This window comes from Rhipicephalus microplus, chromosome 8 (assembly GCF_043290135.1).
Source record: "Rhipicephalus microplus isolate Deutch F79 chromosome 8, USDA_Rmic, whole genome shotgun sequence".
Classification (NCBI taxonomy): domain Eukaryota; kingdom Metazoa; phylum Arthropoda; class Arachnida; order Ixodida; family Ixodidae; genus Rhipicephalus; species Rhipicephalus microplus.
The window spans coordinates 65438362-65510450 of NC_134707.1; the positions used below are offsets into that span (position 1 = coordinate 65438362).

General features: G+C 42.7%; 1 protein-coding gene across 1 annotated transcript; it reads left to right on the forward strand.

Annotated features, from left to right (window-relative positions):
- The first annotated feature begins 23441 nt into the window (after positions 1–23441).
- On the forward strand, positions 23442–45217 carry LOC119165456 (female-specific histamine-binding protein 1-like). The gene is made up of 5 exons (XM_037417633.2): positions 23442–23788; positions 26651–26823; positions 29877–29956; positions 43313–43399; positions 44768–45217. The coding sequence occupies exons 1-5, from the start codon at positions 23675–23677 to the stop codon at positions 44893–44895; spliced, it is 582 nt and encodes a 193-aa protein (XP_037273530.2). The 5' UTR covers positions 23442–23674; the 3' UTR covers positions 44896–45217.
- The last annotated feature ends 26872 nt before the right edge of the window (positions 45218–72089 follow it).

A 72089-nucleotide genomic window follows, 5' to 3' on the forward strand; every position in this document is an offset into this window, starting at 1 on the left:
CGTTAAACACTGCCAAGTTGAGGTTGCAATGAAGGCCTGTGCAGACCTAGAGATTCTTAACACCCTTGGCGTTGTTGCAGCTTAGACAGTCGTCATGGCATTTGCGTCGCAGCCACTGGTTGTTGAGGGCCATGAGATAATTGACGTATGCATACGGGTGGTCTTGGCCAGATACTGCTTTGGTGTGCCAAATCCTTCTCTAGTGAGGGAGTGCTTAACCGGCGGGGGTCACCGGGGAGGCCGCACCTCAGGCATCCTAATGCAGTTCCATCAACACGCAGATTTTTCAAAATCTAGTTGGGAACTACGCGGCACCTGGATTCGAACCACAGACATCTTGCATACGGGGCTGATGTTCTAACCACTACGCCAACATTTCGCCTTAGTATTCCTGTTAATTTTAGGAATGTTCAATATGTGGTTGTTCGAAGTTGACAATTGTTCTGGTTTTTATATTTTTACGTGCAAATATCAATATTGTTCAGTTATTCAAGTGGTTCACCGAGGTCAAGTGCGCGAAACTTCGTCAACGTACCAAAACAAAAGCACGCAGTGTAAATTAGGCATTAGCGGAAGGTGAGCTCTTCATGATGATTACTGTGCTGGTATGTATTTGAAGTTGGTGCAGACATGCAGAGTTCGCCCTTTGTGCCTGCTGTATAGATAACCAAGCCCTCTGAGGCAGGGCTGATTGTCATTGCAAATTCATTACATTTTGTTTGCTCACTTTCCTGCGTAAACTTCTCCATTGAACATTACTAACACATTTCTTTGCCTTAAAAAATTTCGGATTGATTCTGGTGAAAAGAATAATTTTCCAATATTGCACTAGCAGAACTTCTTTCTCTGAAGAAATGAGTGCCTTCAAGTACCGCTACATACGCAGTTACACGTTTTTATCCTAAGAAATTTCAGCGATGACGAAAATCGGCCGAGAGCATCTACATAATGGCTATCGCAATAAAAAATGACCACCGAAGCATTCCGTACAGATGGTTAACCAGGTGAACTTAAATTGATGGCGTAAAAGTTTAGAAAGGGCAAAGGAGATGCGCAAGACACGGTAAAGTGTACAAACCACCCGCGCCACCACCCGTGACCGCAAGTTTTAGCTTCACTGGATAACTAGCGAAGCTGAAAGTTCTGGCCATGGGTCCTTGCTAATGTCACAGACGAAGACACACGAAAAATCTGTGCCGAAAGTGGGCGTCAGCCCCGGTGAATGTATTTTCGTGATTTCCTCGTTAGCGCTGCCCTGTCTGAAAGCCTTTACATCGGCCTACCGTTGTCGATTGCATTCGGCTTGAAAGAGTACCGCATCCTCGGTGTGCAGTTACTGTTAGCGCTTAGCAAGCCGGGGCCTGCTCTTGTGGTCGGGCTGCTGCGTCAGCCCGGACAACATGAATTGTTTCACGGATGATCTCTTGGTTCTTTCTTTGGAAAGTAGTTCACTTTTCTGGTGTTCGTACGATCCGTGTGCAAGTTGTATTCGAACCTTATTGTGACGCGAACTTTTCACGCTCCTGTGGGTCCTTTACGTGGCATTTGTTCACATCCCTTATTGGCCTGTCAACCTACTTGGCGGTTTCCCTTGGCTGAGAGGCAACACGTGGGCCTGGACAGGCCGGGCATAAATTACCGCCTGACCTATATTATCCCTTTCTCTTCTTTCCTACATTTCTTTCTCTCCCACTCCCCAACGCTGTGGAGCACTGTGTACGGGACGTCCACTGAGAGCCAGAACTGGATTTTAAATGCGAAAGCATTTATTGTCTCTTGCTCATGCCCATCCCGCCGTCCGTGCAATGACATTACGCGAGTTCTTCGCCGGGGTGCACCAGCGGCTGCCAGTTGCACTCGTCGCGCCTCCCGTCGACTCTACAGTGCTTGCGCTTTGTGCACTTTGATTGCGGAGCGTTGCTTTACCCTGTGCGCTGACACATGCAGTGAGGGAGACGTGTTCATCACGTGCTGTTTTGACCGACCAAAGGTGTTCGCCAAACACACTTTGCGACACAATGACCACAGGTGTTCGCCGAACACACTTTGTGATTCCAGGGGCGAACCTTTTTAGGGTGTGGGTCGTTTCATCCTCTGTAATAGTACGTTCCAGTAGTTCCTTCTATTTAGTTTTAAAAATCGCTCACTTGATAGCATTGTGTACATCCCTATCACCAGCCTCGCCACGTCCACTGCAGGGCAAAGGCCTTCCTCATGTTCCGCGAGTCATCTCGGTGCTGTGCTTGCTGCTGCTGCCAATTTATACCCGCGAACGTCTTAATCTCATCTACTTACGTTATCTTCTGTCTCCCCGTTACCCGCTTGCCTTCTCTAGAAATGCAGTTAGTTACTTTTAATAGCCAGCAGTTATCCTGTCTACATGCTACATGACCGGTCCATGTCCATTTCATCTTCTTGTTTTCAACTATGGTATCCTTAACCCCAGTTTGTTTCCTAGCCCACTCTGCTCTATTCTTGTCTCTTAATCATACACCTATCATTTGCCTTTCAACTTCTCGCTGCGTCGTCCCACATTTAAGCTGCACCCTCTTTGTAATTCTCCAGCTTTCTGCTCAGTAGATAAATACCGGCAAGATACAGCTGTTATATACCTTCCTCTTGAAGGATGGTGGCAAGTTACCTGTCATGATTCGAGAGTGCTTGCCAAATGTGCTCTATCATATTCTTACTCTTCTAGTAATTTAAATCTCGTGGTTCGGCTCCCTGGTTATTACCTGTCCTAAGTAGACATAGTCTTTACAACTTCAAGTGCACTATTACCTATCTCAAAGCGCTGCTGCCTTCCGAGGTTGTTGGGCATTACTTTCGTTTTCTGCACAACATAGTTGAGACCTACTCTCGTGCCCTCCTTCTCTAACTCCGTAATAATGAGTTGCAATTTGTCCCTTGAGTTACTCAGAATTGCTGGGGGATATAATCTCTCCAATTCTATTTACCATCACATGGTAAATAGAATTGGAGAGATTGTATCCCCCTGCTTTACACCCTCCTTGATTGGTATTCTGTTGCCTTATTTATGAAGGACTATTTGATCTCCTGTAGATTTTTTTCCAGAATGTTTATATACGCTTCTTCGACGCACTGATTCCGCAGATTCTGCTTGACTGCTGATATCTCTACTCAATCAAACGCTTTCTCGTGATCTATGAAGGCTTTGTATAGTATTTGGCTATATTCTGAGCATTTCCCTATTACTTGATTGATAGTATGAATGTGGTCGGTTGTTGAGTAGCCTGTTCGAATTCCTGCTTGTTCATTTGGTAGATTGAATTCTAGTATTGTCCTTAATCTGTTAGCAATTATCTTTGTAAATAGCCTGTATACTAAAGAGAGCAAGCTGATCGGCTTGTAATTCTTCAAGTCCTTGTCATCTTCTTTCTTGTGTATTAAAATAATAGCATTCTTCCAGGATTCTGGTATTCTTCTCGTCAGGAGACACGTCGTTAACATGATTTGTCCACACAATCTGTCCTCCGTCTTTCAGTAGATCTGATGTTACCTGATCCTAACCAGCAGCTTAGCCTCTTTTTATGCTCTCCAAAGCTTTTCTGACCTCTTCTATCATTACTGGTGGGGTGTTATCTGGGTTACTGCTAGTTCTTATATTGAGGTCATCGTATAGCTGGCTACTGTACAGATCTTTGTAAAACTCCTCCGCGAATTTCACAATGCTATTCATATTGGTAGTAACCTTGCCTTCCTTGTCCCTTAGTGCATGCATCTGGTTTTTCCTATCCCAAGTTTTCTTTTCGCTGCTTAGACGCTTTCACTGTTCTTCAGACTGTATTCAATTTTTTCCATGTTATATTTTTCTGCTTGAGGCACTCTTGATTTGACGCTTCCTAATGAGATATTTCATTTCCTGCAATAGCTTGCCAGTATCCTGTCTAACTAAAGTACCTCCAACTTCAACTGCACACTCCGTAACGATACTCATCAGATTATCATTCATCACGTCAACGCTAAAGCTGGTTTTCTCGATAAGAGCCGAGTACCTGTTCTGAAGCGACACTCTGCATTCTTGTACTTTTTTTCTAAGTGCTAGCTCATTGAAAGGCTTCTTGCATGTCACTTTCTGTCGTTCCTTCTTCAAGTCTAGGCGAATTAGGGACCATACAATTTTATGGTCACTGCATCGTACTTTCCAAGTACTTCGACATTTTCCCGAATGCCGGGGTGCTTGCTCACTATAAAGTGTATTTCGTTTTCTTTTCGCCATCAGGGCTCCTCCATGTCCACTTACGATTACCTCGCTTTCGATAGAAGGTATTCAAAATTTGTAAGGTATTGCGTTCTGCGAATTCCACTGGTAGCTCACCTCTGGCATTTTCAGTGCTAATGCCGTAATCTCCTCCTGCCTGGCCTCCAGCCTGTTTCTTCCCTATTTTTGCATTGAAGTCTTCCCTCATTACAGCATACTGCATTTTTATGTTACTCATTGCCGATTTCACGTCTTCGTAGAAGCTTTCAACTGACGCGTCATCATGGCTATACTTAGGCGCATAAGCCTTTACCGCCTGGATCTTGTATCTCTTATTGAGTTTAAATACGATACCTTCCACCCTTTCAATAATGCTATAGTACTCCTTTATGTTGTCAGCTATGTTCCTGTGGATAAGGAACCACACTCCCAGTTTTCGTCTGTGAGCCAAGCCCCGGTTGCAAATGACGTGCCCATTCTGTAGCACTGTATAAACCTTTTGTGTCCTCCTAACCTCACTATACCCCAGTACACCCCATTTAATGCCCTCCAGCTCCTAGAATTGTACAACTAGACTTGCTCCTAGATAAGGTTCTAGCGTTAAACGTTGCTAAGTACAGGTTTTGATGGTGGCCTGTCTGGATCCAGAGATTCTTGGCACTCTCTGCTATGTTGTAGATCTCATCGCCACCATGGTGAGTTGCTTCGCAGCCGCTGGGAACTGCGGGCCGTGAGTTATTTGATGTATGCATGTGCGAGGTAGTGGCCACATAATACACCCGGAAGGCCAATTCTTCTATGGTGAGGGATTGCGTTACCGGTGCTGCTCACCGTTGAGGCCGCACCCAAGGCCTCCTAATGCAGTTCCTTTACCACCTAAACTGTTAATCCGGTTGGGAACTTCGCGCACCAGGATTCGTACCATTGACTTCTTGCATACGAGGCTGATACTCTAATCAGTACGCTATCGCTTCTGTGTATATATAACCTTGTGAATAGTATCACTAGATGGCGATAGTGGTTTTTGTATGGTTGACAATCAAAAAGGATAGATGGTGCTTTTATAAAAAGAAATAAGCAGCATATACAAAGCGTGAGTGGTATTGAGGGGGGTAATGTGTTCGTTTGTTCGATGCGTGCTCTTGTATGATAGGAATGGGCAGTTGAACACACAGATGATGATAATTTGGGGTGTTTTACGGCGCAAGGGCCATTTCATGGCCAAAGAGCGCCATATCATAGGACAAGAGATAGGGACAGGGAATATGAATGAAAAATGGCTTTAAAATTCTTCGCGCTAGGGCGGGTAAAACATAGAAGTGATAAAACTATGGCTATGACGAGAAATGTGTAGTGAGAATGGTTGGCGCAAGGTTCTGTTAATAAAAGCGTGATGGAGATAATTTGCACTAGCACACGTGCCTCGTCAGCACATTTGTGTCAAAGGGCCGTGAGGCAGGTGCTATTTTAATGTTCAATCGCAACAGCAACCTCTACTCCGAGAGGTCGTGCTACAGGGATACTTGGAAATATGACGTTAAAAATATTGTCATTCTTAAAAAATGCGAACATTGATAACTAAACAGTGGTTCCCTACCTATAAACATCAAAAGGAGCAAGGGCATTTGATGGCGAAAGAGAAATGGTAAGTCTTTTTTTCTTAGGGTGTGTAATTCTGTGCCTATTACTAATACATGAAGCACGGTGCGTGGTTCGCCACACTGATCACCTCTTCGATCACCACCGGACAAAAGGTGTGAGCGAGTACGATGTGTGTCCTATCGTTAATCTGGTGAGTGTGACTTCTGTGTAGCGGTATCTCGAAACCGACGGCCGATTTCCGAGATGTTGCTTAATGAGGTGAAGATTGTTTTGTGTTTGTGTGTCCCACAGCCACTGCCAATGATTCCCCAGCTTTCGTTTAGGTTAAGGTTTGAAGTCAATTGCAGGGACCACTATAGATGTATTGATGGTGGCATTCTCACGGGCGGAAAGAGCTAGTTGATCCGCGAATACGTTTTCTTGAATCTCGCGGTATTCAGGCACCCAGCAGACTATGACATATTCTTTCTGTGCGTAGATCGTGCTTAAAAGTGAGAAAACACAGACAAAAAAAAGGGTTCGTGTGTTTTTTAGGGTTTTTAGGGTTTTAACCACGCTTAGAGAGTCAGTATATATTACATCTCCTGCCAACTTCATTCCTTTGATATGTTTGATGGCCCATAATATCTCGTATGCCTCTGCAGTGAATAGTATTGTATTGCGGTGCAGAACACCTACATCCAAAAAACATGGACCGATGGCAGCATAGGACACAGAAGTATGAAATCTCGAGCCATCACTGAAGAATTCCGAGAATGTTTATTTGTGCTGTAGTTCAAGGAAGTAGGTACGGATAAGTGCAGTAGGTGCACGTTTAGTAGCCTCCATGAACCAAACATCACAGTGTATGAGATGACACTGCTACGGTGCGATATTTGCAGCAGGGGCTGCCAGGTCGTATTCGAGAAGTGGTACGCCCATTTTCTGAGCTAGGCTCTTTACCCGCAGGGAGTAGGGCTGCCTCAAGGAAGGACGGTTGTCGAATAATGCTGAACTGAAGAGATCGTTAATTGTAGAGCATGGAAGGTGTTTCTCGTCGCAGTTTTATTTCAGAAAATATGCAAAAGCAGTGTAAGATTTCTGCAGGGGAAGCGACTATTCGTTCGATTCAGCGTAGAGGCTTTCTACGGAGCTCGCGCGAAAAGCACCCGTAGAAAAACGAATTCCAAGATGGTGAACAGCGTCTAGCATCTTCAGGCCAATTAGTGTGTCGGACTTATAAGCAACGGCTCCGTAGTCTAGGTGAGTGCGAATGAGATTTTCATGCTGATAGGGAAGACACTTTCTGTTACTACCCCATGTTGTGCGTGACAACACTTTCAGAACCATCATGGTTTTTAAACTCTTATTCTTTGTACAATTCATATGGGGTATGAAAGTTAGTTTTGCGTCTAATATGGGGCATAGGAAATAATGCTTCATATTAACTGATAGAGGCTGGCCATGAAGATGAATCTCAGGATCTGGATGAACGCCCCTCCTTGAGAATAGGACGCAAGTGCTCTTCTGTGGATTCAATTTAAAACAATTTTCGTCTGCCCCTAGTGAAACTTTGTATAGACTTAGCTGTATTTGTCGTTCACACATAGAAAGGTGGCAAGATATAAAACCAACCTGTACATTTTGGACATATGTGCAATAAAACATATTGCGAGAGATGTATAGGTGCAATGAATTCATTTTCACAATAAAATGCGTGCAACTCCGTACACCAATTTATGGCACTCCTGTTTTCCCGACAAACGTCCGGAATAAAAGAGTGCCTATTCGAACGCGAAATGTATGATTAGACAGACAACTTTCACATATAGTCAACATTTGTCCCTGCACACCTGAATGTGAAGGGTCTCGGATGAGGCCAAAGTGCCACGAAGTGTCATAGGATCTTTCCATATCCAGGAAAACAGGGAGAAAAAAATCAGTTGTGGATGAAACCATTCTCAATTCGTGCCTCGATACGGACAAGGTGGCCAGTATTGGATTTAGCCTCTCTAAATCCACACTAATGTGGGTCAAGTAGATTATTTATCTGTAGGAAGTCCGTGAGTTGCCTGTTTATCATCTTTTCAAAAACATTACAGGGAAGCTAGTTATAGTGATGGGCCTTTACTTGACACAGAGAATGGCTTCTTGCCCTGTTTTAGGATAGTCATAACGATGGCTTCTTTCCAGGCTGAGGTGACCTCACCAGTAAACCGCACAGCAATATAAAGGAAGAAAATAGCTTTTTTATTTTCGAATGGCAGATGTTTTAACATCTTATATACAACTTGGTCAGAGCCTGTGCGGATTATTGCAGCAGGTAAGGGAAGCCTGTAGTTCAGCTAAATAAAAAGGTTCATTATATGCCTCGTGTTTTGTAGATTCGCACTCTGTTTTCTGTTTTTATATTTTGGTTTTATGTCGCTCAAACTCTGGAGTATAGTGCGACGAGCTGGAGACTTGTTCAAAGTGCGCCCTAAGGGAATTCGCCTGGTCCTCCGAGCTGTCGCCTTGACAAGTGGAAGTGAGTGGGCTTGTCGTCCTGATACTTCACCAACCATGTGCCTCACTCTCGCCTCATCTGAGTATGAATTAACACCCAATAAAAATTTCTGGCAGTTCTCTCTTCTTGCTTGTCATAGCACTCTTCTTTTTTGGGACTTAATGTTTTTGAAAGTGTCAAGATTCTCGGCGGTCGGTGAGTACCAAAGCAGCGATCTACGCTTTATATTGCTTTTTGCGTGCATTTGGACTTTCGCAATTCCACCAAGGAACCCGTAGTTTTGCGCCAAGTTCTGCTTGTGGGTTACATTTTGTTGCAGCATCAATTAGAAAAGCGGTAAAAAAGTGAACAGGGCATCTAAGATTAAGCCACGTATGTTGGAGCAAACTTAGGTAAGCAGCTTTTCGAAACTCTTCCCTCTCGACTTTGTCAATCTGTCTTCAGGGAATACGTGGAGGACATGTATTATCTATTGGTGTGGTCAGAATTATTGGAAAGTGATCACCTTCATAAGGATTAATAATGTCTTTCCATTTGAGTAGGGGTAGGAGTAAAGAGATATAATGATGAGATCTATGGAGGAGTAGGTGTTGTTGGCTATGCTATAATAAGTAGTTTGCTGCTAATTCAAAATACAAGCGCCGGATGATAAAAAGGAACTCTTCACTTAGACGTCTTAGTGTGTCACAGTGAGAACAACAATATAAAGTACAATGTGAATTAAAGTCCCAAGGACCAGATAAGGCTCAGGTATTTCATCGATCAAGGACTCAAATCCTTGTTTTTCAAAGCGGTACAGTGGAGGTATGTAAAGAGAGCAGATGGTGACGAGTTTGTTCAAAAGAACTGCTCAAACAAACACTGCCACATGGTTTGTTTGTAGGCGTAAATGTGTACATGCAACATCCTGATCAACTATAATGGTGATCAACTATAAACACCTCCCTAAACGAGGTGTTTTCATTTACTTTGAGTGTAAGTAATTCTTTTTCATGTTGTCCATGTAGGACATTTGTGGCAGTAATCAGGGTGTCCACCGTCGCAGTTTGCGCAGTGGGGAGTCTCTTCTTCACAGTTGTCTGCGGCGTGTTCATGCGAACTACACTTTGGACAGGGCCGAAACGCTAGTACTTAAAACAACGTCGGGGGTTGGGAATGTAGGGTCGGACCTTTAGCTTCAATAGCCTGTTTCAATATGTTATGGAAGTGTGCTTGTGCAAAATGTAAGAATGAGGTGCTTTGTCGGGGTTTCTTTGTTGTAACGCCTGATCTTAATTCTCTGTACAAGCGCTAGGCGCTGTTTATTCCAGCCCTGAGGCAGATCACTCTCTGTCAGGTTATTTAGGTCTTGATCAGATACTATACATCGGGGACTGTTTAGTGAACGTTGCGGTGTCATAGACAGAAATATAGTTCGAAAAGAGGTGGATTTTGTAAGGTTTTCATATTGGCCTCACTTTTAACTTCAAGATGATGTTCGGCACTGGCTATGCGTGTAGCCTTATAACCGGGACCAAGGGTACTAGAGAGGCATTTTGAAACGACTAACAGAGAGATATTTCTTGCATTCTTTTATTGTGTTTCACAGTGATTCACATGGAAGGAAGGGAAAATTTCTTTTGATTTTAAGAATACATGCTGCGCTGCTTCGGTGCGTCTCTTTTAGGGGGAGCGCGATCAGGCAGTTTGGGGAATAGAAAAGAGGCCATGAAGTATATACAAATTCAGCAGCCATGCCAGCCGCCCACCACAGAGCCCAACATGGGGACGCAGCAGCACAATTACAAAAAAGCATACCAGGACCAGCTGTACAAAGCCACTGTAACCCAATATTGTGTGACCAAGAGAGGGCACATACACAAGATTAACCCTCGTCGCCTGGGCTATGGAAGTAAACAGAAGTGAGAAGATGACAGGAAAGATTGAAACAGGGAAAAAGACGAAGATCAGGGGAGAAAGAAAAAGGAAAAGGCGACTGTTGAGTTCGCCGGGTTGGGTAAGCCCAGGTGTGTCGTCTACGTGAAGCTGGGGCCTAAAGGGTGCGTTACCTCTGCCGGGGGGCCTTAAAGGTCCGATCACCTGGCGTCGGCTCAACCTCCAGAAGCCCCTTTTTTCCGGACATGGCAAAGTCAAGCACAGCTAGGCGTGGGAGGGAGCCGAACCCCCTGTTAGCTCGGGTCCGTGGTTTCGCTAGGCACCAAACTCCTGCTTGCGCAGACAGCCCTGAGAGGGTACAGGGAAACACACAGACAGAACGTTGGACGGACAAACAGATGGGCGTATATACATACATACATACATACGTACATACATCCTTACATACATACATACATACATACATACATACATACATACATACATACATACATACATACAGACGAACAGATGGAGGGACGCTTCGCCCCACTCCACATTATTCACTCCTTGGATATGAGTGAACTATTTTGTCAGGTTCTTCGGACAATTTAGTGGTGTATTTTTGTCATGCTTTTATTATTGGTAAAGTGGACACCACCAAATTTGAAATAAAAGGTATCTTGAGAAAAATGTTAAACCTTCTCCTGAAATTGAACCACCGACTCTTCGGCCCGCTATAATAATTCTTTGTTAATCTTGACCCGCTATATTTATATTTATAATTATTCTTTGTTAATTATTCTCAGTCAGCTATAAATAGTCTTTGAGCCACCGCTCCAAATAATATTGGAGTGGTGGCTATGGGCGCGCCGACCATAGGAGAAGAGAATGATGAGCGATAGCATACACGCAGCTCGCGCTCAGTGGCCGCTGACACACCAACAAGCACCATCAGCAAGCGATTGTCATCATCATCATCCTAATTGCAGCAGAGGTTTCAACTGAAAAAAACAGAATCATCTCTAAAGCGTTCCTAGCCAGGTGCCACTCAGAATCATACCATATATATTCTCGAAGTTGGGACTTTCCGGAATTGTGCGATTCCTAACATTGGCCCCGCCGCAGTTGTCTAGTGGCTAAGGTACTCGGATGCTGACCGTGAGGTCGCGGGATCGAATCCCTGCTGTGGCTGCTGCGTTTCCGATGGAGGCGGAAATGTTGTAGGCCCTCGTGCCCAGATTTGGGTGGACGTTAAAGAGCCCCAGGTAGTCAAAATTTCCGGAGCCCTCCTCTACGGTGTCTCTTAATCATATGGTGCTTTTGGGACGTTGAACCCCACGTATCAATCAATCATCAATCGATTCCTCAAATTGACCTTGTGCAGTGCTCGGCAGATCATCTTTAGTGCACCAACATAAATGAAGCACGCATAAAACGTGTACTCTTGTTTTGCACCTATTATCCCGATAGAGTAGGTCATCATGTCATCCGAGCTGCTAACACCAAAAAATAAAGTTTTCAAAAGCTTTGTCGATCAGCAAACTTAGCACCATGACGATGAAATTGATCACGTGGGGTGACCATCATGCATGAAGGTCCTTAAGATGGTGATAATTTAATATTTTCTATCATAAAAACGGAAGTGTTTTGCAAGATATGTACAAGTGTCCTCAAGATTGAGATGAATGTGATGAAGACGATGCCCCTTTAGACTTGTGGAGATAGGAGGACTGCTTGGCGCACTTTCACCGGAAGTGACCTGAATTTTCTTCCTGCAAGGTGTTAACCTCATGGGACTACCTCATGACTTTAAAATCAAATTGACATTTCTTGTTTCTTGTGAGAAAATCTTTTTCTGCGAAGGGGTTCGCCATTTTTTCAATAAAAGTTTTTCCGCCAAAAATAGAGTTGTGTGCATGAAGCAGGTAAGCCTGTATAAAACAAAAATGCATACAAACGAAGTTGATTGATTGATATGGGAGGTTGAACGTTCCAAAACCACCATATGATTGTGAGAGACGCCATATAGTGAAGGACTCCGGAAATTTAGACAATCTGGGGTTCTTTAACGTGCGCCAAAATCTGAGCACACAAGCCTACAGCATTTTCACCTCCATCAAAAATGCAGCCGCTGCAGCCGGGATTCGATCCCGCGACTTGCGGGTCAGCAGCCGAGTACCTTAGCCGCTAGACCACCGTGACGGGACCCTACAAAATTCCGATACTTCGGTAATCATCTGATATGCATATATAATATTCTTTAGCACATACTTGCATACCATGATACATACTAAATAAAATGGGTTATTTCTCAAAAAAGTGTACAGTTACCTACGCGATCTGTAAAACGTGAAGTATTTGGGCCCTTCAGAGCCAGAAAGTGTTATATAGGCTCGGGACACTTAGTATAGTAAGGGCTATTCCTGTCCTGTATTGACTTTTATGGGTTGCCCTGAGCACCATATATGTTCTATACAGGGCCACCAGGCAGCTTTATTAGGTCCTATATTGTGATCGACGAGACCTACTACTACGTCGAACCCAACAAATCTTACATACGTGTTACATACCACTATATTTGTCGCACATATGTCCTGTACAGGTTCTATTCAGGTTTCTTCGTACCATCATGAAGGCCCTGTATAGATACTATGTGATCTTATAGACCACCATATGTTAGTATAGGATTCCCATTTCAGCCTTGTGGGTTTCGTTCAGAAAGATGAGTCCTTTATTAAGCCATACAGATTTTGTTTCAAAATATATTGTTTTTTTCGGTAGGGGCCTAGGGGCGAGATGCTTGTCACACGAGCCCTTTCGGTCGCAGTCAAGCCAAATTATCATTTATTGTCTTCATCGTTCTCTTCTGTCGCAGTAAAGCTTTATCAACATGAAAGCCTTGTTGAACACGTTTTATGGTGGTGAGCTTTCCAAATGAATAATTCTAGAGATATGAAGTAGTACAAAGTAAAAAGTTTCGTTAGTTTACGTGCACGTTGTTCAATAAATTTGTAGCCATATTGCCCGTGGTTTAATGTATGCAAGTAGCTTGATTATTGGGGAATTTTAATAACTCAAGCTTACTTACAGTCTGCTGTGTTGGTGCCAGCGACGTTTCACGTGAAATTTAGAAATACCGGGTAATCAAAATTCAGCGTTCTCGTGTGCTTACAATAAGGCACTTGAAGACCTTCAATCTTGCGCAAATGAGCTATTCATCTAAGGGGACAAAAAGCAAGATGGTATTCGTCACTGCAAGCCGTCAAGTTTTCAAACCTTTTATAACTAGCTACTTATTGAAATTGAATTCAATTGAATCTTTATTTTCATGTTTGAGACTACATGAAGGATAGCGGGAGTAAAAGCTGTATTAAAACAGCTTGACTAGTTCCCGCTACCTAAAATGAATGGGTCGAAAGCATTGGCATACAAATAAAAAATACATACTATACAAAAATATGGTATTGTCAATCAATATATTTACATATTCTAAACGAAAACAGACACAGCTGTTCCGGTGAAAAGGCTATGTATACATTTGTTATAAAATGCATAAGAGGTCAAACTGGCACGAAAGGGTAAACGACATCATTATTATTTATAAGCACATTGATGCAACATTGTTGTTGTCATATTTTCTATATTTGAATCAATATTGCCTAAATATTTCCACAGTATGGAAATAACATTGCGTATGATTTGGTCACCAGATTTTGTGCGTGACCGTGGTATCAACCAGAGGTATTGCTTACTGCTATCATATTTATTCTACAAAAGTTGGCGGTTGGCTAAATCAGATAGCACAGTTTTTCGCTTCAGCACATTTTTATTCTCCTACAAACGTTGTAATTCCAAAGATTTTGAAAACTGATTAATTTATAGTTTTGTTTCATGTATATAACTGATTAATAAGGTTCTTTCTTAGCGATAAGGTTTAGGAATCTATTTGAAGACTACTGAGCTTATCAATATTTGTTTGTGTTGTGTCACCCCATAATATAAATCAATGGTTAACATAGGACATAAACAAATGATGATAAATAATAAGAATTGTTTTTAACGGACGTAGGTTATTGTAGCAATAAATTATACCAAGTACACGTGCCGTTTTTGACCCTACTTGCTCAATTTGTGGGTCCTATAGCATGTTGTTTGAAAATACAACACCTAATGTTTTCACATTCTTCACCATTTCAATCAGACTGGTATTGAGATAGAGCGGAGAATTTACTTGTAACTGCTTGCCTTTTGCTCGAAACATAACCGTTTTGGTTTTTCCTGTGTTTATCAATAGCCCATTGAAACATGCTTACGTATATATCTTCTCTAATGTATTATTTCCTCTTTCAATCAACTGGTCAGTATCATCATGAGCAAAAAATACGCTTGAATCATTAGTGTCAATAACAACTTTTGCTCAAGGGTCTATATTTACAATGCAATTATGTATAAATTAAACAAAAACGGACCTAAAATACTGCCTTCAGGTACTCTTAGATAGCTTGGTATTGTCATCGAAGGAAAATTGTTTATACACACGTATTGTTTCCTTTCACTTTGGCTTGAGTCAAACAAGTATAAGGCAACGCCTCGTACAACGTATAAATACAGCTTACATAAAAGTAACTGTCTATTCAGAGAGTTGAAGGCCTTGCTGAAATCGATAAAGGTACCAGGTACTAGTTGTTTACATTCTATGCTATTCAAAAGGAACTTTTTCTGATCAAGCAGAGTAAGCTCAGTTGATCGATTTTTTCCTTAGCCGTATTGTGCGTCACATATTGGAAAGTGTTTGTTAATATTCTGCCAGCTGAGATTGAAGAATTTTCTATTATTATAGAAAACACTGGCAAAATTAGGATGGGTCTATAGTTTGCTAAATTATTCTTATCTCTCTTTCTGTACAAGATGCACGCGTTAGCAGTTTGAAGTATCGCAGGAAACATTCCTTTCGCCAGACAAATGTAATAATTTCAGGAAGTGTTTGGGCAATTATTTCGGCAGGATAAGGATTTGGTTGGATTTGAAAATCAAAACAATCAAAACATATACTATATATTAGCCGCATGATTATTTCATATACCTCGCTTTCACAAATAGGTCTTACAAACATAGTGCTTGGGCATTTATTCGAAACGCATGACGTTCCATTAAGAGATGTTTCTGGAAAAACTAAGTTTACTGTATAATCGTTAATTGTATTAGATAGCCTTCTACCGCTAATAATACAACCACTAATTCCAATTTTTGTAATTACGCTATTTGAGTTGGGGTTTCCTAGAACTTTATTGATGTTTTCCAAGTAGAAGCAAAATTGCTTCTACTTGAAATGATAGCATAAAGATGTTATGAAAGTAGATTTGTTTAGCTTTTTGTATGTCTTTATTTAGATAATTACAAAATTTTTTGAATATGCTAAATAGCTGTGGGTCATGAGAAACCAGATATGCATTATACATTTCATTCTTTTCATTGCTGCATTGAGTCGATTTTTTGATTAAAAACTCGGAGGCAGTCCGAATTGTACACTGTTTGCCTAGGAAGATTTCTTGTAGCAGGCCTGTGATCCAATATTTGTTTTTTGGAGGACCCAAAGTATTTGTTCCATGATTGCTCATGCATGATAGTGAAGAAAAGCGCGGCGCTCATTATTAATGTGATTCAGCTATCTGGCGTGTTGTTTAGCGTTATATAGAAAGGCGGCAGCGTAGGAAAAGACGGTAGCAGTTCTCCTAGCCTTCTATGCTAGCGAAATCAAGATGTGATAAAGGGGTGTGTGATGAGCAGTAGGCAATATCCTGATAGGCGAGATAACGAAGGAGAAATTCGCGCGATGATTTTTAACGCGAATTAAGCTCAAACTGGGACATATTTTGAACTTGTTGGTTTCACTAACATATACCACAAGCCTTCGGGTGATGCAGCGCCTTTGTTCAGCGACACAACCAAGGAAATTCATGTGGAGATCCTTCGCGCTGCAATGTGGCTGCTTCAATAAGGATAAAATATTCTACAGCAGCTTAGCGATACGTGGTTCTTGCATTGTCTGATGCGAATCGAAACCCTTTATTGGCGATGCGTTTGTACGCTGCTCGCTACCGAAGGCATCCTCTTCCAACGAGGCTCACTTTTGAAAACGTGTCTTGGCGCTTTCGCACAACAGGCTTCCTTCATTCAAAACAGACGAAAAAAAAACAATCATTGACGAAGAATTTGCTGTCAGCGTTCTCGCGTGTTTAACGTTGACGCTGGAATTCAGCATCCGACAGATTGTCATTTAGTGCAGCCGTAGCGTCGGGTGGAAACTCGCTATAGGCTGTGAAAACTCGCTATAGCTCCTGTGTATTTGCTCTCGGCAGCGGCAGTGTCCGTTTAACCGCTGGTAGTTGCCGGGTATACTACTAGAAACAAATCACGAACAAAAAATTTGCCCCGTATCTGCATGTAATCTGCAAATGTCGTAGAAAGACGATAGTCCTGCGTGTGGAGAGAGTGAACAAAACATGTATTTGATGTTCTGCGCAAGAAAATCAGTGAATGGTACTCCGGAAGCGCGGCGTTGGAGTGCCTCGAGCGGGCAGCGGAGCCTCACGAGCGCATCAAGTCATGTCACACGTGAACCATGAGCGCCATCTGACAGTTTCTTTTGGAAAACAAAGCACGTGGCTGTGCGCGCCTGTCTCAGAGGTGATCATGTGTAGAACGCGAGGCGACGGGTAGGTGCCACCACCATCTCCTCTTTGCAAAGCGTTGGAAACACTTCCCGTTTCGTGCAAGCGTTGCATGGTAAGCGCAGCGTGATGAGCGCTACGTTCCTTAAAATTACTTATGTATAAGTTTTCAAGTAAGAGATGCATATGCAGAATATATTAGTGTTGTTTTGGTGCCCCAGGCATGCGCGATAATTGCTTTTTAATTGACAATTGTACAAGCTTGAACGCTCAACCTTGGTGGTCGCTGCGGATGGGGTCGGCCGTTTCAAGTACCCCATGCCGGTAAGAGTACCCGATACCGGTAATGTACAGACAGACAGACAGACAGACAGACAGACAGACAGACAGACAGACAGACAGACGAAAATTTTTGTGTCGATGGTCCCCAAGAAAGACTATCGTCTTTAAAAAAACACAGCATATCCACGGAGTTAATGATGATTAGTGGGCTGAAGCGTTCGTCAGCCCGACCATGCTTCCTTCCATCCATTCGTTCTTGCTTGCATCCGCCCTGCGTCCGTTCGTGTGTCCATCCATCCGTGTGAGTAACGTTGCGTCTATCCATTCATGCGTCTGTTCGTGCATCCGTTCTTCTCTCCGTCCGTTAATCTGTCTGTCTGTCCGTCCGCCCTTGTGTCTGTTCATGCGTCCCTTCCTCTGTTTGTCCGTCGGTGCGTCCGTATGTCCGTCCGTGTATCTGTATGTCCATCCGTCCGTTCGTCTGTCTATTCAGCGAACACTTCAAGTACCGCCATCTCACATGTTTTCATCATGTATTCATGATAAACAAGTACCACCCTCTAGCAGACATTTTAAGAACGGTTCTTTCGGGCATGTGCCACCAGTAGAGAGAGTGTGAGAATTTATTAGAAGGCAGAGAGGTCGGCCTGAGCTAGTTCGCTCTAGCCTGCTACTCTACACAGGGAATAAGGGAAAGGGGAAGGAAAGAGGAATGAAGGGTGATGATGGGGACAAGAAGAGGTGGTGCGTATGTACATTAGCCACTTAGAATAAGTACCCTACAGTCTAGTTTCTAGTCCAGTGCTTTCTATAAAGTCTAGAACAGCCTACAGGGTAGCCAGCCGGTCTGAGAACTGGCTAACCTCCCTGTCCTTCCTCATTCATTCCTCCTCCTCCTAGAACAGCCTTTGTAGCAGTTTTTGATACTGTTTGGTCGTTCATTGCTGACAATATCTGGCTTTCACTTAATAGTGTTCGTCCGATGCTTGCCAACGTTGCAGTTAGTATTTTTCTTTGTGTCACGTATAATGCACAGTCACAAAATATGTGAGCTATCGTTTCGCGCACTTGGCAGCGTTCACAATTCGGGCTGTCCGCATGGCTGATTCGGCGGGTGTAGTGGCGATGAAGGCGACGCCCAGGCGAATTCGGTGCAGTGTGCCACCGCTAGTTACGCACTAAAACGAGGGGCACTCACGCCACGCCATAAAAAACTTCGCCCCAAAATATGTGTTTATGGGCGTCCCTAGTGACGTCCCGAAATATAAGGAAAAGACGAAAAGTTGAGAGGAGGCGAAGGGTCAGGGCGAAAGCCCTCTTTTCCTACATCAAATGCAAGTGGCATTCGCTCGTGCGTTCTTTAAAGACAATTGGACAATGCAGCATTCGTAAAAAATTTTTGAACTTTTCAAATTGTGCTCGTAATTTCACAAGAGGCAAAAGGTAAGCTGTCTTATTTGTCAGTAAGACGAAACTCAATCTTCACAAATAAAATAAACTTTTTTGATCGCACGTTTTGTATAAAAAACAGACATACACGTATTGCGAAAAAGATAATCTGTAAAAGCAGCTTTAACTCACACCTAACATACAGACATGATGAGCAAACGTTGAACCCTGGACATCCAAACCAATGCGAAAAATATCAACAATAGCGAGTAAGACACGTAGTACGGCACGCAAAATAGTCTGACGGAACTTGAGCACCAAATGTGGCTGAAGTTCGAAGGCACGCAGACGCTTGAAGCGATCAGAAGGTTTTTAAGAAAAAACGTTCCGGGAAACATTGCTTGGAAAGTTAACTTGTCTTCGTTAGGGCCATTGCACTGCCTTGACGAAGAAAAGTTCAGTATTTAAAGCGTTGGCTCCATCGACATTCTCTAATAATTTTTAGAAGCATTTAGTTCATCACGTGTACTTGAGTGACACTATTAGAAGTAAAGATAGCTTTGGACGCACCTCTATAACTGAACTCCTACATCGTGCCAATGAGCCTTCAGTTACCGAAAGAAATCGTTTAATACGACTACAATTTCTTTGCCAAATAATAAAAGGGCATTATAAGCTTGATGTTTCCAATATCATTTCCTTTTCTTCTGGGTACGCCACCCGCCAAAGGCATCAACTTACAGTAACCCCTTTCCGGTCCCGAAATAACTGTTTCAAATATTCATTTTTCCCTCGTACAGTAACTCAGTGGAATGGACTAACTAATAACCAAGTGATGGAGCCGTCCTTAAAGTTGTTTGCAGCAAATTTGACCTGATTGTTCACATCATGCTGTTCTATTTTTGTTTGTTTGTTTGGTTTATGCATTCTTGAGTGCCAACATTGTGAAAATTATATCTGTAACCACCCTGCTAAAATCTCTGTACTAGGGATTGCAGTATGAATAAATAAATAAATAAATAAATAAATCCAAACTGCAGCTGCAAGAGTTTCACATGAAATCATTTGATCTACACGCCAAAAGTGAAGAAAAAGTAAAACTGTGTAGCCGAGTCAACTGGAATCGCAGCTTTTTAATAAACCCATTCCCCCGATAGGAGCTTGGCGCCCGTCTTCACCGATTACAGAAGCGACACCGCACTTCGGCCAGTCCGGTCAGGCTTGCAGAGAGCGGGGTTTACTCATGCACTCATGCGAAATCAATACCTGCACAAGTAATAGGTCTAAATTCTTCTACTCACCCGCTGCCTTTAGTAAACGCCCAAAAGCTTTCGCAGAAATACAAATCTCCGTGTTAGCACACCGCCGGGCGGCGCGAAACACGTGTTGTTCGATTAACCCGTCTTCGACAAAAGCTCGGTTGACTTGTTCGGCGTAGCTTACTGCGGCTTCCGTTCTGTACCCGCCACAGCTTTTGTCTTTATCTTTCACGCAGTTGACGCGAGAGCCGAGCGAGATAACTGAGCGCGATCCAACTTCTAATATAGCTGAGTGAGGGGCGAGGAGGAGTGGAGGCAGGCGCTACGAACGCAAGTCAATCACTTCTCGCGCTTCGCCTGATTTAAAATTCACAAAACAATTTACAATAAAAGACATATAAAAAAAGACAACACCTTTATAGGGGTATTCATTTTTCTTAGTTTAAAAAATTGTGATAGCCAATAAATGCGAACATCCACATCAACTTCACTGCGTTCAAACAGGTCTTAAGATCGCCGGCAAGTGCTATGAGTGGGCATGTTCCTTGAAACCGAAGCTATAGCGATGAGTTTCCGGGACTTGCCTCATAGAATAGTGAAAAAAAAAACAAGAGCAGACACTCTCATGGACCCTGGCGATTCAATACACCCTAGCGGACCCGGTGGTTGGTGAGAACAACTGCCACGCGCTTCCCGTTTCTGTTCTACTGGCATGAAGTTTGGATTATTGTGCGCAACCAACGTTTAGCTGTGACAAAATGTAACGATTTCAGACCACTTCAGTTCGCCCAAATGGCAAGGATATTGTTCGTCCTTTTGATTGAGTGGTTTTCTATTTTGTCAAGCTCACAATTGATCGTCTAAGTTTAGGTCATGGGGTAATATTTATTTCGAAGTTCTAATGGCAAAGAGATGTAGGTATTCATAATTCACTACAGCTTTATTCATCGCGCTAGTTTATGCTTGATTTTTCGGAACAAGCACTCAATCTCTATATCAATCAAAGAGACACGGCAAAGAGTGTTTGCACTGTTTTAGTTTCAAGGTGAGTTGGAGGCTGAGCATATAAAAAGCACAAAATGAGAAGAACATTGTACGCAAAATGCTTTGCTATACTGTTACATTGCACAATGTTCCCGTCTTGACGCCATGACAGCCGCAAACTGTTTTTTATTAGCGAACTTGGCCATAGTCACAAGCTTCGGAAAAAGACTACAACTGCGGGAATAAGACACCACGTAAGAAACATAGAAACACGCCTCACACGAAGCGCGACGTATGTGGGCGTGTTTGTTTCTTACATGGTGCCTTATTCACAAAGTTGAAACCTTTTTCTAATTCAATGAGCCAACTAGCCCAAAATCATGCGATTGAACAAGCTTCGCTTGAAATCACGCCTCACTTGCTGTCTCACAAACGAAAACACCGAAGGAGCCGACATCGGAGAAACATTTCCGCTCTCATGCCTGGCCTTGTCGCATGTCAGAGTGGCGGGTGCTCGAATCGGCGTGAATCATAGATGCTGTTTATGGTAGTGCAGATTAAAAAAAATAGCCACGTAAGATGTGTTGAATAAATAGCTTTTTATGTATAATGAACATGCCAAGCATGGACATATAAGTATTAGTATATAAAACACATTCAGCCAAATTGATGATAATTTTCCTGTTTTCCGCACTTGTGTTGTCGTGCGTTCGGTGAAAGCGTTAGTCTGCTACGTAGTCGTTATGCACTTCTTGAGGAAGGAAGGAAGGAAGGGAGGGAGGGAGGGAGGGAGGGAGGGAGGGAAGGAAGGAAGGCAGGTAGGGAGGGAGGGAGAAAGGAAGGAAGGAAGGGCCTGGAAACTGTGGCACACACCCACGCTAGAGGCGTGGCGATGAACAGTGTAGTTCTGACGAAATACTGGTAATTTGTTAGCTCACGTTCCTTATACGATTGATAGAGCAAGGGCAAAAAGTAAATATCAATAATGGACAATTCGAAATAATAGATATGAAAATGAAGCAGATGGTTTCAGCAAGAACATTAAAGAAACGAATGAATAAAGCAATTTAGAAAAAAAGTACTTCATTAGTATTATTATGCTTTACAGTTTGAATCTCTTTAAAGCTTTAACAAACTCCTGCGAGGAATCGGCAATTTTTCTTCACTGAATCCTAAGAAAAATGATCCTAAAGAAAGTACATTTCGAGTGCTGACTTCCAACCTTACGAGACGGAAGATGGCGTCTAATGTGATTTTGTGCAATGCAGCGTATCTTTTACAGTATATCAGATAATATTCTGTTGTCTCAGGAACTCCGCAAAACCAAGAATTGGAAGAAGCAGCCAGACCAATTCTTTGTAAATAAAAATTGAGATAAGGAGTTTGACACCTCAGAATAGTGATTGCGACTTCAACTGCATGTGTGTCAAATATTTTATTGGTCCAACGGCAAAGTAGGTGTTGAAATTTTATTGTGTTTTTTGAGGATGGCAAGGGAAATTCTTCTAACATCATTTTTTCATTTTTCTTCTAATTATGTCCCCTATAACGAATTTAGATGCTGGTTATATGTGAATAACAGGTCCATCTAACGATGACTTAGCTAATGCATACGCCATTTTAATGAGGGAAATTCCCAAAAGTTTTGGTACCCACACCAATCTATAGCTAAATGTATAAAGGGAAGGTTTTAATCTGTTTTTTTTTCTATGCCTGCCCACCGTTCCCTCAGCGAAAGGAGGTGGGATGCGACAATGGTTGCGCGACACGGCAAGTTTTGCATCTGGTGGTGCTGCAGTGCAGAAGTCATGCCGGTTGGAGCCATCCGCTAAGGTGTGTCGTTGACTCGCATTCTATCGCGAGTTCCGTGTGAATTCGGTTTTTTTCCTGCCTTTACGTTTCGCGCCCTATTTTTTGTTGACGGCCAGACTACGGTGATTGCTCGTTCCAGGCTTTTGGTCTTCTTGTATGTGTTTGTGCAATGTTATGCTAGTAAGAGCCTCTTTTCGCTTCTGAGTCGTGAATAGAAAGCGGTTCTTATTCCTAGCGTTGTTGGTTCGTGTCGTGCTAATTGCGGCTGAAGGGCCCCCTAAGAGTAGGCGGGGGCCTTCTGTACATGCACGCATTGTAACCTTGCGAACACACGTGAGCCTATTGAAATAGCCAAGACAAGCTCAAATGGTTGCATAAATGACTACGTAATGCTAGACTCGGAAAACAAAATCTGACTAGCTACATTGTATCCGCCTCCCCATTACGCCATGGATACTTGCAATACGAATTCATCACAATACAATGCGTTCATCTCCATGCAATTAGTACCCCACAAATTCATCGCCATACAATAAGTACCTCACAGAAATTTGCGTAGCATCACTTGTCTTTCGACAATGCTATCGAGAAACAAGTGAATGATCATGGTCCTTCAGTTTGAAGATGCGTAAACGAAATAATGTTCTAAACTACAGCGTGCTTACCATGACAAATGTATTATTATGCGAGACATTGATTGATATGTGGGGTTTAACGTCCCAAAACCACTATATGATTATGAGAGACGCCGTAGTGGAGGGCTCCGGAAATTTAGACCACCTGGGGTTCTTTAACGTGCACCCAAATCTGAGCACACGGGCGTACAACATTTCCGCCTCCATCGGAAATGCAGCCGCCGCAGCCGGGATTTGAACCCGCGCCCTGCAGGTCAGCAGCCGAGTACCTTAGCCACTAGACCACCGCGGCGGGGCGATATGCGAGACATTCAGCCATCAAACAACGCTAGCAAACGTGCTTTGTCGATAATCAATCGATGCGATGGTGTCCTCACCTTACCTCATTGTTATTCTTCTATAGCACTGTGTATAAAAACAGAAGCTTCTAGTCTCCAAGCACTCCATCCACCCACTAAACCTCTAAGGAAGTCAACATGAAGCTTCTTGTATTCTCTCTTGCCTTCGCCTCAGCTCTAAGCCACGTGAAGGGTGATAAGCCAGTTTGGGCGGATGAAGCGGCCAATGGGGCACACCAAGATGCATTGAAGGTAAAAAGTTTTACACTGGTGTCGATGTGTATGCACGAAGAAATATATGAAAGTGAGAAGTTCTCTTTTGGGTGAACGTAAATGCTGGCGAATGTAGTTTTTATTGTGCCGACACACCATGCGTTGTGACAACGAAAAGAACCCACACACCATCTGATATGTGCAGTGTAGGAAGTTCTCACACAAGCAGCAGATTTAGTAGTGGGGATAGAGAATAGGTAGGCAATGCTGGTCTATTTTCAACTACTTTAAAAACTATTAGATGTTCTTAGAGCGCCAATGTCCGCTGGAACATTCTATTTTATGGTTGGAGATTTATCTTTAGTGTAAAGTGCATATACATCAGTGGTAAAAGCTCTCGCGAAACATGCACTCGCGAAATGCACGTCAGGTGACCTGCACCACGGACGACATAAAACCCTCACGTAGAAGTCACAACTACAGGGACAAAATTCTCTGCCAAATCTGGTGACAGTCTGGCAACAACCATCCCCCAGTCTGGCAACTGAGATATGCAACGCCAAGCAGAACCTTGCCTTCACATAATATATTAGAAAACTGATATGGTATGACATGACTGCATGGCGAACACAACTGACAGACCCCCACTGTGGAAATCATGACATGCATGTCTTGTAACTCATGACTACACATCGCGCTCATGGTGCACTCGCGGTAGTTTCGCAAGCTTCACATACATCAAATTAGGTATTACGGGACGTGAATGATTGACAAAAGTACATGACTGGTGAAAACACAATAATCATGTGAGGACATGTATACAAGACACGCTCATGCTGTGCTCGCGAGCATTTCGCTAGCTCCAAATATACCAAATTAGATAATACGTGAAGTGAATACACAACGAAGATAAAGGACGCGTCTGAATATGATAATATTGACAAGCGTGTCACGTAAAACATGACTACAAGCTACGCTCATAGCGTGGTCGTGCCCGCTTCACTAGCTCCAGAAGTACCAAATTTATTATCACGTGATGTGAATAGAAAAAAAAGGTAAAAGACACGTCCAGACATGATAATCATGACATGTGTGTCATATAAAACATGACTACATGCTACGCTCATTGCGAGCTTTCGGCCGTTTGCTAACTCTACATATACCCAATTTGGTATCGCGTTATAAGAATAGACGACTAATGTAAATGACGCGTCCAAACATAATAATGATAGCATGCGTGTCATTGAACATGGCTGGATGCTACGCTCATAGTGGGCTCGTGGCCCTTTCGTTAACTTCACATACACCAAATTTGGCATGATGCGACGTGAAAAACAGTGAACACAAATGCCAGGCGCAAAACTAATAACCATGTCAATTGATTTACGGTATACTTTACGTCAATTTCGTAACGTTATGCTTATTTTAATGTGATATAGCAACCTTCCGCATTCGTGCTTCTCATCATCGATTCCTATTGTACGTGGGATCCACCATTTCTTTCATTTTGTGCGGAAAGGCCTGTTAAAAAACCAGACAAATATTACTTTTAAAATCAACAACAATTTCTATTTATACGTGAGTCTTTTATATTTTTATTCTACTTTTCCCATATATTACACTAATAGAACAAAAAGACAAACATGCCTTACAAACTCACCTAATATGCAACATGACTGTCAAAGTGAAAACTTCACCCCTGAGTATAACTACACGAACCATTCTCTCCAGCATATCGTTCTCCTCAGCGTCGTCTTGTTGTGCGCCGTCTCCTACCGAGAGCATTTCTCTGACAAATGGCGTTGGAGTAATGTTCCTGGCAGTGATTTCGTGAAAGCCATGCTTTGGGCAGCAGACGATTTGTGACTAGACGCCATTGACAGCCATATCGGCTCGTAATTACAATGCCCGTAGATTCTGTTTTCACGGCTCTCTATCTTCGCTATATCTGTCACAAAATATATTTAGTTATATAACGCAGACCACAGCGCCTAAATGAGAGTAACGCAAAAACAACAAAATATTTGTCAGTGGTTGACTAGATTTTTATGCAAAGTGCAGTTGACAACACATGAGGCAGATATGTAACGTTTTACGTGCGTCATATAACGCGCTTCATTACACTATTCATACCAGGCACAAGATACATTTCCTGCATGTCCAAGTGAAAACCGCTGAGCCGGCCGAACTCATATGGCGTTGCACTGGCAAGCATGAGTGCTGTGTTCTAATTACTGCAAAATGCGCGAAATATTCCGCAAGTAAACAGTACTTGAAATGCAGTCAGTACGCTATTGAATTTGGCTAAGGCGTGAAGTCCAGAGGCTGAGATGGCGGCGTAAATGAAGTGTAGCCCACCATAATATATATATATATATATATATATATATATATATATATATATATATATATCTATATATATATATATATATATATATGCAAAATTAAAATATCACACTTTTGAATTTCTTAAGAGGACTTGCTAAATTAGGTCATCATCCTTTGTGTCTCTTCTGTCAAAGAAGAGGCTTTGTGCGCCCTGCGTTGTGTGATACTAGTTCCGGGAACAGATGCTTTTCGACATGGGCACTTTGCGTGACCGTATAATAAAGTGACGCTACACTATGTAATGTCATAGCTCGTCGTCTGAGGATCACTGTGGGATGCGAATTTTTCGCTCGACTCATTTTGACACCCCCGTCGAGGGCAGTGGTCGCTTCTCAAAAATTCAATGTCGATTGGAATTCTATGTTCTCATCTTGCTACACTAATCGAGAGGATGTGGGTAGACACTGCTAAAGGGAATCTTGAGGACCCTATCTCACTAATTTTAAAGTAACTTGCTGACAATCGAAAAAGCTAAATTGAAGCTGTGAGTTAAATATGTATTTTTCTTTTCAGCATTTAAACAAGAGTATTACAGAACGTTACGACTTGTTAAATGCCACCTATAGGATCGACCCAGTGTGGGGTAATAACTTTACATGCGTGGGCGTTTCGTCTGTCAGCTTCAACGAGGATGAGAAGAGCGCTCTGGTATTCTTCTTGTTTAGGAATGAGGATGATGCGTTATTGTAAGTACCCTTTTTTTTCTTAATATATCTGAAAAATCTGCCACACAATATTGAAATCACTGTCATCCCGGCTTCGCAAAACCCTAATGAGTTGTCTCATGCTTGAGCACGCCAGTCAGCTATTTAAGCCCCACGCCTTGCAATAAATGAGAGTTTATGTTGTGACTAATCATGAGGCCCTGACCCATTTTAGGAAAGTACTCTTCATTGCCGCTCGGGCGTGAGATAGTTGCAAACTCCTCTCAGCGATCTGAATAAAAATGAATAAATCACCTTTTTCCTAATACGGGGACGTTCACAACCTTTGCCTAATGGGTTCCTCATATACCCACTGTTTTTCAATGGCCCTGAGTGTGGCCCATTGGCTGTATTCAACACTTTATGTTGAGGGTCTCCATTTAGGCGACAAAAGAAGACCATCTCACAAAGATATTACTTTACCGATGCAATATAACACTGCATTGATGAATCAATTGTCTAATCCTAGGAAGCCTACGATGATCTAAGGAGAGACTGGCTGCGGCCCTTGGCACGCCCGAGGCGCTCAGCGGGCTCCTAAAAGCCTCCCTCAAGATTGTACAAAATTTCGTGTGATTGACGGGGGCGTAACTATTACAGTACAAAACGTGACACGCCATGATATCTATGAAGGTGCAGCCACATTTCTTGGCGATCAGGCTTCAGTATTGTCTTACAATAGAGCACCACAGAAGTACTTCGAGTGCAGAAGAATGGTCGGGCCGTATGGATAGGAAACTTGAACGTAGAAAGGCTTGGCTGTTGGTCAGCAGAGCCTCGCGTCGGTAGACGTCGTTGACGCTGCGTGTCGAACTTCCATATGCATTTGCTTAGCACTATGCGAATGTCTGTTTTCTTTCGGCATCACTGTAGGAGCGAAATTTATTTTTCGCTGGTAATATAACGTGTAACCTGTCAGTCATGGAAACCGCCAATCAAATTGAGAATATAGTTTTATGAAGAACAAGACTGAAAGCAAATGTTATCCAAGAGGAAAGATAAAGCATATCGAAGTTGCATGAGAGCACTGGAGCTAGCCAGTTGACGCTAGGCTGTCCTTACTGCGTTGAACACCCCCAACCCCGGTGTTCATTCTTCTATTCGTGGGATAATATATTCTTTGTTTCGTGGTTGTTATGACGGAGAATATGGTACTTCGGTAATGAGAGTAATTTAGCAAAAAATTGAAGTTTAGAACAATGTGTACAAAATTCAAGCAAAAAGGACTGTTAGTACCCCTGTAGAATTGCTCTTGCCATTTACACTCAAAATATTTTGCCGTTACTGTCAATGTGCCGAGAAAATTGCGTATGAGCGAGCTTCATAATCACTGCATTGGTTGCTCTAAACTATGCTGATGTGGTCCAAAAAGAAGACATTTCTTGAATGAAGGCGCTATCAGTCGGAAAGCGGTTTTCTAGCCTGCCACTGCTCATGAAGTTAACGATACAACTTGGGGAAAGAAAGGGAGGTGTCACGATAGAGGACTATAGTGTAGAACAATAGGTAATTTTACGTGCTCTTTACTTTACGAAGGTGTTTACTACAAGCGAAAGTTTAGATACTACAGCATATACGTAGATAAGAAAATCGACCTGTATCGCTTAGATGCAATAGAGAGTATTTTAAATGGCGTTAGGCATTGCCTACATGTTCTAAAGCTTGCAGAAGCGTCTACTGAGAACAGGGTCAGGTGTCTGAACATTTAATAACGAATATATGTAACTGTGTTTCGGTCCTGTGCTAATGGCGCATGAAGAGGAGGCACACTGCACTTAGTATTTTGATCTAAAACCAATCTTAGGATTGTATCGCCCTGTATTTTGAAGAGACAGCCAGAATTAATGAGTCAGGGCTTTCTGGTCTATTTATAGCGGAAACAGGAGCCAAAAACCTTATTTTCAAAGACGTTCGAGAGAAATATCAGTATATTGTCGAATAGCACAGGAGAACGTTAGTGCATTTTTGTGAAATCAAATTCGAGTCAGAAATCAAATGTGTAAGGAAGTCATATTATTATCAGTTATGCGATGACTCCCAAGTGCAGTCTGGAGCTGTTCTGTATATCTTGAAACACGTTAGGGATATCTGTCGTATTCATGAAAAGGTGTTTTCATGGAGATTTACATCTGTACAATCGAATAAAAAGTAATAGTAAGAGGGCGGAATGAAATGATGCCTCTGGTACTGCGCTCGTTTGTTGGCAGCTATAACACGAAAGATCTCGACGCTTCATGTCAATTGACAGCTTTTTACACTTCCTTTGCTCCTTTCAATGTGCATCACTGAGAGGTATGTGGTATTGGTTCTGAAAGTAAGCCACTGCGCTCAGGGTAGTAATCTCGAGCAAGATAAGCTTATCACAAATCATGCGTTTTGGTCATTTTTAGTTAGAATGTGAGCACAAGCTTTCATAACGTAGAAGTAAAGAGACCCAACTGAGTATTGCGAACGCTTTTAACATAAAAAAGGCCCTCCCGTATACACTCACAGCCCCGAATTGATGGCACATCTGAATGAAGCTTCGAATTGTAAAATTGAGTGGTTGCGGTGTATTTAAGTTGTGTCTCATTTTTTCGTTAGAATGCATTGTGATAATCCTATTTTCTAAGGACTTGCCTCGAACCTTGTTCACAGAGTGACCATGCGTAGTAATCTAGAATTATGGTGATAGAACAATCGGCTTTCTTGCAACAGCACCACAAATGTAGAGTGGCATGGACCGGTAAACCCTGTGACGGTGCTTATGAGTGAAGCACACCCGGTATACAGCAATTTGCACTGCGATATCAACTGTGTACAAAAGCAACGCATGATATAGTTTACAGGTTCTCGTGAATACCCAGGGCTTAACATTTCGTTCCTTGCTTTATGAAAGAAAACTATCCTGCGATAGACTGGTTGATTGCTTCAATAAGGTTGATTAGAGTATATCGTTTTAAAAGAAGCATTTTATGATATTGTGTTCCTATATAAATGTTACTTTAACCTGGGGCTAAAGTTACACCTGCATTCTTCTTTGACAAAACTTTCAGCCAAGGCTCTTATGAAAAAGCAACTGCTGTTAAGATGTACGGTTACAGTAAGGAAAACGCCATCACATACGAAACGGGAGGTAAGTGTTGGTGTAAGGCCTACTGTACTTTTACTATTTGAGTGACCTCAAAACTGCTGCAGCTTTATAGCGCATGACAACATTCGAACAGAGAAACATGGGACGCACACATGCGCTATCTTGTAATAATGTTTATTTAGATAACAGGGAACCAGATATATAGGCAACCGTACTTTCAACAATCAATTTTGAGATCACTTTACAAATTCTGCCATCTTTGCGTACATATGATTCGTAGCGTATAATTTCGGGAACTTTTTTATGTGTTTCATCAACTTTTGTATAAAACTACACTGACATAGAAACACGCTCAATACGCTACATTACTAAGCTCTTCACTGCCATGCCAACCGCCAGCAGTTTTCTACTAGGGCCATTCACTTTTATATGCGCAATTATAATATAGAACCAAAGCACTCTTGTCTAAACAAAGCTTGATTATGTTAAACGTGCGTTCTGTGTAGGTTTGAAAATTAGGTCAGTTCAAGCTGTAAGAACACTGCTGTTCCCTCAGAAGTAATACCCACTTGCACTGTGCCTGTGCAAAGCTAATAAAAGACGACGAGCTAATTTCATTCAATTTTTTCTTCTGAAATGAGTGTCTTGACACGCCCATCGACGTACGTTGCGTTGTTAACAATCACAGAATATCCACGGAATGTACGATGATAACTGGGGCGGAGCACCGAAGAATTTTATCAATATACCGTGCGTGAATCATTCATGAATATTGCCCAGTACATCACCAAACACCGTGACCAACACTGCAAATAATGATACTAAAAAATTAATATTTGTAAGTGCTTGGTATACATCAGTTACGTCCGCCCTTCATTATAACGGTTTTATGGTGGGTGACTTGGTGGATCTGGGATGAGGCGTAGTGGGGTGTTTTCAAGGACGAAGTAGTGGGCAGTTTACAAACGTGAACTATAGGCGTTCACGTACAAACAAGGAGTACATCGAGAGGGACAATCTATGCATCTTGGACGCGCACATTTATACATGTACACGAACATCTGACATTTTCTACTGGCTACTTCTGTACAATATGTGCTATATGGTTGGTGAAGTGGTGGATCAATGATGGAGTGTATGGGGATGTTTGCAAGGACAAAGTAGTGGGCAGTTGGCAAAGGTTGAACTGTAGGCGGTCACGTAAATTTATACAAGGGCTGGACATACCGACGTCTTCAGGAGCTTGGCCCCTAAAAATCATATCATGCGCTTTTTTAGAAGTACTGTTTGCCTCTAACTGCTGATGGTTATTTTCGAAATCTAAACAGCTAGTAGAAGACACCTATATGCAAGCTATCATTTTTATGTCAAAATGCCTATTTTAGCATTTATTTAAACACAGTGGTAGTGCACAAATACTCCCTCTCATTTTTAATGCCACTTTATTAAGAGTTGTCTGCATGTTCAGCTCAAGAACATGATGAGAGGTAATGGTAAACACTGAGTGAATGTTCAATATGTCCCTGATAAAAAGACGGTAATATCCGCTATGTTCGCCATCGTAGTAGTCTGTGCTATTTTCACATTATTGTGTGCACTCTCAAATAATGTAGAGCTAACGGGGGGGGGGGGGGGGGGGGAGTTCGACTCATTCAAACGCCTCGCCATAAGTGGCTTCGCTGTGCCCGGAGAGAAACGGATCTTGGGGGTTAAGCCGACGTCAGATGAGTGGATATTTAAGGCCTTCCAAATTTCCAAATTTCCTGGCGGTGAGAGTTAAACCTGCGTAGTTACCCAACCTTGGGTAGTTATATTCGGTTATAGCGGCAATGCATGGCTGACGTCTCCAAGTGTTTACTATTCAACCTTGTAGCTTCCACACGTTGAGCTCGGTTGTGGGTGGCCACCAGCGCTACCGAATATCGCATTCCTGTATGGGACACTTTTTCCCTGCACTCCCTGATGACCACCCGAAAAGGTGGCGCACCGAAGAAAGCTTCACACTCCTGACACAAACGCAGTTGTTCCTAAAGTACCATGGCGTGCACAGCAAAAAAGAAAACAAAACAGTCCGATATATCTCGCCTTTCGTTGTTTCGAAAACGCTCACAGAAGCCATTGGGTCAGGCTACAATGTAACCAAGTTGGAAAGCGGCGGCCTCCGTTTGGAGGTACGCGACAAGCAAACTTCTATATGATAACGTATCTAAAGTTGTACATTCGGAGCCATCCCAGTTTCAGTAGGCGAACTCAGGTCTGTGAATACAGTCCGTGATTTGGTATCTGATGATGACGTCCTCCAACTATCTGAAAGTAAATTATTAGAAGGCTGGCAAGACCAGAATGTAGCGAAAGTTAAAAAATAGTCATACGACGGGGCAAGAAATAAATACCAACAACACACAGAATTATCACCTTTGGTACCAGCGATTTATCAAAATGAATTGAAACCAGCTACGGCAAGCTTCAAGTCAGGCCCTTCATACGAAATCCTTGCAGGTTTTTCAAATGCCAGCGCTTTGGATATGAATCGCAAAGCCGCAGAGGGCATGCAACTTGCGGAAATTGTAGCTCCAATGAAGACGTCTCAGAAAATTGTACTGCAGCAGCCCGCTGTGTGAACTGCGAAGGAGGCCATCCCGCCTACCTGCGATCGTGCCCATCGCAAAAAAGAAAAAAAAACAAATCCTCAAGCCTAAAGTCAAATTTAATTTATCCTTTTGAGAGGCACGCAAACGGTTCGTACTTCAACAGTCCATTCCCTTAAGGAACAAGTGCCTTATCAGCGTCCTTGTGTCCAAGGCCTACAATGCAAGTGCATTTTAATGTAGCCGCTTCAAAAGACCTCTCTTGAGAGGTCGCGCTACGCCATGCTTGTGGGTATATTACATGGTAGAAGTGGACAGCTTTTGAAAAAGCAAGCACAGACTAATTTTCGCTGCCACTTTTTTGAGGGTTGTCTTAATATTGAGCTCCGAAACATCTTGATACGTAATGGTAAAGCTCTGATAACACACTGAGTGAACGTTAAATGTGCTTCCAACAAACAAACGCTAAGATCTACTATGTTCACCATCGTAGCAGTCTGTACCATTTTCGCCTTGTTGTCTACGCTCGCAATTACTGTAGAGTATGTTAACCGCTGTTTTACATCTTGACGCAAGTAGCGCGTGATTTACTTGTGAACGCGTACTGCAACTTACAGAATACACCAGCTTCAAATCTTTTAACCGAGGTAACCTAAATGGCGTTGTTTTTAAAGACATTAGCCAATCTTGGGGCCTTTCACACCAGGTCTGTCTGACTGTTTTTCTCTCTGTCTGTACATTCGTCGGTTCGTTCGCGCTAACCATAATTTAAAAGCTCCCAACGATACGTCAATGGTTAAAACCCTCAGCAACACCCACCAATATTGCTCAAGCTTCAGTGTTCATACTTGTGCGATTGTCACTTGAAAAGCAATTATTGCGCGTATTTGAGGCACGATAACAACACGCCGATATTTTCTATGTGTGGCTTTATACAGGAGAAGGCACACATAAGTAATCATAAAGGCCCTAATGTTTTTCAAGCTACGCTGACAGGGAACGCGGTGCTCAGAAAGGCAAAAGTTTCTAACGCTTTGCTAAGACGACGCGGTGGCGGCACTTGCCCGTCGCTTTGCCCTTTACACCTTATCTTCTCCGAGACAGGCGCGCACGCCTTCTTTCGTTTTTGAAGATAACTGCCACATGCTACTCGTTTCTAACGTTCCTTTGGACTGGCATGGAGGATGGACGTGCTTTGAGCGCTCCCGATCTACTGCGACCATAGAAGGGTACGGTCTCGAATTCACCTAGACTTGAAGAAGGAACGACAGAAACTGATACGCAAGAAGCCAATCAATGAGCTAGCACTGAGAGGGAAAGTACAGGAATTCAGAGTGTCGCTGCAGAACAGGTACTCGGCTCTTAGTGAGGAAACCAACCTTAGCGTAGATACAATGAATGATAATCTGACAAGTATCATTACGGAGTGTGCAGTGGAAGTTGGAGGCAGAGTAGTTAGACAGGACACTGGCAAGCTTTCCCAGGAAACGAAGAACCTAATTAAGAAACGTCAAATCATGAAAGTAACAAGTACAACAGACAAAATAAAACTGGCAGAGCTTTCGAAGTTCCGAAAACGGAGGAAGCGTCAAAGCAGTGAAGAGGAAACTTCGGATAGGCAAAAGTCAGATGTATGCACTAAGGGACAAAGAAGGCAAAATAACTACCAATATGAATAGGATAGTTAAAATAGCGGAGCAGTTTTCCAGAGATCTGTATAGTAGCCGAGACAACCACGACCTAAATACTATAAAGACAAGCAGTAACCCAGATGACACCCCACCAGTAATGATAGAAGAAGCCAGAAAAGCTTTGGAGAGCATGCAAAGAGGCAAAGCTGCTGGTGAGAATCAGGTAACATCAGATCTGCTGAAAGATGGAGGACAGATTGTGTTAGAAAAACTAGCCACCCTGTTTACGAGGTGTCTCCTGACAGGAAGAGTACCAGGGTCTTGGAAGAACGCTAACATGATCTTAATACATAAGAAAGGAGATGACAAGGACTTGAAGAATTACAGGCCGATCAGCTTGCTATCTGTAGTATACAAGCTATATACAAAGGTAATTGCTAACAGAATAAAGAAAACATTAAAATTCAATCAACCAAAAGAACAAGCAGGATTTTGAACAGGCTACTAAACAATTGACCACATTCATACAATCAATCAGGTAATAGAGAAATGCTCAGAGTATAACCAACCACGATACATAGCCTTCATAGATTACGAGAAGGCGTTTGATTTTGTAGAAATATCAGCCGTCATGCAGACACTGCGGAATCAGGGCGTAGATGAAGTATATATAAACATTCTGTAAGAAATCTACAGGGGATCAACTGCTACCATAGTGCTTCATAAAGAAAGCAACAGAATACCAATCAAGAAGGGTGTAAGGCAGGGGGACACAATCTCCCCAATGCTATTTACCGCGTGCTTACAGGAGGTTTTCAAATGCCTAGAATGGGAACAGTTAGGGAAAAGAGTTAATGGAAAATACCTTAGTAACCTGCGCTTCGCCGATGACATTGCATTGCTGAGTAACTCAGGGGACGTGTATCAACTCATTATTACGGAGTTAGACAAGGAGAGCAGAAAGGTGGGTCTTAAAATTAATCTGCAGAAAACGAAAGTAATAAACAACAACCTCGGAAAGGAGCAGCGCTTCGAGATAGGTAATAGTGCACTTGAAGTTGTAAAAGACTATGTCTACTTAGGGCAGGTAATAACCGCAGAGCCGAACCACGAGATTGAAGTAACTAGAAGAATAAGAATGGGGTGGAGCACATTCGGCAAGCACTCTCAAATTATGACAGGAAGATTGTCACTATCCCTCAAGAGGAAGGTATATAACAGCTGTATCTTGCCGGTAGTTAGCTACGGAGCAGAAACGTGGAGACTTACAAAGAGGGTTCAGCTTAAATTGAGGACGCCGCAGCGAGCAATGAAAAAAAAATGGTCGGTGTAACCTTAAGAGACAAGAAGAGAGCAGAGTGGATTAGGGGAAAAACGGGGGTTAAGGATATCGTAGTTGAAATAAAGAAGAGGAAAGGGACATGGGCCTGGCATGCAGCGCGTAGACAGGATAACCGCTGGTCATTAAGGGTAACTGACTGAATTCCCAGAGAAGGCAAGCGGGTTAGGGGGCGACAGAAGGTTAGGTGGGCAGATGAGATTAAGAAGTTTGCGGGTATAAATTGGCAGCAGCAAGCACAGGACCGGGTTAACTGGCGGAACATGGGAGAGGCCTTTGTCCTGCAGTGGACGTAGTCAGGCTGATGATGACGATGATGATAGACTGCGGAAATACGTGAGTTTAGATGTTTTGAGCCTGTTTTTACAATCAATAAGGCAGCAGTTAAAACCTTTGTAGCACTTATTACATTGTGTGTCTTTTTCGCGTGTCAGTCACCCAGTCACCAGGTAATTACTAGTTCGTGTGTCTTGGTTTGTTTGTGTTTTTTCTTGCCACCCCGTGGGGGAGGTGCATGTAGACGGAACACGCAATGTTTTGTAGCAGAGCTCAGACTTTTTTTTTCGTAGAGCAGGGTTTGTCGTACGCCGTGTTTTTTTTTCAGGATGTGGGGTGGGTTTGAAAATGAACCCAAGTGGAGACGTGAATGAAGAGGAGGCTGATCCCAAGTGTAGGCAATGTGAGGTAGAGAAAAAAATGCAGAAGTTGATGGTTGCTGAGAGTGAATGGCTGATGAGAATCACCGAGCTGGAGACTGCGTTGGTGACTGAGCAAGAGAAAACGAGGACTATAGGAGAAAGACTCAAGTCCGCCGAGAGGGCACTAGCGAAGGTGAACACAGGAGCGGCCGATGGAGAGAACGGTAGGGCAATGGTAACCAGAACGGCGGAGAAGAAAGAACAAGCAAGTTTGGAAAAAGCAGGTTCAGCCGCTTCACTGGCCGCATGACCCAGCTTCAGCGAACTAGTGGTAGGGCTGGGAGGGGACAAAGCAGCCGGCGTCACAGATGCGAAAAACCCCCAGGTGCAGGACGCTCCAGCTGAAAAGTCACAGCAATCAAATTCAAGTCGATACGCAGAAGCAATCAAAGATAGCGTAAAAGGTGACAAGAGTAGGGACGTTGCGAGGACGCAAGCTGGAAGCAGTCATGAGGCGTGCGAGTGCAAAACTCAGAACTACAGCTGATGAACAAAACCTCGTGATTATTGCAGGCGGTTTACTTATTTAGTATATACTGCGAACCTTAGATGGTCTAAGCAGGAAGGGCACATCGCATTAAAAAAACAGGAATAACATGGACCATACATAATGCAATTCACTCTACTTAATTCACAATGAATGGGGATCACATAATTTGTTCCAATCAGACACTGTTTGTGGAAAGAAAGAATACAGAAAGACATCAGTTCTCGCAAAGTTTGGGGTAAGCAAATTGGGATGGTGATGTCGGGTCTGCCTAGTTGATAGAGAAGGTAGATACGATGATGGATCAATGGCGATTTTATTGTTAAGTAGCAAGAAAACGAAATAAAGCCGTTCTTTTAGTCTGCACGAAGCAATTGGCTTAATGCCATTTGTGGTCATTATTGCAAAGGGTGATTAATCCAGAGAGTGATTATTCCAGAGGGTTTAAACGATGTCCTAAATGAAGATATGGCAGGACTTGCGACCAAAGTTGCGAAAGGGGTCCAAGACATGCGCGCCATTTCTCCTCAGGTAGAGGTGAAATATGCACAATACCGGAGGTACCGGTGCGTGACGGCATCCTGCGAAGAGCGGTTGTCAACGCAAATGAAGAGATATGGCGGGTGAGTCGAGAGAAGGGCTTTCAGGTGGTGGAATTATAGAGGGAGGTGCATAGGTGGGGTAGTTTTCAACGAGACAGAATTCGATTCCGTAGGAGGCTAGGTCAAGAGGTGGCTTTGCGACTTGCAGGACGCGCAGCAGCTTTTTCGGGGGGCACGTGGGCTCTTCGGGGTGCAGGATAGCTAGTAACGAGGAACACAACCAGGGGGACGCTTTGACAGGTGGTATAGTCAGACACGAATCCCAAGTGGCACAAATAACCAAGAATGGTAGAGTCCGGGGCAGAAATCGACGTAGCCACGAGGGCCGAGCCCATTCAGACGTAGGGTATATTAACATGCAAGGTGGCAGGAATAGGCTGAAGTGGGAAGAGATAGAACAGCTAAGAGAGGAGAGACCGATGGTAAATGGTTTTGTAGAAACACATCTTAGAGATGTGGAACAACCTCCTAATAATGTGGACTACGCGTAGGATGATTGTAGTGGAACAGATGGCAGGAGAAAGGAGGGTGGAATTGGGGCAATAATTCATAAAAGTACAGACTGGCAAAGGGTCAAGCAGGAGTGCAAGGAATATTAATGTCTAAAAGAAAAAGTGGCAGGGCAAATGACGCTCCTTGGTTTTGTATACTTGTGGACCAGGGCAAAAGCTAGAGAGGAAAATCAACAAATGATGCAGTGCATAGGAAATGACATTGATGAACTAGAAGAAGAGTGTGAGGTAAGTATATTAGAAGATATGAATGTCCGCATAGAAGATATGGATGGATATACTGACCCAACAGGGAGAATGCTAATGTATATGTGTGAAAAGCATGATTTAATCATTTGCAAGAGCACCGAGGATTGCGGAGGACAAATAAAATGGGTGGGAAGGCTGCAGTCGTTTATAGATTACGTAATAATGTCACATATGATGTGAGATTGGCTAAGGGTGATGAGCTTAGATGAATATGGGTCCAGATTCTCAGGCATTGATAACAAACGTACCAAGCTTAGTTTTGGAAGAAAAATGGAATTGAAAGGGCCGCATTACGAGCAACCACATGGCAATACTTATTCAGAAAGGCAAAGAGAAATAGCAACTTAAGATATTGTGAAAATAAGCACCGAGGATACTAAAACAAAGTGGATGCACACAAATAGAACTCGATTGTTTGAATTAGAGCTTGCTAAAGTACGAGTCAAAATCAACCGGGAAAAGCAGGCACAAACTCAAGAGCTGGTGGAATGAGGAAGTTAAGGGAGCCATAGTAACACGTCAGGAAGCCTAGAGGGAACAAAGGTATGCTAAAGAGGGGGGTGAACCGGAGGATTATGTCAAAAGAAAACTTTTTCAGAAACTTTTTCAGCTGTAGTAGGGAAGCTTCCGATTTGATTATTGAAAGATTCAAAGAAAGGGGGCCCAATGGATGGCAGAAGTAAACAAAAAGGACAGAAAGGCAGCTGCGAACTTTTGGAGCCATGTCGATTCTCCGAGTATCAAGAGAAGCATGAAACAGGGGTTTATAACTACAGTTCAATGGGTCCGACTAAAAGGGGATTAGGCAATGGAATATATAAAAATAATGATGACGGAAAATTTAAACACCAAGAAAGCGCTACATGCACCCTACCATATGAGGATAGACCAATTAGCACAGTGGCGCCACTGGGACAGCGAGAGTGGGAAAGGGCCGAGAAAAGAGTTCCTACTAGCACATCAACAGACCCTGATGGCATTTCAATCATGCTAATAAAGAAACTAGGACCAAACTCTAAGCAAATATTAAGAGAGGCAGCGAACAAAGCTATAGTGAATGCTGAAGCTCCCAATGGGTGGAAAATAAGCAGGAGGAGCATGATCTATAAAGGAAATAGGGACAAAGCCGATATAAACAACTACCGTCCTATAGCAGTGACGTTAGTAGTTTACAGGCTGGTGATGCAGACAGTAAGGAAATACTGCAGACATGGGTGGAGACTAGGGGGTGCTGGGAGAACTACAAAATGGGTTCCGTAAATGAAGGAGGTTGGAGGACAATCTGTTTTCATTGATGCAGTGTATTGATATAGCGGAAAAACTACAGAGGTCCCTGTGGTTGGCATTTCTAGATATCAAGGGAGCATACGACAGTGTAATTCAAGAAGACTTGTGTAGAATACTGGACACACTAGATGTGGAAGATGGAAGAAATAATGTTTTAAAGGTTATCTATAAAAGTAACAAAGTAGTTATCAAATAGGAACAACAGGTATCTGAACCTATAGAGATCCAACGCGGGCTTCTACAGAAATGTCCCTTGTCACCTCTGTTGTTTATGCTGTATCTCCAGGGACTTGAAGCCAAATTAGAGGGGAGTCGACTCGGATTCAGCCTCTCTTTTTCCAAGCAAGGAAAACACATTGAACAGTCATTACCAGCATTGATGTGTGCAGATGATGTAGTATTAGTAGACGACAACAAGGAAATTTCTAGGAATTGATAGACATGTGTGGTTTTGAAGGAGATATGTAAAATTTGAAATCAGCAGGGAGAAATCGGCTGTCATAATTTTTAATGATAACAAAGGCAGTGAGCATAAGATACAGGAAGTGAGGCTAGAAATAGTGGATGAATACAAGTATTTGGGCGTAATGGATAAATTCACTTCAATTCAATTTTCAAAATTTGTTTTATTGTTTTCTTGTACAAGACAGAAGAAACAAAAGGATGTTGGGGCTAAAGGCATATAGCCTGACAGAAGACCCAACACCCTTGTACACTGTACGTACATCAAAAAATAAAAATAAAAAACAGCTTTCGCGGCATCCAGACCTTTATGAACAAAAGAAGCAACAGAGCAAAGAATATCTGACAAAAATATCCTGTTACATTGAATCTGACTGATTATAAAAATCTTGTAACATAATTACTACATAGCATACTTAAATAACAATCACTCAGGAAGGAATCAGACTAGAACATTAGAGACATGTGATACATACCATTATATTTTATAGTGAATAAAATACATGTAGTACAAGATTTCCATCGCCCGACTACTACCATTGCTAACATTAGTATTCTTTAGGATCCATCAAAAAAGTATGTTTTCCTGCATTAGCACTTCTTTAACTTGTACCTTAAATGCTTTTTCTGTACAATCAAAATTAAGCTTATGTTCTAATTTGTTTAATATACAAGTTGTTTGATGGGTAAAAGTTTGTTTACCATAATTTGTTCTTGTTCGTTGTGGATGGCACAAGATTTGGCGGATATGATAAGTATGTTGTCTAGCTCCTTCGTTGGGCTCATACAGTTTTTGGCTGAATATGATTTGCAATATTTTCATATATTAGACTTGATCGGCACGAAGCATATGATATTTTTGAAATAAAGGTGCTGTCCGCAAGTTTGCGTAATTTGCTTCGTGTTTGCAGTATATGCGGAGAACCCTTTTTTTAGAAGTACAAGTTTCTTGTAGTTAGTTTTGGTAGTTGTTCCCCACACCAGACCTCCATAGCACAGCTTAGAATAAAAAGGCAATGGTATAGCTGTTGTTTCAGCCATAGGGGACTCGGTTTAGAAATTCTGTGCATAATACCAATGCTTTTTGATAAGTCTACACATAGTTGGCTAATATGCGCGTTCCAACTTGACTCTTCAATAAACGTTACCCCAAGAAACTTCTGGTAACTCACTTGCTGCAGTTTCATTCCTGCATAAGTAATGGTTATTTCCATATTGATGGATGTATTGAGCGACCTGAATATAATGTATTTTGTTTTTTCAGCGTTTAATTGCAATTTCTTTCGATTCATCCAGCAAGCTAGTGATACAAGGTAGTGGTTCACACTGTATTCTAATTCATTCAGGGCCCGTGATTTTAAAAAAATAGATTGGTGTATTCGGCGTACATTATTATTTCTGGGGATTCAGGCATATTAACTATATCATTTACGAAAACTATGAATAATAACGGACCTAGCTTAGAGCCCTGAGGGACGCCTTGTTCAAGCGTTAGATAACTAGATGAAACATCCTGCATACGTACGAACTGTTGACGATTATTTAAATAGCTTATCAGCAACCGATTTGCAACACCCCTAATTCCGTACTTCTCTAACTTCTGTAACAAAGTTTTGTGATCTATAGAATCAAATGCCTTCTTTAGATCTAAAAGTAGACCAAGCGTATAGTTTTTGTCTTCAATATCAGTTATTATTTTATCTTTGATATACAAGAGTGCTTGTTCAGTGGATTTATTCTTTTGGAAGCCATACTGACTCGTTATAATTACCTTGCGTGCGTTTAAAAGTGTAACTAATTGGACGTAAATGACGGGGCTGTGTATCTAAGGGAGCACGAAAAACACGTAATTACTAATGGTATCAAGAATGCAGCTGTATTGAAAAATAGGGCACTGTCGAACTACAATAGGTATAGTGTAGTGAGAGAGATTTCAAAAGGTGTCTTGGTCCCTGGTTCGACGTTCGGCAATGCGGTCTTGTGCATGAAATCAGAACTTCAAGCAAGATTGGAAATTAAACAACGGGGCATAGGTAGACTTGTTTTGGGAGCACACGAAAATATCCCAAACCAGTTGGTAAAGGGAGACATGGGATAGACATCGTTTGAATGCAGCAAAGCTAGCAGCAAGAGAGAATTCGTTAAGTCATTAAGAAAATGGGAGAGGAGCGTTGGACTAAGAATGTTTTCAGTTACTTGTGCATGAAGAATGTCGATGCTAAATGTAGGAAATGAACTCGAAAATTGTCACGCAAGTATTTAGACAACAGCAGAATCCCAAGCCATAAGTAAACATTGGTTAAGACGAGGGTGAAGAAAACAGAGGTAGACGAGAATGTTCACGACGAGAATGCTCACGGGAATGCAGACGGGAATGCTCACGAAATCATCACTGGCGACCTGCCGAACTTTTAGGCAGGAACTTGCAAGGAAAAAGATCTGCAATAATCTCGGGGTAGTTATTTACTCTTCGAGGCCAGAACGGGACTATCGTGGACCAAGGCATGCCGAGCAAAATACCAAGGCACAGACACGGTATGTAGTGCGGGTGGAGAGGAGGAGGAAACGGCTGAACATTTGATAATGTTCTTTAAAGGGCTCCACCCTATAGTAGAAGAAAATGACGCGAAATTTTCAAAGCATTGGGGTTAGGGACAGTGAAGGCAAAATGGACATCACATGGGTGCAAATAAACAGGAGGACGCCAACTGATTGGTGGCCACAATCGAGGCGCGAGTGAAATTTATTTCCTAAACACACAGTGATAGTACTTAACTGGCTGGTTAGGTGGCGTAAGCCACCGCCTGCTCTAAAGGGAACAGCCGGATACATAAATCCATGAAGTCATCCTTAATGTGCTCATTCGCCTTCGCTTCACCAATTAAGACTCTCTAACGCAGCGCTTCCAGAATACAATTCACCAATTGTTTCACACAGAATATCAAATAAACGTTTTGTTCACTCTCTCCACACGCAAGACTATCTTCTTTCGACGAGATTTGCAGTGAAACATGCAGATACGGGGCCAATTATTTTTTCTTGTTTAATATCCCCCTTTTCTCTCGGTGAAATACAGAAAAACAGGAAATTTACACTTTTTTACCGACCATGGAAACAACTTCTGTGTGTTGTGAAACAATGAGTTTTTAAACAGTGATAGTTAAGGTCTCCGGAGCACAAATAGCAGATTAAAGCTGATTTCTATACATTATCAATTGGTTTCCAGCTCTTGATATTATCACGTGCAACTTGACGCCAGCCGGTGACAATAAGAGCGCTGCACACTCGCCGTAATTGTTTAGAGTGACGCTGGTTAGCACTTCACGAAATTCATAAAGCAGATACATAGTCAAGTAGATGTGCAATCCACTACATATTTACTTCATTTGGTAAAGCATCGGACGCACATAATCAAGGTGGCAGGTTGAAGCCATTGAAATCCCATAAGATGAATTGGCTCGATTACAAACTCTCACGATATCGTATGCCTTTTCTTTTAAAAACTTTGAAATTGTTATGCATTATTGTCATGTTCGCTTGTAGGTGGACAAAACTTCACAGATGTCCTCGCATTCTCTGACGACAATTGCTATGTGGTCTACGCTCTTGGCGCTAACGGAACTGAGGGAGGTACGTAATTTTAGGGACTTGCATTTCTACCAGAGATTGTGACACAGCGCTCTTTGGAAGGTGTTGCGCATTTTCCTGAAGTATAAACTTCGACTGCTTCAAAAAATGAGTTACTAGATGACTGTCTTTCATCTGTTTTTCTGTTTGCTTAATATGGGACATTGTACACGAGTTTCCGATTTCCGACAATCAGGGATAGATGAAATTCATATTAATATTTTCCTGCACGCATTGGTGATGGCATTTAAAACAAGTGCACTTGCAGAATAGTTCGTGTCACTCTTTTTGTGTCATACGAAGCTTTGTCTGTGCTTTATTCGTAGAATCGCATGGTTGATGACACACAGGCAAATGTTTCTAGAGATAAAATTGTTGGCCTTTACTAGAAAACGTAACATGAGCTGTGCGAGTAGTTCCTATTTAAACGTTGTTTTCTAGTGCTGTTCCTCATTCACTCTCTGGGCGTTTTCTGAAACATCACTGTAAGAAACCCTAGCGGTGTATACGAAGACGCTTCTTTTGCTGAATTTTATAGTTAGTCTAGGCCACCAAAAGCATACTCCAATTTTTATTTACAGGGACAATAAAATACGCGAATTTATTGTGTGAATCTAAAAAAAAAGCAGATGCACTAGGGCTAAGTATTTAACAAAAGTAAATGTATTTGACCCGCTAATCTTTGTAAACACTGTCAATTTTTATACGCACATAAAAAGTTGGTATTTATGAGTTTGTCTCTATAGCGTTAAAACCGAAAAGTTTGTACGTATAAGAAGCATATCTCTATATAAATAACGCCCAAGATTTATAATGCTTGCTTCACTCACTGATACTTAGACTCCATGGAAATATAATTACCAACAGCTGACACAAAAAATTTTATGATGAACAGAACCTCAGTATGATTAAGAAGCATCAGCTGGGATCAGAGCCTTTGAAGATGCTGGTAACACTCAAAGCTAATATTACCGATGGAAATAATACCATCATGCAACGAGAACACATCGGACACAGTGCTTTTTGTGTGCACCACGTTAGTGTAACGCTATATTTGTGATATCAGAAACATTGTTTTGGTTGTCAAAGCTTGAACGCTTTCAAATATATATTGTTCTGCTACACACTTTGCGCATTAAATTCTTATCTGATAAATGACGAGAGATGCGTAAATTATATTTTCGTCGCCGTGTTTGTTTAAAAGTATGAAAAATTGAAAATTTGGAACCAAGCGTCACCATTACCAATACTATTTTTTCAATTGTTCCTAAAGATGCATGGTTGCACCTTGTCTTGTTGTCATTGGTTTAGGGCTTACAAAAACTTGTTTGTCGTATTCTGTGACACTAATTAACTTGCATTCTATTTCAGGTTACGAACTATGGGTAACTGATTTCAATAATGTTCCAACCTGTTGTCTCGAGAAGTTCAATGAGTACGCTGCTGGTCTACCGGTACGGGGCGTATACACAAGAGATTGCATTCCAGAATTAGATTAATTATACTTTGAACGGTAAAACGTCTTATTGTCAACATTTACCCCGAGGACTTTGTGCAGCGCGTTCGACGATGGAAGTTGTATAGGCTTCTGATGATGGATTTTCGCCCCGCCGCGGTGATCTAGTGGCTAAGGTACTCGGCTGCTGACCCGCAGGGCGCGGGTTCGAATCCCGGCTGCGGCGGCTGCATTTCCCATGGAGGCGGAAATGTTGTAGGCCCGTGTGCTCAGATTTGGGTGCACGTTAAAGAACCCCAGGTGGTCTAAACTTCCGGAGCCCTCCACTACGGCGTCTCTCATAATCATATAGTGGTTTTGGGACGTTAAACCCCATATATCAATCAAATCAATGATGATGGATTTTCTGCTCACTGCCAACGGTCAGCACGAGTAGTTAGAAATAAAAACCTTCTGCAGGCCGAATACAGTGTTTGACTTCAAATTATCGGATGTTTTGTGCGCCGTAACAACAGCCATTTGAACCCGACTTGTCTCGAATAATTAATGCTTAATGCAAAACAAGTGTTGTTTTGGAAGAATTGAAAAAAAAATTGAACCAAAATATATTTTGCTTAGGTTGACCGCAATGACGCCACGTGTCGATCCCTTACATCGCCAGCACCAACAAAGCAATAGCCCGTTTTATGATCTAAGCATCCAGATGCTCACAGCGTGGAAGATGCTCAAGGTTTCATGCACCACATGTCGTGTGACGACTGCCACGCTTCATACGTTGGAGAATACAAATAACTTTCACGAAGGGACGTGGCACCACGAGAACGAACTCTGTAAACTTAACATCGAACCGAGCGCAGTAGCAGAACACTACGAGCGGTATTACCATCACCTCCGATTCTGGAGAATGATGAAAACCTCGCCGACAAATCGACCTTCAATCCTAGCACATTCAGCAAACATCGGGGAACATCAAACTACTTCGCAGGGAAGTTGCCTTCTTTATACATAAAAGGCATGAGACGAGTCACAGCGAGCTTTCGACGCACTGTAAAGAAGAGTGTATAAGGGCTGCGCATCTCAGGCCTTCTCACCCTCGAAGAAGATGCAGGCCCGGTGTTTGAAATGTCAGTAATCTTTGAGAAATAGATTTTTTTAGTTTTCCGGTTCCTTCAGTTTCTATTTCAACTAGCCAGACTGTGCCAAAGGTTCACTTTTGACTTGAAGCATGTCCCAATCAACCACGTGTCTTTACTAACTACATTGGAGCGTTGCCAATAACCTGTTCACTGCGGATTGTAAAACCAGGTTAATACACGACAAACGCTGCCGCACTGTGACTTTAGCGGAATGTTACTGCATACATGCATGGTTAGCAGTACGAACTAGAACAAGGAGTTTATGTTTATTTACGGGTTACTTGTACTGACCTGATACGAGCAGGGCGTATTTATTTGCCACACATACCTAACGCTTCAGTACTAGTCTTTTGAGCATTTGTACCCAGCCAGAGGCATGGCGCTACGGCACCTGAATGTAAGTAACGCAGCTTTCTGGGCAAGTTGCTTCATAGTAAAAGCAAAAAAAAGCTAAAATCCACACGAAGACAGCGAAAAACATCCGGTCGTAAGTTCCATGCTTGTCCTAAGTGGTCGTTCTTTTCGCTGTTTCTTTGTGGGTTTTCGCTGGTTTATTCTTCCTTGTATGGCCTTAGTGTCAACGCACCGTTCCATCAGATATTGGAAGTGATTGTACCTACAGCTAAGGGCGGGTTAATGAACCGCAGATGATTTACCCTAACCCAGAGAATTTGACAATGACATGTATCTCAATCAAAATGTTGTTTCCCTATGTGATATCACACCGGTTGTTACTATTGCCTCATTTGTGATATATATATATATATATAAATATATATATATATATATATATATATATATATATATATATATATATATATATACAGAAGAATAACTTCGGGTGCCGCATGGTTATATATATGAAAGTAGATGCGCTTTCACATAACAACTGTTTATTGTGCCGACGTTTTGACAGGAACCCCGTCTTTTTGCTTGAAAAAGACGGGGTTCCTGTCAAAACGTCGGCACAATAAACAGTTGTAATGTGAAAGCGCATCTACTTTCATATATATATATATATATATATATATATATATATATATATATATATATATATATATATCGTTAAGAATAAAGGAGCACACTTACGAAAACTTGATAATTGTTTACTCTACGTTTCGCCGTGGCACGGCCTTCGTCAGGATATATATATATATATATATATATATATATATATATATATATATATATATATATATATGAACACTCCTGCCCTTTGATCTCCACTAGCAATTTTTATGATTCCGAGTGGATATCATCGGGCATCGGCAGCGAGGACTTCATAAGGTTTTCAAAAGGCTTCGACGGCACCTTCAACAGTCTGTTCTGGTGGCGTTCACCAGGTGGATGCTGTGTTCGCAGCATTTTCGGCAACCGAAGATAGTTCGAATTATTAGAACACCGTCTTCACAGGACCATTGTTACCCCACGACCACGTAAACTTGATCGTTGTAAGTGCTAAATGTTGCCTACATCATGAATTTCATTTGTCACCGTTCGAAACCAATAAAATGAGCTTGTTTGCACAATTATAATGTAGTTGAAATTCTAAAGAATGGATTTTACATGTTTCCCCATCCAACAGAGAAACTCCGACTCTCCGGCACATAACAACACAATTTAGCGTTTGGATGTGGCTTAGCCCAGTTTAACGGTGCAGTAAAGAAGTGAAAATAAATGCAGTGATAACTTTCCAATGTTGAGGCAAAGGCGCTTTCATGAACATGTGCTGTAACGGTACTGCGTTAAGCTATCCCATTTACGATACTACACTCACTTACAAGGGCCTTTGAAAAGTCATTAGAGATTTTGCATAAACAATTACAGCGAAAGGTAGTGTGTTGTACCTGCAACTGCTTCCAATAACACAGTGGTTTCTACTGAGGGGAAACAGTGAAAAACGGGACGAAGTAAGATTGATAAGAAAAATTTGGGACCCTTAAGCTTCGCCTTTGAGAGTTGAACGCGATAGTGAAATCTAGCTCTTAGTGCGCCATCAACCGCTAAGTGCATACTTTTTATTGTGTTTTCACACACACACACACACACACACACACACACACACACACACACACACACACACACACACACACACACACACACACACACACACACACACACACCGTAGATTGTACCAGTGCGCATGCGCGAATGGCACATACAGGTTTTGAATCTGAAGCAAGAGTCAAATAGCCTCCAAGATTCACCCTACGCGCTTGCCATGCAGGAGGGCATGCCCTTTATGACTCTTTATGTCAACCTCTGGCCGCCTAAATCGGCGCGGGCCGACTCAGGCGGTCATGAGGAGGACATAAAGAGTCTTCACAATGCCTCACAGATGGCAGCACATTATCTAGCGGTTGCTGTTTGCTTGATCAACGTCTCTGGAAAGGCATAATATAAATTCCGCTAGAGGGACCTAGTTGTCGAAATTTAGAGCTGTTTGAATGTTCCTGTGAGTAGTTAGGGGCGATGGCTGCACTGTGGTGGGATTTTTGACGTAGTTTGATGGCCTTCCAAATGCGCCTACAAATCGCCGAATGAGCTCGTTTCTGTCGTGACACATGTCGAACGAAATGCGTTAAAGACACTCCTTCACTACATGACATTTACGTAGTGTTTTGTTCCCGAAGCACCAGCAAACAACATTGTAGGTTCGTGGTAGGACGCCTGCTTGCCACGCAAACAGCCCAGGTTCGATGCTGAGTGGGGCCGAGATTTTTTATTTGCTTAATTTTTCGCTCACGCCTCGCCACTGTGTTCTGGTGGCTAAAGTACTCGGTTGCTGACCCGCAGGTCGCGGGATCAAATCCCAATTGTGGCGGCTGCATTTCCGAGAGAGGCGGAATAGCTCTACGCCCTTGTGCTCAAACTTTGGTGCACTTTCAAGAACCCTTGGTGGTCAAATTTTTGGAGCCCTCCAATGGCGTCTGTCATAAACATATCATGGTTTTAGGAAGTTGAACCACACATATCAATTTTTCGCTCACGGACGATTTTTTCAATCCCGACCAAGGGTGCCAATGCCGACGGCGGAATTTCTGCGACACGAGCTCTCTTACGCCATCACGCGAATACACAGGCGCTCTTGTGTCATCATTCATTTTCAAGCAAAACAAAAAGGCGAGTGAGTTGGTTCTGATTCATTACGACATCATTGTAGCGCAAACAAAAGACGAGGGTGACAAAACTAATACCACAAGCAGTTCATTCTTCGTCCAGTTTTTTCGCAGTTTCCCCCCAGTATCATGTAACAACTGGCCCTTCAAGACGCCCTTCTACAGTGGTTGGCTTCTTTACCGAAGGAATATTGGTACAGGTGTATTTGATCGTCTCTTTGTTACATGCTCGATTTGTCTGCTTCTATTTTTTATTTGTTCTCTCAGTACTTGTTAATAAGCTGCTTTCGTAGCTTCACGTGCACATTTGCCCTCTCTGCGTCACCTGAACAAAAGAGTGCTTTATGCTCAATCTACCGATGCGAACGCTTACCACGGGCAAGTGTATGTTCGCGGCAAATAAAAAGCTTCGGTTGAAAGATGGGTAATATTAGACTGATTTTCGTGATTACTTTCCAATTACAGTTCGAAAAATTCACCTATCTAATGAAATACTTTGAGCGCCCCATTCTTTCTACAAGTCGAGTTTTATAGTCTATTATTTCTTGTTTGGCAAAATTCAGGAACTACAAAAATACTCGTGCTATTTGCAAATACTTTCATTTATGAAAATCTCCTGCTCAAAAATATCATAGTTAATGAAGGTTCAGCTGTATTCCCACTCTAATAATAATAGCGTGCTCTCATTGGTTTTATTATATGTTATTTAGGCTTTTAAGTGTGACACTCCTATTATCTCAATACAAAGTACCATCAGAACATTCCAGAACATCAAAACCTTTCAACGTTTGCACTGACATCTTTCGGTGGTCATTTTTGCGGTTGGTATAGAACAATGCAATCGTTTACTTCATCATGTTGTTAATAGTACCGATGTACAATCGTTTGACAGAGAAATCGATGCTTATTTTGGTCATGGTTGAATTGAACTACTGCCAATCTTGGTTTCTTGTGTGCATTGCTGTTTGAGTGCCCGTTGTTTTAGTTTTGTGTTTGTATTTATTATTGTACTCCCTCCCTGTTAGGACCCTCAAGCGAGGGTTGACAATATTAGTATATATATATATATATATATATATATATATATATATATATATATATATATATATATATATATATATATATATATATATATATATATATAGGTATGGGGTATGGCACAACGGGAGCGTTGTCAACAAGGATAAATATATTTATTTCCCAACAGTTTCGGGAGGGGTCCTCCCTTCATCAGGGGATGAATTATACTGACATGAATTTCCAAACTTCGTTGCTGCCGCGTCCCTCTCGCCTTGAAACATGTTTGCGAGAGTGAGAGGGAACTGAAAAAAGGGGGGGGGAGAAAAAAGAAATAAACAGAAAGAAAGTAAAAAAGAGGAAGAACCACTGTCAACACTGAGAACGAAACCAACTGTCCGTGTACGTCCACATACGTTTCTTATCACGTGCTGTTCAGTTCTCGACGTGTGTCGGGCCACCCAAGATTGTCGCCGCGGTGCCGGGAGGGTCCGTGACGGCGTGCATAAAGAAAGGGTTTCCCCGTAATGGGTCGGTCGGCATGCGGCGTGCGTAAAGGAAGGGTCTCCCGTTAATGGGTCGGTCGGCTCTTTTTACCTTTAATCTTCGTCCAATTCCCTTCAATGGTCATCAAGTGGTAGTCGAACGAAAACACTTTGTATGTGCATGTGGAAAAAGGAAGAAAACAAAAAAAATGAATGAAGAAAAAACCAAAACAAGAATGGACAGTGTACACGTACGAGTCAGTCAGAAAAAAGCATGGTCTCCAGCTATCAATCTTTGTCACCAATTTTCTCCTGGCTTACTTCTCGGAGGCAGTTGAGTTTACCAGGGTCCTCGTTGATGCCGGCTACTAATGTTCGAAATTTGAAAATAAAATATGCCTCACGCTGTTCGCGCTCGCGTCTGTTTGAGAAACCGGACTGCAAAAGAGTTACGCTGATATTTTAAAAACTGTGGTTTGACAGGCGCAGAGATCTAGATAAAGGTAGCTTCGGCAGTGAACTGGCGTGGTACCGGTGATTATTGAACCGCAGCCGAAATGGCGTGTCTGTTTGACCGATATATTCTTGTCCGCAGATGTTGCAATGTAGCATGTATATTACGTTACTGGAGTCACAATTAAGGCTTTCAGTTATGCAGACTTTGAAATCCGAGAAGTTCGCTTTGGATTCACGTGTTGTGACCATCTATGGGCATACCTTGCATCGAGCTTTTCCGCAAGAATGGCACCCTAATTGAAATTTGGGGGTGGTTGTTTTTGCTCTGACAAAAATGTCCTTCAGATTTTTATCCCAGCGGTACACCACTTGAGGTGGCTTCGCGAAGATAGAAGTTAGTCGTTTGCTTTGCCCGATTATGTTGAAATGGCGGGACAGTATGTTGTTGATTCGTGGCGCTGATACCGGTATTCCTTGCGCGGTACCGGTATTCTTTGGACGTGACTGTCACGGTCGAAAATGACCGCTTGTCAACAAACCTTTACAAAAAGCTTAGAGACCGTCAAATGTACCTACATTTCAACAGCAGCGACCCAAAGCATTGCAAAACGGGTAGTCCATATTCTCAGGCCTACCGGTACCGAAGAATATGCACCGATATGCGGGAATTTGACAGACACGCGGAACACCTAAAGCACTCTTTATTGAAACAAAATTATCCGGAAGACATTATTGACGATGCCATACTACGAGCTCGCAACGTGAACAGGAATGATATTATTAAGGGACCAAACAGAGTATCTAAAACGACTTCCCAAAGGAACCTTGTACTAACTTACTCCTCATCAGCGCCACGAATCAACAACATACTGTCCCGCCATTTCAACATAATCAGGCAAAGCAAACGACTAACTTCTATCTTCGCGAAGCCACCTCACGTGGTGTACCGCCGGGATAAAAATCTGAAGGACATTCTTGTCAGAGCAAAAACAACCACCCCCAAATTTCAATCAGGGTGCCATCCCTGCGGAAAAGCTCGATGCAAGGTGTGCCCACAGATGGTCACAACACGTGAATCCAAAGCGAACTTCTCGGATTTCAAAGTCTGCATAACTGAAAGCCTTAATTGTGACTCCAGTAACGTAATATACATGCTACATTGCAACATCTGCGGACAAGAATATATCGGCCAAACAGACACGCCATTTCGGCTGCGGTTCAATAATCACCGGTACCACGCCAGTTCACTGCCGAAGCTACCTTTATCTAGACATCTGCGCCTGCCAAACCGCAGTTTTGAAAATATCAGCGTAACTCTTTTGCAGTCCGGTTTCTCAAACAGACGCGAGCGCGAACAGAGTGAGGCATATTTTATTTTCAAATTTCGAACATTAGTAGCCGGCATCAACGAGGACCCCGGTAAACTCAACTGCCTCCGAGAAGTAAGCCGGGAGGAAATTGGTGACAAAGATTGATAGCTGGAGACCATGCTTTTTTCTGACTGACTCTTACGTGTACACTGTCCATTCTTGTTTTCGTTTTTTCTTCATTCATTTTTTCTTTTCTTCCTTTTTCCACATGCACATACAAAGTGTTTTCGTTCGCCTACCACCTGATGACCATTTAAGGGGAGCGGACGAAGATTAAAGGTAAAAAGAGCCGACCGACCCATTAACGGGAGACCCTTCCTTTACGCACGCCGCATGCCGACCGACCCATTACGGGGAAACCCTTTCTTTACGCACGCCGTCATGGACCCTCCCGGCACAGTGGCGACAATCTTGGGTGGCCCGACACACGTCGAGAACTGAACAGCACGTGATAAGAAACGTATGTGGACGTACACGGACAGTTGGTTTCGTTCTCAGTGTTGACAGTGGTTCTTCCTCTTTTTTAATTTCTTTCTTTTCTTTCTGTTTTTTTTCTTTTTTCTCCCCCCCTTTTTTTCAGTTCCCTCTCACTCTCGCAAACAAGTTTCAAGGCGAGAGGGACGCGGCAGCAACGAATTTTGGAAATTCATGTCAGTATAATTCATCCCCTGATGAAGGGAGGACCCCTCCCGAAACTGTTGGGAAATAAATATATTTATCCTTGTTGACAACGCTCCCGTTGTGCCATCTACCATACCTTCACAAAGACTAACTTGCCCATTGATTTATTACTCCCACTATATATATATATATATATATATATATATATATATATATATATATATATATATATATATATATATATATATATATTGAAATAACTTGCAGATAGCACATAAGAAAAGGATAGTATTTACTAACGTTTCGGCCGTGGCACGGCCTTCGTCAGAGTCAGAATATATATATATATATATATATATATATATATATATATATATATATATATATATATATATATATATATATATATATATATATATATATATATATATATATATATTCCAAAGCTACATCTGGCTAACTGGTTTAAATATATGAAAGAAAGTCACAGTGCTTGAAGATTAAAGCTTACTTATGAATGAATTTACTGAGCAACACTCCATAGAAGGCTTTTTTATGTTCATAACGTTTCATCCATCTGTTTACTTTTGCTTGAAGCTGGAGCAAAAATCAATGGAGCGAAAACGAAGTGTGTATCAGTAGACTATCCCGTTGAAAACAATGTTAGGCACTTGTCTTACATGATTAAAAAAGTGAACCTGTGCTTATGATACATATGACCAAAAATATTGCAAGCTGCTGAGGTTAGTGATATGAAACGGTAATTTTTAATGCATTTCCTATCACTAAATTTATCAATAGGCTTGATTTGGGCAGTTATTTAGTTGTCCGGTAAGGCATCTTCTTTTAATGACCTCGTAGAGCCCACGAAAAGATCTTCGAGCACCATTCCACATACTAGTTCAAAAAGACGTTTGGTGATACGTTAGATCTAGCTGACATTTCACGCTAACAATTACATAGAAATAAAGAATACCCTATTCAGAAATTTCTATTTTAGGCATTTTAGGAACTGTCGCACCAAATTTCGTCAGACATCATTGTCTTCGGTGAAGACACTTTTGCAATGTCTATTGAAAGCAGAAGCAATGACTTTTTCGTTTATTTAACATATTCAATATGCATCGAATAAATCATCATGGATTAGTGACAGCGTAAACATAAATTGATTGTGTTTGAGGAATTATTTCGTTGATTACCTTGCACTTTTGCCGTCTCAAGTATTATGCCCAAAAGCTCCTCACTTTTTTGTGTGGAACGCTTTATCACTGCAACTTCATCACTGCAGTGTAGAAGCTGCAAATAGCTACTGGTGCCTAAACCAAGACAGTGCCGTGCCAGCATATGTGTTGCTTCTGACACTGACTCTGGGTGCGTAGACGCTGCTGTGGTGAAGAATTACACTCTTCCGGCTGTCGTGGAGTTTATTGACACATCATGTTGAGTAGTGCCCATGGATTGAAACTTGAAATAAATTTTTTTTTGTACAACGAATACTACCCGCAATAGGTTCTGTTAGCGCCCGGTCGCTGGAAACATGGCTGCTTAAGGTCACTGATTTGTTAGTTAAATTACACTCTTAATTAGGACCAGACCTGTTGGCCCCGGAAACAAAAGTACGAATATTATTCAGCTCTAATTGTCGCGTGTTTGTGTGCTGAAACTGTACACCTTTGAAAAAAAAGAACATTTTATTTAGAACAGAGTGCTACAACTGCAAACTTGATTCTGGCGTGCCCAATGCCACCCTTCGTTTGGATTGTAATAGATCTAGACAGTCTGCTGCAATACACATCTGCTGTGAATCACTGCGTTATTGTGGCTTTATACCTGTTCACTAGATGAGCTGAAACAGACAACCAGCCGACCGCAACACCTCTTGATATTTGCTCGTTCCTGTTTCAATAGATTGAACCTCTCACAGCCACTTTAGGCTGGCTTCGCTCAATTGCTGAGGCTGCACACATAAATTACATCAGCCAGTATCACGAGCACATTGCCCTCCTTATGCCATACACTAACCAAGTGGCTTTGTCTTCAGCGAAGGAGAAGAAGTAATGAAGTTTGCGTTTCAGAACTCTGCTGCCAACACTATGCAGAAGACACCTATTCTAGAGCTTATTGCTGCTGTGAGTCTTGAAGCCTACATTGTTGCAGCTTACTTTTTGAGCTTCACTCCTTATATGTTCAGAAACATTCTAGCTCTATTCATCTCACTAGATTAGTTTATAACATCTCTTTTGTATCAGAAAAATTTGTAGGAGTGTATAAACTTTATGTTAATCACTACTAATACTAGTTGTTACTCACTTGCTATGTGTTGCTGAATATAAATTTTACACAAATCACACAGCCATAGTTTAGCCCTGTCGGCCATTTTCACACCAACTCTATTTCTGAAATGAGTCAATGATATGCCTATAAAATGAGTATGCATATTATTTTCTGTGTAGGGTTTTTTGCTGTCCTCAGAAATATGTGAACGTAAGTTATATGGCTGACTGCGCAAGTTTGTTCCTAGTTTTGCCGGTACTGCTCAGCAGTAAAATTTCTGCTCTATAATGGCGAGAACATTAGTTTGCAGAAATTATATATTTATTCACTACATGGTCATTATGGCCGTGGCACTTACTTACACCGAAGAACAAATAAAGATTAGGCTGGTCATGGCGTCTAAATTTTGTGATAAGTTTGATGAAGATAAAAGCAAAAATTATGCTTACTTAAAGAGGCCCCGCAACACTTTTCGAGCATGGTCAGAAAACACTGTCAATCGGAAATAAAGGCTCTCGACAACGCGCGAACCAAAATATATAGCGCATCGCGTGCTCTAGAATTCGAAATAAATTATTTAAGTCAGCTGAAATTGCTTTCTCTTCTCTCGAAAAATGGCAGAAGATGCTCAAAAATCAAGCGTAGAAAGCAGACCTATCAGCCATTGACTGAATTTCACATGGCGCGCTCGGTCGTCACAAAAATCGCCACAGGAAGTCGTGACTTGTCCATGCGTGTGCACGCGACAACACTTAGAAAGCCACGCATTCAAAGAAAAAAAAATAAATAGTGCTCGAGGTCATGAGGTGCATGCAACGAATCTTCTTTGCCCGTGCCATCTCTCCTTGCTTAGGTTCCAGCGCTTTGGTTGAGACGAGAAAAGAGAGAATGCCATAGCAGCATGCGTCAATTTTTCGTAACTCCGCTGGTATTGGACAGACTCATAATTTTCTTCGGCGTTGAATTCGTGAGGTAAAAAGCTTATCCAGTGAATTCATTCCATGGTTACTTGAAAAAAAAGTTTTTCAGGGCCCCTGTAAGGAAGAATGATCATCAAACGTACACGTGCGCACTTATGTGTGCAGCTTAAATGCATTTTATGATTCGTACTTTTGCATTACAGTTGTACGCAACCACACTGAATATAGCCATTAGGTATCTAGCCTCTAACCCCCGAATGCAGAGATGTTACTTGGCTCGCGACTTCAACTAAACTTGAGCAAGTCGGCGTGAAGCAAGCAGCGGGCTTCAAAACGCCCAAGTCAGCCTTCGCGTTTCATAGATGCTCAGGCTGTCTTGCTTGGTCAAGTCAAGAATGAGCTTTAAAGCAAAAACACGCTGCTAGCCTGCTAACGAGGGTAATAATGAAGTTGTTCGCGTAAGCCATGCATTACACCAAAAAGAAAAGACCATACGTTTTAAAATAACTATATTACCGAAGGGCCACAAGCATATTCTTGCCATTTTACGGCGAACGAGCGGCACGTGGTGCCTGCTGCCACAGCGATGCACAGTGTTGCTTCTGTAAATACGTTCGTAGCCCGCTGGTTTTAGTGGCCACCCAAAATGCGGCGCGTTTCTCCACGGTTGCTTGTTTGGAAGTGAAGCAAGCATCGCGTTTGGTTCTTTCGTCGTTTTTTTTTTTCAATCGAACGCCACGGCATGGATTTGTGCTGACCTGGCTCACGAGGTGACGCGATTTTCACGGTATTTGCCTTTCTGTTCGCCTGTGTGCATGCCTGTAGTGGGCTAGGTCGCAGTTATATATGAAAAAAAAAACAAGTTCTGGGAACAAATGTGATTCGTATCCTTTTGTTGAGCTTGGTAAACAAGAGAAAAAGCAGGGGTCAGGACATATCCCTCAGCAGAATTCTGTCTTGCGGGGTGCAGCAGTGTCTCGCTGCATGATGGTGAAGCGGATAAAAAAAAAACCGTGATAAGGGCACCTCTTTTTCATGTGTGTGAAATTTTACGTAGCGTTGTGCTACAAGCGATGCCTTTCTGAGCGAGAAACAGCGCCCTAGACGGGACGAAATGATAGACGAGGCACACAGACACAGCACCGAGTCAATTTCGTACCAAAAGAGGCGGAAATTTCGTCGTGGTTAAGAAAAACAGAAATGGCCTTTGCGCTTAGGGACACTTCGGCGTCGTCCCCATCGAAGCTATTAATACGCACGTGTGTGTAGTCGACACAGCCTGTAACACCAGGGAACTCAGCAACTTCATAAATGTCCCGCATAACTACAGAAAGTGCTGCCGGTTGCGGAAAGCGCACAAGCATTGCGTACGGGTGCTTTGCGATGAGTAGCGTAACTTTTCCTACTGCACGGCAAACTGTCGACTATGGAATGAGGACGAGATTCCCGGTGACTGTTTGGAATGTGCCAGTGCCGTAAAACCCGAGAGCCATCAGTAGCTGTAACCCTGTGGGCACAGGCTGTCCTCGGTTGTCCCCACTTTCACAGAGCGGTAACATACCCAGCAGCTGCCACACGGCGTTCTTCGTGAATCTGTATCGAGCGTGGAATTGTTCCTAGTTGTACAACTCCATCGGATTTCCTCGGTCACGTAAAGCGGGTCCAAGGATCTTCGGCAGGCAGTGCGTCTCAGAAAATGCTACGCTTATGGCGAGGCAAGCAAACTCAAAAGTGGCCACCCTCCGCGCGACGTCCATTCGAGAGGTGGCCATGTTGGAATAACGCACGAAGTCACTTTCAAGCTAGCCCCGCAGCTGACTTGAAACTTGTCCTGACTTCGACCGAGCCAAGTCGCCTTCAAGTCATCCGCAAGTTCGAGAACGATTTATGGTGACCGGCAAGACTGTCTTGAGTTAAGAACAAGTCAAGTACGAGTCAAGTAACATCTCTGCATTCCGGGGTAAGCTGCGGAAAAAACATTGTTTTATTGAAACACAACGATAAGTCTTCAAAAAATGTAAAGCTCACTCACACTGCCTCAAGCGAATACAATTTGTGCTTGGCATTTACTCAGAGTCGGCAAAATTTTGCTTAAACAAAATGGCTCAGACTCCAATTTGCTGAACGTTTTCTCAGCTAGACTCACTCTGAGTGAACCTCTGCAATATGTTACGCACCAGTACTCTCAGACTCCGTAGTAGAAATACGTATCGATCTGAGCATGTGTAAGCTTGAGTCGGTCTACTCTGCAGCCCTTTAGCTTACAACTAGCTTTTCGAACAATGTTGCAAACTTCCTATAATGTCACTAACGCGGATAAATGATGCTCTACTAGGCATTTTTTGATTTGGTACATTAAAATGCAAGTTATCAGTAGTTGAAATTCAGCCAGGACATTTTATTTCAGAGTACAATGACTTGAACAGGATCTTTTTGTAAAGAAATTGCCGTCAATGAGTAACCAAGGGGGAGATCAAAGCAGCCTCTTTCCCTGCTTTCTGATTCTCAAGCCCATGGTCAGTAAATATTGAGCTACTGTACGAATGCTTGTCAGTTGAATTGTGTGTAAGCAGACGTGTATGCAAACGCGAGCCCATTTGAAGTTGTTAATATTTCTTAAGTTTAGTAGACGGAATCATGGGTCAGCGAAATTGTAAACCTCACTCAGACTCACCTAATACACACATTTTAGAATCACTTGGAGTAAGATTTGCCACAATTTTTCTGAAACAAGTTCATCTAAACTAGAATTCAGGGAAATTTTTCCCATCCAAACGCGCTCGGGCCTTCATTTGCAAATATGTCACTCTCCCATACATACCGTTCTTGCAGCTCAATGTAAGTCTGAGTGAGTCAGAGGGCGTTGACTCATGTGTGGCATACTTTTCTTCTTCTTCTGCCATGACACACTTGGGACATAAGCTAGTAATGGGTAGTCTGCTGAGCAGAGGGAAGAAGGGGAGTTGGAACAATGACGGAGATGCATTAATAAACCGCGCTGTGTTTGCGGAACCGCGTTTCAGAGTGCTATATTTATTGATGACCGCGTATCAGAGTGCTATACATGCTTAAGTGAGCTAATCAGTGATCACACCTTAATAAGAGCTTAGTTGTTTACAGTGATACTAACAGGGCAACAAGTGTACTGGTATCATGTATGGTGTTACTTTTAAGGAAATAAACACAAGTCATCTATCTGACCCACTTTTCTCAATTATCATACAGGGTAAATTTAGGCTGCATTGAGCATGGCGCAGGTATACTAATGTAAGTATAAGAAATATGCTTTCAGAGACACTGACTGAAAATTGCCATGCTACAAATTGTGCCATGACTCAGCCAGTATCTGGTGGAAAGCGTCATTTCAAGAGAACAGCTGAACATTGTCTAGAACAGCATATAAAGGTATCAGCAAAACTGAGTTTACACATTTGGATGATTGTTGTATGCATTGGGGAAGAATTCATCTGTAGATCAGTTTCTGCATCCCAGCATACGACCTTGGGCATTTGCAGTAGAATGAAACACGTGTGAATAATTTGCAACATAAAATATTTGATCTTTATTTTAAAAATGTTTTGTTGACTAATACCTCAATTTCGGCTTGCTTTGGTGGTATTCATTTTGCAGACCTCAATGTCTGCTATGTAGCAAAAGTTACAATGATGCATTGAGAAGTAGGCCAGAGCAAATAGTATCATTTCTTCCCTCATTGTCTTGCATATTCCTGACAAAGCATATGTGGTGTTATTTCTTGTGAAAATAGAGCGTATATTGAGGTAACATATATTCTTTGTCACTTTTTTCTGCTAGTTTTTCAACGCGTCAGCTATATATGCTCCTTGGTATTGTAGGTGAAATCCGCTAAAGTAAAGAAGGCTAAATTAATTCATTCAATTTTTTGGTTTCGTGCTCATTACTTGTACTTCATTACAATGTTGCACCACTCATATTAGTTGTGGTAAGCTAGGTACAGCCAACTGTAGCACTTCTCGACCCCGGAAATTTCCCTGGAATACGTATATCAAATATGAACAACAGTGTGCTCAAGCTGGCTTAAGCAACAAAGTGGTCAAAATCAATAATTCAGTTCGGGGGGCGACATGTAGCAGCACAAGTATGATGAGCTTAATAGGAAATAACGACAACAGGCAATAGGCAATAATGAGGTGTGCACTTAACGTCAACGTGCTACTCCATTCAAGGGCAGCTAAGCAGGGGAAGAGGTGGCAGAAAAGACGGACCGTAGGTGATTGTAACGTATACACAGCATATACTACCCTTAAGCAGCAGTGTTGTGCGCACGTCCGGCAAGTAATAGCTATACGGTGAAGTTGAGTTGTGTCTTGGCAGGCGACATGCCCACCGTATCCACGACTGATATATTTATGCCGGCGATGAGCTTGACTATCGATGAGTGTTGTCAACCAAGTTTGCTGCAGCATTGGCGTCAAGAAAGACGAAATAGGATGAAACGTGAAGTTCTTCGCAAAGAACTCATACTAGGGGCGTTTTTAAAACCGACGCCCAACTCCACTTAATTTTAGCCTATACAGTAGCTCGATTCCTTACCCGATTAGCGGCGGAATGCTCATTAGTACGCACAGTACCCACTGCAGAAATGAACCACCTCAGTTGCTAAAATAAACATGAATCAAAGGTTCAAAACAAAACAACGTATATGTTGTTGTGTGGCTCACTGACACGGATATACTTTGGTCCTCCGGAAGGTATCAACCCTTTGATAAAGTGAGAAGCATTAGTGGTGAGTTATGCTTGTCAGTACATAATTAAGGCACACGTACTACCGCACAGACATGCAGATCAGACGAACGGAACTCTAACGAAAACGATGAGCGTGAAACAGAGATGACCATGACCGTGGAACACAGCCAGACGGGACATTCTACGCGATCGAATGCTGAGCATTTTTCATCAGCATTCCGACCACCTGTGTAAATGTTTACGCTGATTACGCTTCCAGTCGTAATCTAGCCTGTTTACAAAAACATCCACTAAATTATTTGGTACCATCATGATCAAGCAGCAGTTTTCATTATCACGACCATGAGCAATTTCGACAACGAAAATCGGCTTTCTCACATATCACTAGCAGCCACCACCAGGCAGCTTTTTTTACGGTAACCACAATGGGCAATCGCACCACCCGAAAAAGCTCACTTGCACAACCACTATAGGCGACCATTTTACATACTTTCACCACCACACGTCGTCATTTCCAGAAAAATTGGCGCGCCGCCACCACCAGCACCACCTTAGCAATCATGAGCCACAATTAGTCACCAATTTTCCTGGTTTTACAATCATAAGGTTTTTTCTCCAGCACATTTTTTTGCCTTATCCTCCATTCTTTCCTCCATGAATATATGGAAGAACTTCATTTGTTTTTCTGAGACCATCCCCACTATAATTTTGACGTAGTCCACCACAACTTTCAGCATCCACCAACCATAGCTTTTCTGTAGGGTATCTTCACATTCGTTTCAACTCTCATAAGCGAAATGAGAGGAAAAAAAAAACTTGCCTGGAAAACAGCTGTTGGTTCACATCTTGGCCTTGAGCTAAGAAAGGTCGGTAAAGAAGAGCTTGTCAAGTGCCCTCTGAAACCATTGGACGCCGAGCTGTCTGTACAAAACGACATACGATAGAAAGTGGCGGACCTAGTGATACCAACAAGGATGAACAGTGACATTTTAAAACTTATCCACTCAGGCCATTTAGGTCAGATAGATTACAAAGCTAGAGAAAGACAAGAAGTTTGTTGGCCCTACATACACTCAAGCATTCAATTTTTGATCGAGAAATGTCCACCTTGACAGAATTCTGCTCATCAGCATCCGCCAAAAAAATTTCATCGTGCATTGACGCCTGCTCTGTCGTAGTAACGTATAAGCGTATATCTCTTTCAACACTCTGACAGCAAGTTCAACCCTACATGTCCAATTTACACTGCGAGGACCTACTGCATGATACAATAGCCAGTGCCGTCACCAGTTGATCGAGTGCAGAATTTTCTAGGCGTGGTACACCATCCGAGGTTTCTACAATAAAGGCGCAGAGTTTGTAACAACCAAGAGTCTATTATTTCTGCAACCTATTATAAGTTCAAAGATGTGAAATCAAGTCCAAAGTATCCTCAATGGTACCGGATCTTTGAAAAGGGCGTAGATGTGTGAAATCATTGTTATAAAAAACAAGACCTATAGTCTTGATAAAATACATATAGGCTTGATAAAATACAGGGTGAAACTGCTTCAACGAAGTCCGCTGTGAGCATCGTTGACGGCTTTACTGATTGTTGCTGGCCCTCTTTCAGAAACACTGAGATTGAAATCCTCATATGCAGCTCCTACCTAGTGTCAGCGACTATGTTAGTTAGTTATGTTGGAATTTATGGCGCAAAAGCAACAATGGCTATGATGCGCCAGACACTAGGTGATTTTAATAATAAAGTTAAAATGTGAGGTCAAAAATAGCTTTTTGTTTACAGTTTGTTTATCGACCTGTGGCCTCCTGAAACCAAAAAACATCCTCACGCGGATGATTGCATTTTCTGTTTTATTTAACATTGAATGTAAAGGTGTTTCTGTTCTGTAAAATTGTTTAAAATAGGAGTGTCTTCTTTTTTTCAAAGAGTGGACATGTTATTAAAATTTGATTGATAGTCAGAGATCCCTTGCAATGTTCACATTCCAGCTGATCTCCGCAAAGTAAAAAGTTGTGGGTGAGGTGAGTATGACCTCGCAGCAGGTGGCGTAGTGTTACTTTAGTGAAGCGCTTTTGGTGATTGCATGACTTCTATTCTGGTAGAGTAGGCTTGACAATTTGAAGCTTGTTAAGCACTTGAGTCTGCCGCACTTTTTGCCATTTTGCTTTAAAGGCTGTCCGACATCTGCTGAAACACTCTTTGAATGATATCCATATTTTTGCCATGCTTCGTGACTTGCGCTTGTCGCTACCCTGTCTGCTTTTTCGTTTCCTGGGATACCAACATGGCTCGGCATTATACAAGCCGGATTGACTTGCCCTTTTTCTCACCTCTTGCTAAATCGTATAAAATGTCCTTAAGAAACGGTTCGCCTTCCGACCTTGAATGTAGGGCTTTTAATGCGCTAAGGGAGTCAGTGTATATGACAGCTTTTGTATTGTTTCTTGATTAAATTTCTTCGAGAGTAACCAAAAAGCTCATACTTCTGCTGTGAAGACAGATTTAAATGGCGGCAGTCTTATGCATGTTTCTGAGTGTTTTGATATGACTGTACTACCAGTATAGTCTTGTGTTTTCAATCTATCAGTTTAGTATTCTGAATCTGTGTTATATTGTTTCTTGTACTGCTAGAAAGTACTGAATAATTTGTTCCCCTAGAGTTTTTTTTTTCCTTAAACGAGTTAAGGCAAAATCAGTGTCGCACGAGAAGTCGAGCCATGGAGCCAGTTTTTCCGACATTTCGACAACGATTAGCACCTGATTCAATAGCATTTATTCTAGACATATTTCTCAAAAGCGCAGGAGAAGTGGTCTTATCGTGTGCTGTCTGTTGTGGTATTGTATTTTGGTACCGATGTGAGAGACAAAAGTTTGACATACGTGACTTGGTTTCAATCGGGTTCTTAATGCATAAGACACAGTAAGTAGCGCTTTCCCTTTTTCTAGGCAAGGCTCGTTGCTTTCAGCATATAGGCTCTGGATAGGTGAAGTTCTATACGCCCCACTCGCCAGGCGCAATCTTTGATTATGTATTTGGTGAAGACGTTTGAAGTAAAATTTTCTGGCTGACCTGTAAATAACGCGGCCGTAGTCAAATATGCTGCGCACAATCGAGTGGTATATGCGTAAAAGGCAGACTCTATCAGCACCGCAGTGTTTCCACGACAGTACTTCCAGCGCCTTGTTTGCTTTCTTTTTGTTTAAATCATGTGGAAAATTAAGGTTAAATTCCTGTCAAAGACTAGACCCTGGAACTGATGTTCTGATTCCAGCGGCAGTACACTATTGTTTATTTGAAGAACAGGGTCCGGGTACAAGCCACGCTTTTGCGAAAAAAGAATGGTAAAGGTTTTCTGAGTAGAAATGCGAAAGCCCTCTTGATCTGCCCATTTTGTCAGTTTGTTGATGATTAGCTGCAGCTGCCTTTCACATGTGTATATACTTGAAGCCTTACATGCTATTTGAAGATCATCAACATATAATGAGCGCATGATGGAGGGTGGGATAACTTCAATAACTGAATTATTTTTGACTACGAAGAGTGTAGTGCTTAACACGCAACCCAGCGGCAAACCATTTTGTTGAACAAAGACACACGATAGCGTGGAGCCCAACCCTACTTGAAAGTTTTGGTTGGATAGTAAGTCAGAACGGTAATTAGGCATTCTTCCGCGTAGTACAAGATTCGCCAGGTCTCTCAGTATACCATACCTTCACGCGGTGTCGTAGGCCTTCTCTAGGTCAAAAAACATTGCTAGGCAGTGCTGCCTATGTAAGAAGGCCTCACGTACTGTGTGTTCGAGGCGAACAAGATGATCGATTGTTGAATGGCCTTTTTTGTACTGACACTCATGATCATCTAGTAGCTTGTCTATTTCAAGGGTATATGTTAGTCTGATGTTTATTATGCTTTCGTATGATTTTGGCATGGAGCTTGTAAGTGCTACGTGTCTAGAGCTACCCGGTGAAGTCGGTGGTTTTTGAGTGTTTAGGAATGACACTATGGTTGCCATTTTCCAGTTTTTGGGCATTTTGCCAGTTTTTCAAATCACGTTAATGAGGTTTAATAATGCTTGCGCGGCAGCTTGTGACAGGTGCGGAAGCATTTCGTAATGAATTCAATTAAGCCCAACTGCTGTCTTTTTTTCCCGCCGAAAAGACAGTGTTTACATCTTGGAGTGCCAAAGGAGCGTTGATTGATTGATTGATCCGTGGGGTTTATTGTGCCAAAACCACCATATGAATATGAGAGATGCCATAGTGGAGAGCTCCAGGAATTTCGACGACTTGGGGTTCTCTAACGTGCACCCAAATCTTAGCACACTGGCCAACAACATATCCGCCTCCAACAGAAATGCAGCCGCCGCTGCCGGCATTCAAACCCGCGACCTGCGAGTCAGCAGCCGAGTACTTTAGCCACTAGACCACCATGGCGGGGCCAAAGGAGCGTTGTACGTATCAAATAAGCCACCGGTTACTGGTACATTTTGTTTTTCGACTGTCTGTTTGTATGCCAGAAACGATTGCGTGTAATTAGTGGAACTGGATATAGTGTAAGAGTGTTCGCCTAAAGTGTTCGCCTCCTCTAGAGGTGTCTGTGCGTGGGTCTGTAAGCATGGGTATTGCGTATGAGGAGTAGTCGCGCAAAATTTTCTGACCTGGTTCCATATTTTCTTGAATGTGGCTGTGCAATTGATTGTAGATATGTACTTCTGCCAGAACGACTTTTCTGCATATCTACGAATATATCGTGCTTTTGCTTTACCTTGTTGAAACGCGAAGAGGTAGTCACATGTGCGGTACCTATGAAGATTGCATCATGCTTTATTTTGTAGTTTTTAGGCTTTGGCACACTCACTTGTCCACCATGGCTTTAGACTTCTTCCCACAAGTCCTGAAGACTAGGTAATAGCTTGCTCTACTGCAGACAGTATGCAAGCGGTCAACACGTCATTTATGTCATCAATTGTTAGGCGTTGAGAGAACTCATCCCGTAGATTAGATTTCTGCTTAAACGAAGAAGAGCTCACTTGGTCAAGCTTCCAACGCTGTGGTAGAGAGCGTATGGTTAGAAGGGGAGATGGTGGTTTTACAACCGACTGTAGATGTTCAGTACTGTAAGGATTGTTTATTGTTTCTTATGTAAAATCGGCAAACAGTGAGCTAGAGCAAAGTGCCAAATACAAGCAACTCATGACTCGTGTGCCTGGAGAGCAGTATGTCGGTGATCCAGTGTTTAAAATACACACATTCTTCGAATAAAATCTTCAACAACTGGCCTCTCTACTGTCTGTCTTCCCAATATTTCATAGTTTGTTGTGTGCATTGAAGTATCTTGCCATCAGAAAAGAAAGGTTTAGGTAGCTGTTCCGCAATCATCTCTAGATCTTTTACAGTAAAATATGCATGATGTTTATTGTATCTGGAGCAAATAGTGATAGCTTTACGTGTCATAATAGTGACTGCAGCCGTTGCAATAGAGCTGTAACTTCTCTTACCGGTATACCATTTTAGACAAGGATGGCGACGCCGCCTGACGACCGGTTGCCTTGTAAGCAGTCGCGGCGTATAACAGTTTAACTTTTTAGTATTTTGGTGTATTTTGTTCCCAGATTCGTTTCTCTCAAGCATAGCGCTACGGGAGACAAGCTTGTAAATATAGCCTTAACGTCGCTTAAACTGCACATCATGCCTCGGCAGTTCCAATGAACAATGTAAGCCATAATTTGACATGATGTGTGTACGATCTAGTACTTTGAGTTAGTTTTGTGTAAAATAAAAAGCGACGCCATTCTTGGGCTCGGTCACTTCTTTATTTATGAGGCCGAAACTGGGTTTCGTTTTTCTTTCTCTTTTTTGCAGGGAGGAATGATGGGCTGCCCCATCGCACTGCTGCCCGGAGCAGGGTCTGCCAAGCCAGTGTCCGATGAACTCACGCCCAAGAAATCTGCGCCACCAGGGTGCTCAACGCTGCTGGTGCCCGGCGAGGATGCTGGCCTCTTCAAGAGAGGCTGGCTACTCGGCGCCGTCATCGAGGCCTTTCTTGCATCAACATTAGTTTGGCTGGTACCAACACTGGTCGAGGCTTTAGGCTCTACCAGAAAAAAAGGCACTCATTCCTTTTTTTTGCTCTTGTATGGGGGACGTACTGTGACCAGTAGGTCCTGTAGTTCAACCTGTGTGCCTACAGAGACTATCGATGTGCCTTCCCCCTTTGCACCGCTTCAGCGTAGGTACCCTTTTAGGCAAGTTCCACTCACTTGCATGCTTCTGAATGCAGTATATTTTCTGAGGTTATCAGTGTAAGCGTGTCTTTTTCTTTTTGTCATTCTGGGCAGGAGCGTGAGTACCCTGCATGGGGCCTGTTAAATACTGTGTGAACGACGAAGCTAGTCATTAGGATCATAAGGGATTAGACGGGCGTTTGGAATAAAGAGGAGGTCAATCGGGTGGGCTTCGCCATGGGCATGGCGGCTCGTCCTTTTCTGAACATTAAAATGTTGAAAAAAGGACGAGCCGCCGTGCCCATGGTGAAGCCCACTCGATCGACCTCCTCTTTATTCCGTATGCCGGTCTAATCCCAGATGATGACAATGACTATCTTCGTCGTTCACACAATATTTAACAACCTCCGCGCCCCCATAAAGACGCATGACGACAAAGAACACTAAACACACACCAAGGTTCTTAGTACACAATACTAGTCAGTAGTTAATCGATTCGCAAGTCAGTTCATATCGGTCAATCCAAGTTTTCTCCGCTGCCGGCTCTTCCAGCGGTGTTTCCGATGCTTGTTCCAAATGCGTGCTTTTGAACGTGTTCGCCATGGTGTTATTTCGATGAACGCTTTAAGTTCACATGAACAACGATGTTGCGGTCTCTCCCACAATGTTTTACTGTAGCTCGCCTTGGACAGTTTTCTTGATTTTCTCGTCTTGCCTTTGGTTACCTCAGAAGCACCAGCCATCTCTTTCTGTTTTGGTCTGCTCTAATTTATACGTGGCTGTGACACTATTTCGGCATTCTTTGCTGAAATAAGATGGGCCCTCCGTATTGCCCTCAACCTTGACACTTGTAGCTTCCTAAAAGAGGAGAAGCTGAATGCAGTACAAGGGACTTGCATCTGTGTCGTCGAGGTATTCTTTAAGTTTCCACTCGCTTTAGGAAGTGGTCTTGTCTTGCTTCCACCAGGCGCTTCTAAGCATATTGGTGGTGAAATTATTTGGTCTTGAGTTGTCGTCTTCGGCGTGCATTCACCTTTAAAGCATGGCAGTTTACCTTTGTGATGTTCAAAGGCTTCTCAACTTCCTATCAAAAAGATGTCTTCCATCATGATCAGCTGAGTTGTTGTAGATAGTATGTCATTACCTTCGTGGGGACAGTTCATTGGCGTGAATTCCGAAAGTCTTGGAAGGTGTCTTCAGACTTGGAGGTTGTTTTTCGCTGTTGGGTTCTTGGTTTGACTTTTCTGTCGTGGGAGCCCTGGTTTGTATGCTGCTGTTATATTCCCCTTTTGTCCTGAGGCTCACTCATCTAGCTTCTGTGCGACAAGATTGCTATTCGGCACGTAATGGCTAGGTGGTGGTGACGGAGACGAAGAGAGTATTTTCCTTTCTGCTTTTGCTCTCATCCGTTGTTTTATTCCTTCCACGTCACTTTGCCTAGCCTTTTGGCAACTTCAATCTTAAACTCCGCTCTCACCCTCGCTGGAATAATCTGGCGTTTATAAACTTCGGCTTCTTCAATTTCTGCTTCCAAATGATCGATATCAACTGTGTTTGCAATAGAATATTCTGGCATTTATAAACTTCGGCTTCTTCCATTTCCGCTTCGAAATGATAAATATCAACTGTGTTTGTAATCTTCTCATCGATTCCTCTGAGAAGCGTGCACTGTTCAGTCAAAATTCGGTGAAACTTCTTCAACTCCCATATTGATGGGTGGTTCTTATGCCAAAGCTGTCCGATATCTGCGATCACCTGCGTGACGGCCTTGCGTGTTTGATTCCGCCTTTCGTAGAGGGCCTCCATGATCCGGTCCCGTGTCGGAAACGTGAGAAGTCCCTGACCGGCCATGTCATGAGGAGAGGTTGGAGTCAACCTGGCATCCATCGCAGATGGTTCACACAACGAATATCCGTAAGTTGTCGGGCTGTCGTTCGTGATCTTGCGAATATCAAGCCGTCGTCGTAAAGGGCGAGTTTGGAGGGAGCCGAAGCAGACGTGAGGGCTCCCGTCTAGCGAGCCTCCAGACGATGCCTGCACTTACGTTCATGCACCTCCAAGATGTACGTAGTCGACCTCCGTGGACTGTCTTGCCTTGTGATTATCGGGCCGTCGACGTGAAGGACGAGACAGGACGGAGCCGGAATAGACGTGAGGGCTCCCACCTCGTGACCCTCCAGTCGATGCCTACACTCACGGGGCTGCACTGTAAAGATTCACGTCGTTGACTTATGGACTGTTTTCACTTGTGAAAATCGGGCCGTCGTCGTGACTGGCGAGTCGGGACGGAGCCGAAGTTGTGAGGGCTTCCGTCTCGCAAACCTACAGACGATGCCTGCACTGACGTCAGTCCATGGGTTTTCCTAGTAGTCTTAGTGGCAACTGGAGTCGGGCTCCCAGGTCAAAGTGGTAGTTAGGCCTCACACATCAGCTTCAGCCACAGCGGCTTCACGAATGTCCTGAAGGCTACGACAGTGGTCGAAATTTGTGAAGTCCGCTCCGTATCACCTCCGAAGGCCCTTCCTCCCGAGTTTCACGGCACCAAACTGTTGAGGAAAGGACGAGCTGCCGTTCCCATGGCGTAGCCCACCTATCGACCTTTTCTTTATTTCGTGTCGCATTGCTCTCCCCACTAATAATGATATTACCACTCCTCGTCTTCTACATAATTTTCAACAGGGCCCCTGCAGTTGACATGGCCTAAAGCGTTAGTGCACTAGCCCTCATTCTGGCCACATTTCACGCAGGTTGAATCACCGTGACATAAATGAGACCCGCGCGCGAACCTCTGGCACGGAAAGCACCTGTGACGATTAGGTATGTAGGGCCTCACACGCAGGTATAGGTACACTACTTTAACTGCTTTAGGAAGAGTCGTGCTTGCGAAGCCTAGTGTTGCGTTCTTGTGTGGTTTTCCTTTTTATCTCTACGGATGATGATTGCTCTTGTAGCAAGTACACCACGATTCGCTATAGCTTCCTTCATTTCTGCGTCGGTGCACATGGACAGTTGTCGGAGATTACTCCTCGCATGTTAGTGAGTAATCGGTGAGTTGTTGCAAGGAATTCATGTTGTCGAAGTTGCAAGGTTCCAATTTTGTTCTTTTGTTCTTTGTTTTTCACTTCTATGAGGAGATCTCCTGAATTCATTTTTGCACTGTAATTGCTTTCAACGCATTTGTTGATTCCTTTTGCAATCGAAAATGGTGATGTGTCCTAAATCTTAGTATCAGTCATGGACGTTACAACAAAAAGTTTGTGTAATCGCTCTCTTTAGTCAGCAATTTTTATTTGCTTGGGTGGGACCCCTTTTACGGGAAAGATTATTGTTAAAAGGGGGGGGGGGGAGTTTTCTTATAGGAGAACATGATCATTCAGTAGCTATGCTGGCCACCCACCATGAAGTTCAACTAAGGGAACGTACACAGACGTCAGCCTTACATTGCTACTATAACTCCATGATCCTGAAAAAGGAAGGTCTGCCCCCCAGGTCTGGCCCTAGCTCACACAAAATTTGAAGTAATTGAAAAAGAGAAGATGATAGGAAAAGCCGAAAGTGAGAGATCAAGACAAACATGTAGGGAGAGAGGTAGGAAAAAGAGACTGCCGATTTCCCCTGGGTGGGTCAGCCCAGGGGTGCCGCCTACATGAAGCCGGGGCCAAATGGGTGCGTTGCCTCTTGCGGGGGGCCTTAAAGGTCCAATCACGCAGCGCTGGCTCAACCCCCAGGATCCCCGTTTTTCCACACACGACAATGTCACCCACGGCTAGGCGTGGGGGGGAGTCGAAACCCTCCGTTAACTCGCATCCGTGGTGTCGCTACATAGCAAACGTCTACTTGTGCCGACGCCCCTGTGGCGCAGCAACAATGACGTGGTTGGCGTTAATAGAACATTATGGGAAAGAAATGTTAAGGCACTTCAACCTGCCTGTCCGCGATTCTCCTACATGGGCACATAGAACAATGGCGTACTGAGGCGATACCTCAAGCATCTCACAGCGATGAAGCAACCATATAATTTTAGCTCTCCTTGTGACGAAAAGACAAGTGACAAGCTAACTCAAAATTTTGCGGAATTTTCTTCGGAAACCTCGCCCCAGATTTGTCGCCTAAAGCACTCGGACATAGCCTACAACAGACGCCGCCACCAGAGCCGGTGGGCTACAACCGGCAATTCTAGCAGACGAGGCAGCGGTAACAATTTCGTTACTTATTATTGATTTGAAGTAAACGTATGAAATCTGATGAATGCGCTTGTGCTCTCCACATGCACGACTGTCTCGTGCTTATGCCGAGCCTTCCTCATAGCTAACCTTTCTACCTTCCACTCTCTATATTGATGCAGAATCAACACTGTAGTTCACTGCTTACGGACAACCCAGTTGTCCTCTTGATTTCTTGTACACATGATTGAAAAAGTGTTTTAACTAGCATGCAAGAAAGCTTAGCGTTGCGGTCAATGCAACTGCTGTGGTTGTGAGTGCCAAACTAGAATTCTAAAGAAAGCAGGCTGGCGCGTTCGAAAGAAATCAGTGGCCATGTTTTACAGCGCATAGTCGGTGCAACGTATTTCGCAACATGGCGTCCATCCAGATTATCACTCGGATCGATTATTTGTAGTAAGCTGAAGAAGGGCTGGTGTTCATGACTTTTCTGAATTTTTCAACTGATGCTTGTGACTTAGCGACGCCACAAAACTATTCTCTATTGTGGTCGTGTTCTACAAAATTGGTGACGGAAAAATATGGGCCCGCTATCTGCCTATTTTACCGGAATTTTGGGACACAAGGCTCTACTGTAATATTGTTCCGCGAGCTTCCCGTTGTTTTTGATGAAATGAAAAGCTATAGTTCCAAAATCTTTTGCGGTATTGTTCAATATATTAC

What these genes read in the sequence shown, in the direction of transcription:
- LOC119165456 (XM_037417633.2), top strand. Translation starts at nt 23,675, where the DNA reads ATGAAGCTTCTTGTATTCTCTCTTGCCTTCGCCTCAGCTCTAAGCCAC. An exon ending in CACACCAAGATGCATTGAAG is followed by an intron (nt 23,789 to 26,650) that starts GTAAAAAGTTTT and finishes TTTTCTTTTCAG; the next exon opens with CATTTAAACAAGAGTATTAC. An exon ending in CATCACATACGAAACGGGAG is followed by an intron (nt 29,957 to 43,312) that starts GTAAGTGTTGGT and finishes GTTCGCTTGTAG; the next exon opens with GTGGACAAAACTTCACAGAT.